The 72,089-nt window shown below is 39.7% G+C and overlaps 2 protein-coding genes across 2 annotated transcripts; one reads left to right on the top strand and one right to left on the bottom strand.

Annotated features, from left to right (window-relative positions):
* Positions 1 to 928: 928 nt before the first annotated feature.
* LOC306769266 (uncharacterized protein) lies at positions 929 to 9,850 on the top strand (the record flags this gene model as incomplete). The annotated part of the gene is made up of 18 exons (XM_079257832.1): positions 929 to 1,160; positions 2,201 to 2,292; positions 3,490 to 3,714; positions 3,866 to 3,937; positions 4,280 to 4,379; positions 4,533 to 4,659; positions 4,951 to 5,179; positions 5,780 to 5,936; positions 6,024 to 6,108; positions 6,231 to 6,293; positions 6,876 to 7,075; positions 7,163 to 7,288; positions 7,380 to 7,564; positions 7,664 to 7,815; positions 7,918 to 8,163; positions 8,272 to 8,434; positions 8,677 to 8,769; positions 9,219 to 9,850. The coding sequence occupies 17 exons, from the start codon at positions 929 to 931 to the stop codon at positions 8,767 to 8,769; spliced, it is 2,547 nt and encodes an 848-aa protein (XP_079113958.1). The 3' UTR covers positions 9,219 to 9,850.
* A 26,108-nt stretch (positions 9,851 to 35,958) lies between these two features.
* On the bottom strand, positions 35,959 to 59,489 carry LOC306768919 (GRB2-associated-binding protein 1-like). The gene is made up of 13 exons (XM_079257395.1): positions 59,038 to 59,489; positions 51,893 to 52,021; positions 51,651 to 51,816; positions 47,619 to 47,799; positions 46,285 to 46,928; positions 42,338 to 42,420; positions 42,103 to 42,212; positions 41,702 to 41,976; positions 41,189 to 41,257; positions 38,082 to 38,178; positions 37,588 to 37,717; positions 37,333 to 37,467; positions 35,959 to 37,064 (listed from the first exon to the last, which is right to left on the bottom strand). The coding sequence occupies exons 1-13, from the start codon at positions 59,110 to 59,112 to the stop codon at positions 36,879 to 36,881; spliced, it is 2,280 nt and encodes a 759-aa protein (XP_079113521.1). The 5' UTR covers positions 59,113 to 59,489; the 3' UTR covers positions 35,959 to 36,878.
* Between the last annotated feature and the right edge of the window lie 12,600 nt (positions 59,490 to 72,089).

The following is a 72,089-nucleotide window of genomic DNA, read 5'->3' as shown; positions in this document are numbered from 1 at the left end:
AACATTTCCAGTTGTGACATTTAAAAACTCCAGAAACAGATCCTCTTTCATAAATGGCCTCTCTTAACTGTCCATCACACATCTAGCTCAGAGTGAACCATGATTTCTGTGCAGCTGCTCAACAAATACCCAATTACACAACACTTCTTAGAGGAGATGAATGACGTGACACTGAAAACACGTCTGTGTGTGTTCAAGTCAAGAAGATAATGAGAGATAGAAAATCAGTTATACATGTGATACTGGGATGTTCTAGCCATGTCTGCCATTATTTCTTAGTATCAGCTGGATAACTGATACCAAATGAGAACAAAAAATGAAAACAGACAAGATACACAGCCCCAGATTGATGAAAGCACAAGTAAACAGTCACCATGACCTTTCTTGCTGTAGAAAACCTGATAAAAGCACAACTTCAAGGAAGAAATGGTGACATGCTGCTTATTATCGCCCTGTAACCATGGTACAGGGTGGCGAATATCCCACCAACACAGATGTAACAACAAGTAAACAGTTCAATGTGAATTTAAATAAATAAAAACAAACTTCTGTCCTTGATTTTTTGTTCTTTATAATATGCATCTGTGTGTATGATGAAAGCATTTTAAAAGAATGAAAGTAATATCACAAATTTTAAAGACATAAACAGTTTATATCTCTGGCTTTGGGTATTTCACATCACCACTGAGCAAACGAAGCATTAAAATACAAGCCTCACTTCCTTTCAAACCATAAAATCCTGTCTGCTGTTGACTTGCGCTAGTATGACAGTTCTTCTAAAATCAGTTTTTAAGCAGAGTTAACACTACAATTAGCAGTAAATTGATATTTTCATCTTATTCAACTATATAAACACACATTAAATGCAGAAACTGCTTTTCCCCCCACGTAATCTGGTCAGTGTGCACTTCTGTATCATCATGACGGCATGCAAGATGCTGCAAACAAAATTTTCCCATCAGTTAGCTCTACAGCTGACTCCACCTCCACCCTTCTCTACTTCTGGGAGTGGACAGGAGCAAAGAGGGACATAAAAAGAGCCAGAAAGAGAGGAAGAGTCAGAGCAGTGTCTTCTGCAGAGACATCTGTTCCACAGCTGGAAGATCTTCAGCAAGACACCTCGACAGAAACCTTCATCTGCTTCACCGCAGCTGAAGAAGGTAAGACCAAATCTACGGTCCTCCTGTTTAAGAATAGACTATATAAAGATTTCCTATATTTACAGTATTTATACGAAGCCATTTCTTGCTTTCTTTAGGAGGGATCTCATTGAACAAATTTCAACTTTCAGAAATATCTGCTAGTTTATGAATGAAATAACCAGTTCTTACTGTTCAGCACTTTGGTCACTGTTTTTAAAGGGCTTTTTAAATGAAGCTAGCTTGGCTTTGCAACTTGTTCCATTTGTAATGAAATCCATTTGATGTGTTTTTTTGCTTTGGTCCATTCTGCTGCTTCAGCTCTCCATCAGCTTATTGGTCCCGTTACATCATGTTTGGTCCACTGCTGTACCTGGCTGCTTTCATCGCCTTGACAAGTAAGTCTGGAAAAAGAAAAAGACAAATAACTATGTTTTTACAGTTTTTACAAATTTTACATAAGGAAGGATGATGGTCATTGTATGTCCTTACTCATTAAATTTAAAACTGTTGGGTACAAAAAAAACAGGGATTTCTTTGTTTCAAAATGAACAAGATAAAATACATATTTTCTTTTTGATCTTTAAAATTAAATGAACAAAAATCTGAAGAAAAAATGCGTTGATTTTGGTTTTTAGTTTTGAGAAAAACAAAACAAAACAAGCAAAAATATTGTTGCATAAAATTAATACAAAACAAACAAAAAAACAAAACAAAACAACAAAAAAAATCTGTTTCATCACATTTTTGAATTGTAATATACATTATGATTTTACATTTTTCTTCCACTTTCCAATGACATTGGTTCTGAATTTTCTGCTGGAAAAAATTGTGACATGGCAGGACATGATGGAGACTTTCCAAAGATGAAGCATTTATCTTGCCAACATATATATCCCAGTCAACAAGTCCATGTGGATCCCTTAAAGGTTACATTTGGGTTAGTACTGAGTGGGTTGGCTCTAGGAACTCCAAGATGTATGCAATTTTGTGAGTCGTGGCACAACAATGTTGAGAATCAACAAGCTAACACGCTAAAGTTATTGTGTGTTTCACTACAGGTGCTGTTCCGGAGACACTGACTAACGACCAAGAACTCGACATCAGCACATGTCCCATCCAATACTATCAGAAAACCTACTCCCAACTGTTTGTAAGTATCATCAAGTCTTGTTTAAGGTTAAGTATTGTGTTCTCTTACTGTCCCCATGGTCTAATCTATAGATTATATAGATTTCATGTGTTTATTTAAAAATTTAGTTCCAGATTCGTGGCAAATATTTCTCTGAATACTTCTCCAATTTCAATCAAAACTAATGTTTTCAATCAAAACAACAGTTTTCTTCAATCAAAACTAATGTTCGTAAGTCAAAAATTACAACCATTGTGCATGAAAATAAGTCCTCTTCTCTTTACAGTTAAAAACATTTGGTTACAAGTTTTAAAGTTTTGTTTACAAATCAGTCCTCTTTGCTTGCAAGTTCTAAAGTTTTGGTTGCGAATCTCACTGCATTTGATGGGCAGGGCTGCGCTGGTGAATGAGAGCAGTCCTACTAAAATGACACAGAATGATATATTTTACCTCTGAGATGTACAATGTATTGGCTATGGAAGAGAAACACAAATTTCAGCAAGCAAGGTGTTGTAAGTCATTACTTGTGTTATTATTGTAAATGTATGACTGGTTGTGGCCAATGATATGTAGTGCAATTGATAACTTTTGGGATAGATTTCAAGACCAACAGGCTATGAACTTTACCTGCAAGCAGGACAGCAAGAGAGAAATGGGTGAAACACAGAAGGAATAGCTGGCGCCAGAGCCAGATGAAACCAACCAATAGAAACTCTGCTCTCATCAAATCTTAGCTGAGCAGCTGGTTGACGTAGGTACATGCTTTTGTAATTGTAAAAACAGCATCACGGGAGGTTTAAAAGTGCTGACTGAAAAAGAAGTGGGTATACTCCATATACCCACGTATACCCTAAACTACACCACTGGTAAGCTTCATCCCAGGCTGCTTCCTTCCCAGCCATATTCTCTTCCTTTTCTGCTCCTTCTCTCTTTGTCACACCTGCAGCTCCATTTATCTCCTGCAGGGACCATCGCACCTGTTCATGATTGGCATTTAACCAGGGTCGATTGGCCCCCAAAGTGTTAGTGACACAGCAAACCATCCACACAATGGCATTTAACAAAAACGCTTCACTAAAGCCCATGCATTATGGCCCCCATCACGAGTGTCCTACCTGACATATGAAACACAGATCCACAGAAACTCATACACCCCACATCATTTAGTTGTGCTGGAAGATTGGATGCAAAACTGTTGACTTTGTCTCTTTTTAACAGGTGAACTTCACAAATGACAACTTTGTGATCTGTTTTGAGAAGTTTTTAAAAAATGGACCAAGTGAAGACTGTATGTTTTTGCCTACACCAAGCGATGGGAAAGCTAATTATGACGTGCTTTCACAAGATTCCACGTACAAATCAACAATCCAGGAGAATGTGGCCACCATTACTGACAACATGATATGCGCTATTATATTTTCCCTGGTGGTAAACGGGGAAAACGTAAGTATTGGATTACTGCCACAAAGTAATCATGTGTTTACTGTTTTTATCAAACAGTTTTTAACAGGAAAACTTTTATTTGACTTTTTTTTTTTGTGAAGCCTTTCAATCAAACTTTGTGACAGAAGTGGCATCTTTTCATTTGTTGCAGGTTAATTTAACTGTTTCCAGTTTTGGGTCACAGACAGCTGTGGCATTATACTCAGATACTTCAGGACAGGCGGTGAGTGTCTCAGATTTTTTTCATTCTGATTTTAAATATTTAAATGAAAAACAAGCTTGAGTTTTAAAATTTTCACAACATGTGAAAGAAAACTGGAAGAATATTTTAGTTTGGTTTGGGAATAAAATACATGTCCAACATTTTTCAGCATAAGTCAGATGTTTGAATAGATGCTCTTGGTTTGTGATCTGATATATAGTTTCTGATATGTTTAGTATGAAAGCATTTATCTTTATACTAAAAGAGAAGATAAAATTGATCTTATTTTCATCTTAATAGTTTCTGAAATCAGTTTTTTTCAGCACCGAGAATGTAACTAGACTTTGTTTTGTTGCTGTCTAGAGCTGTGAAGTTTGGGTCAATGGCGGAAAAGTTGAAACTATTTCTGCCAACCCAAAGCAACCCACTGTGTTCACAGATGTTAGTGGTTGCAGAATCTCAGGTTGGTTATTCACTGGCTTCATTTAAACTTCTGTAAAACTGTAATATTTTAACATGGTTGTTTACTTTATGTTGCCACCTGTTGAAGCAGAAAGGGATCTCTGAGTTTTTTTTTCATACTTTTAATGAGTTAAAACCTTTGCTTACTTCCCAGGGGGTGGCATTAAACCGAACACAGAAATTAATTCTCCAACGACCTGCACCAATAATTCATGCAGCATAAACAGAAACCTCATCACCACAAGCTGTGGGAACCATGAACGTTGCAATGGAAACAATGTGTAAATATGTTGATTCTATATAAAGTATTTACCCTTCAGGAAGACTGAAACAGTGTTGTATATTTTTCTTGTGAGGCAGCAGTTTAAAATTGGGTTTGCTTCAGTAGCAAATCATAAATTACAGATCTGATGGTGTCATAGATACAAAAAAAAAATGCTTCCTGTTGATGCACAAACATGCTAACTTTCAGAGCACTGATATTTTCTTTAATGCCACAGTGAGGTTGATGATTGTCAGAGACGTACTGAAAAGCAATCATTTTTATGGTTTGTGTTTCTGTATTCCATCAGCTGCGTGCCGATAAACATCTGCACTGTAACTGGCCCCACTATCATCGACATCCATGGCAATTCTCATTCTGTTGGGGATCGGTGTGTGTACTCGCTGTGTTCGCTTCCAGACTTTACAATGTTGGCTGAATTCAAGGAGCGGAATCGTTTGGATATGAGCTATTTGGACAGTTTGACACTGAAAGTCTTGGAAACAGAAATTCACCTGGGACAAGGCAGGAAAGTCCTGGTAAGCTGTCTACTGTCATGAGCCAGATGGAATTTGTTCAAAAATCCTTCCTGCCTTTATTGTGCCAACACTTTCCTGTCATTAAGCCTGTTTACACACCATCAAAATCCAATCCAATAGCATTATCAGATCATTTTTATATTTATATGATTAGGGTTTTTTTTTTTGTTGTTTTTTAGGACAGTAGGTAATATTCCTGTAATTATAATCAGATGAGGTGGCCAATGGGCACGCTGCTTCTGGAGTGCCTCTTTTCTTTACTTCACTGCAGTTTTGGTGTTCCCTCCGAGCAAGATTGTTCTGCTTGAGTATGCAGTGCATCATAGGTAACATAGTGTGGAGTGGGTGAAACGCCGGGGAATGAAGACCATGATTGTTTCGGAATCCCACATGATCAGATATGTTTAGTTCAGCTCAGTTTTTAACAAAAAAAAAAAAAGTAACATGTTCATTGAATGCATTCTTATGAATTTGTTAATGCCCATCGCTGCCAAAACCAAAACGAGAGGGCGCCTCAGTCTGTCATAATAGGTTTTCAGTCTATTTTAATGATGAACTGACTCAGTGTTTCCTCCATTTTATTTTTCCGTTGTGACGCAGGTGAACAACGTCTCACAGACCCTCGACAGCACAGTCCAGACGTTTGCGGCAGTTGAGCTGTTCGCGGACCAAACTGGAATCCATGCCAACTTGACACTCGCCGGATTCCGAGTTTTGATTCACTTTGATGGCATCATGGCACAGATTACTATTGAAGGTATAGAAAACAAATATAGCCATTTTTGATGTGAGATCACTAGACTGAGCAGCTGTTTTAACTTGCTGATGATCCATTTTATTTCAGGATCTGTTGGATCGTCTCTGGGCGGTCTTTGTGAAGACTCCAGCAGCTTTTCAACTGCAAAGGACTCCACCAAAAGTCTGCCGGGGTAATACCTTCTCACAAGCTTGGTGTCCTTCTGACTGTAGCGTTATTTCTGAATAATTACTGAAACATATATGAAAAGTCTTGAGTGGATCAGTGATCTGATTTTGTGTTTGCTTCCTGCAGCTGTGAGACCCAGTACACGGAGTCTGGTACCAATACAATCAACTGTACCAGGATGACTGAACTGTAAGTTGATTAATCCAAACAGCAGGACACATTTACTGCAGTTAAACTCTGATCTAAGTACTATCCCACATTAGGGGTGGGCAACTCCGGTCCTCAAGGGCCGTAGTCCCGCAAGTGTTGGAACTTTCCCTTTTGCAACACAAACTTTCTGTTTTTTATGGTTAACAGAGAGTTAGCCACTAAACCATTAAAACCAACCACTGTCATCCAACGTAAGCCTTTTGTCTCTATTAAACACATGTATCTGCAGCAAATGTTGTCACCATAATAATAATAATTATATTCAACTACATCTTAATTCGGACTTTATCTAATGACGACCATGAAAGGACCCAACAATTAAAACTATTAAACTCTAAAAGAAGCACGTTGCACTGATAGAAAATGATTAAACAGATTGTGATAAAAGCTAAAGAAGTTTACTTTGGTTACTTTCGGTTTCCATGACAAGAAACCTGATGAGCCACCAGTCATTAGTGGGTCCATACGAGGGTTGGCCAATGAAATTCAGGGTTCGAGCAGCGAAAATAAAATGAAAAAGTTCATTTGATCTCATATCCTCTTTTTCTATGTATGGAACAGCTGTAACATCCTGAAGGAGGAGCCCTTCTCCTCCTGCAACACCGTGGTGGATCCAGCTCCCTACATTAAAGTCTGCAGTGACACTTTGTGCAGACATTCAGTTGTGGACGAGCTCAAGTGTCAGTTCCTGCAGGCCTACGCAAGAGCCTGCAGCCTGAAAGACAACACACTGGAAGACTGGCAGTCAAATGCTCAATGCTGTAAGACCTGACCAACTTTACCAAATTCACTTGATTTTTGTTCGTTCACAGGTGTTCAGAATAATATATGAATGCTTCTTCCTGCAGCTTCCCCTTACATCCTTTGCCAGGACAAAGACTGCAAAGGCCACGAGTACTGCCGCATAAAACAAAGCGGTCAATCTGCCTGTCTCTGCAGAGCTATTTTCACCTCCAGTTACAAAAACAAGCTGGGTATGACATCTGTGACAGCAAGACAACATGCCTGGATCGTACAACTGAAGGGAAACATTGAAATTTGCTTTCATTGTTGTTTTTATTTCAGCTCACGAAACGATCTGCACACAAAACTATGTCTCTGTCAGTCTGCCGAAGTGTCTCCTGGTAGAAAAAAACATTAACTACTCTCAACTGCACCTTAATGATGTGAACTGTAAGGGTGTGTCTGACCATAATGGCATGCTGACTTTCAGCTTCAACTCCAGCCACAGCTGTGGCGCAGTGATCACGGTGGGTGACAAATGAAAGAAATGAGTTCCACTAAACATCTGACAAATGAAACATCTTAAAGGAGCTTATTCCGTGACATCCGAATGTTTGACCCTGCAGGTAAATGAAACCCAAATAATCCGCAAGAACACCATCAAGAGCCCGGACACCTCTTCTGGCCTCATCTATCGCGAAGATCCATTCAGCATGAACGTCACTTGCATATCTGCTGCGAATGAATGGGATTCTTTGATCTTAAAGGTCAAAAGCAGGTGTGTTCTGACATTTCGCTTTGTTTTTACCTATGATGTCAAACTCGTCAGTAGGGGTTTGAGTCAGAGAAGCTGAAGTGTGTGTATGTGTGTTGTCTGCAGCTCTGTAATTCAGGAGATAAAATCTGAAAAATGCAATTATACTATAAATATGAAGACCTGCTTGGATGCTACTTGCACAAAACCGTTGGAGCCAGACACCAAAATAGACCTGAACACGGCAGTTTTTATTGTGGTGGAGGCTATAGGACTGGATCCCAAACATCACGCCATCGTGATAGATTCCTGTTACGCATCTAATGAAACATCATCCAGCACCGATATGAAACACAACCTGATCTTGAACAGGTGAGACTCACCCAGAAGTGGCAACCACACATTGGGATTCATGCATAGATGTGATTTCAGGTCACTGTCATTGTAAGCTGAGAAAAGTGTGTTTGTGTTTGTGAGCAGCTGTCCGAACCCTGAAGACCAAACGGTGATCATGCTGCATAACGGAAACAATGTCTCCTGCTCATTCTGCTTCAGCAGTTTTCAGTTCAGAGACTCCAAAACCGACATCTATCTGACCTGCAAAATTGGGGTGTGCCTCAATGATCTGAGCAACTGCACTCCGGTATGCCTCTCTGGAAATTCATTATAATTGTTTTATACTGGTTATATGAGAAATGGAATCAGACTGACTGCGTCTTAAGATAATTTAGAACTCTTACATTTTCTTATTCTTATAGCCTTTTTTTTGTTTGTTTGTTTTGTTTTTTGTTTACATTTTAATAGTAAAATGACAAAAAATGTCTTCAATTAAACTTAAATAACATTTTCAAATATGTTAATCTTTCATTGTTTGTAACTTTTCAGATCTGTTTAGGTGCAGCTAGGAGACGCAGATCTGTCAATTCCAAATATGAACCTGAGGCTTTAGCCATTGTCTCCATGGCCTTGATTCATTAGGTAAAACTTTTATGTTTACATTCGATCTGGAATCACCAGTTCCCCACCTTGAGGACCACTGTCCTGCAGATTTGAGATGTTTCCCTGCTGCAACACATTTGATTAGAATGACATAGTTCTCCAACAGCTTACTCAGTTCTGTACAAGACTGTGAATCACTTCAGTGACCAAATCATGCAAGACAGTGGCTCTCGAGATCCAGGGTTGGCTCAATAATGGCTGCATATGTACGAAAATTTATCGTGTGTTCAAGATTATGTCATGTTTTGTGATGTTTTGTGCATCTATTGTGTGTCAGAGATCAGTTAGTAATCTGTGTTTTGGTTTCTGGCAAACCAGATAAGATGAGTAAAACATGGGATGAAGAACAGTGAGATGATTGACTGACTAAAAAGGAGTAAATAATGTTACAGGGAGGATAAACGGTTCACTTTTTTCTGTGCTCTCAGGTTGTTTCCATGATGATGATCCCAGACTTGTCTGGTCCTGATCCGTTTGGATGCGCCAACAGATTTCTGGATGGAAACACTGGGAAGAAGCAAGCTTTCGTCTCTGACAGTCAACAGCTGTTCTTTTCTCTCGTTTTTCCTTTTCAAAAACTATTGAATGAGAAGTATGTGGGGTACAATAGGTTTTTAGTTGAACCAAGCATTTATGATACGTATGATATACTGCATAAACTACAAGCTGTAATCACATATACTGCATCCTCACATCTTCTGGTTCACAAGCTCAGTTATCCAAGTCATGGTAAGAAACTGCTCTTTGAGCAGAAGGCAACTCATAAAACATTTTCTAATCACCAATTACACTACCAGTCATAAGTTTGGACACACTTTTCCACTGGGTTTAATGGGAAAGTGTGTCCAGAATTTTGACCGGTAATGTATATGAGCTACATTTATCAAAAGCTAAAACAGTGACTATATTTCACCAGAAATACTTCTTAGAATCAGATATGAGAACTATATTTTGCTCTGGTACACTCCCAGCATGCCTTAAAGCACTTCATCTTCTTCCACAAAATGTTTATACAAACCAGTTTGCCTTTTTGTCTGCTTTTTTACAAGAAAACCTCTGATCCTCCAAAGAGAGATTTTCTATTTCTTAGCTTTTTTGAGCAAAACATGTTTTAGATGTGAATATTACACCAATTAAATGTTTTTACGAGAAAGAGAGAAAGAAAAGAAAGAAAAAGAGTTGGAACTATTCAAATCACTGTGTATCCATCCACAGATACAATCTGGCAATTTGTTGTGCTTTATGAAGTAAATCTCAAATTCATACCTTTTTTTCAGTAAATTAATCTTAATAATTTCAGTAAATCTGTTTTTTTTTAAATTTCTTAACATTTATGTAAGTAACAAGCTTCTCTGCCTTAATGTATGCCATCTTTTGAAATTGTTTCACGATTTATTTAACATAAAAAAAAAAAATCACAAATAAATCAAATTTATGATTGCAAAACGAAAGCAGAGTTTGTCTTCATTCAGAGTTTGTTCACACATGGATTTCCTTTGTTAAAGGGGATTGGTTAGCAGTGTAACTATGACGTGTCCCCCAACCTTTGCTGCATTAACATGAACATTCATAATTCTACACCTTTAAAAAATAAAGAATAATACTTACACTTTCAAGAGGTAAAGCAAACTTGTTCAGCACAACACAGGAACCAGATCACAATTCTGCTTGCTATGATGCTAGCCAGGTCATTTTTATTAAGTTGCAATGAACAAATAACTCATCGACTTTGCTCCATAGTGACACGTTGACATCAGTTACTGCAGATTTTTATCTCATCACATCCATGATGGGACTCTCCCATTCCATTCAGTCCCTCCTATCCCAACACAAAGCTGCTCTATTACAGAGGTTTAGATACTCGGGCGTCATAAGATACCAGTAAAAAAATATACAGCCTAGATTTACAGAACTGTGAAAATGAAATGATTAATGAAGAGATGAATCAATGAAATTAGCACCTTCAGTTTTCAACACATTAATGCATAAATAACTTGAAAAGTTCTCTTCTTACAGAAGAGCAAATGTGAATTTTTTTCTTTAGGCTGAATGATTAATATGTAATTGCATGATCATTTGGAGAAGCAGCACAAGTATGCAACTTAATTCATTATGGTAATGCAATGAGATTTGAACCCACAAACATCCAAACAAGAGCCCATTATTTAACCACTATACCAGTGCAGTTCTACTATGTACTATGGTAGAATCATCAAAATTTTTTATAATTGGAATGGGAAGGGTTTTTTTTTTTGTTTGTTTGTTTTTTTTCTTTTTTTATTTAAACACTTCCTGCAGTGTGGAATTGGCAAAATAGCTTTAGATTTAAATCTGTAGAGTAGCACACAAGATTTATTAGATATAAATCAGCATAAGGACAAAAAGTACAACCATCTGATATGATTTATGACAATCCAGCACCTTGATTTGAACTCATAACCTTCTGAATGAAAGTCAATTCATTTTGCTACAATGCCACTACAGTTGTTCTTCACACCCTGGCAGGAGCGCTAATAATTTTTGCCATTGGTATGTGATTGCCTTTGCCACTAGTGTGTAATCAGCGGAATTGCAAAAAGTTTACATGCTACAAGGACCAAAAGTCACAGCACATATCTCTCGAATGGGCTGAAGAGTTTGATACTTGAATGGTTGAAATGAGACAAAAGGTGAAGGAAAAGTAGTGTTTCAAATATTTTGCAGGAAAAACCACTTTGTTTCATTTGAAGCATTTTGAAACTGTCATTTCTGCAGTTTAATTTTCAAAATATATTAACACTTTGTATTAAGTGTTAACTTTTTAAGACCAGCATTGCACAGACGGACCGCCCATACTTTAACTGCACAGTTTGTATCTAAAGCCAAAGCTGAAGCTTTTTGATGGACCAGTGCATGACTCTGGGTAAAAAAAAAAAAACTGACATACCACCATGCAGCACAATGTCGAATATGGAATTTGAACACTTGTATAATATTACGCACCTGGGCAGAAAATGAACCAATCGCTGAGCTGAATTCCGTTTCACAGGAACGGATTTCAATACATTGGCAAAAACTTGAATAACTTAAAAAGTTTAAATGCTACGAAGACCAAAAGTCATAGCATATATCAACTGAATGGCCTGAAGAGTTTGATTCTTGAATGGTTGAAGTGAGGCAAAAGGTGTAGGAGGAGTAGCGTTTCAAACAATTTGCAAGAAAGACAATGGAAACCAGGACTGTGATGAACCAGACACTGCAAACTGGTGCAGAGCTCCAAACACCTGTTGAAGCTGTTTTCAGCTCATTATGCGAAAAAACAACCAATCGACAAGCTGAATTTTTTCAATGACCAATCTGGATTTGGTTTGAAGGACTTTCATCCAATCACAAGGCTGAATTTATTTTTATCAAATGCTAAATATCTCCAAAGCTACAAAGATTTAAAATAAAAAAAAGAAAAAGAAAAAATAATAATAATAAAAAAAAAACATAGCACACATGTCCTGAAGGAGCTGCACAGTTTAAGATCTGCATGATGGAAGTGACTTGAACAGTGCAGGGGTAGTAGTAACATGGCAAAATTTGGCGGAATAATAAATAATAATAACTAGAAAAGTGCTCTTCTTGCAGAAGAGCAAATGTGAATGCCTGTTTATGCTGAATGATTGATGCAATTGAAATACCATTTGGAGAAGCAGCACAACTTTGCAACTTAATTTATTATGGTAATGCATCGGGATTTGAACCCACGAACATCTGAACTGCTACCATTTAACCACTACACAAGTACAGCTCTCCTATGCGCTATGGCAGAATCATTTAAACTTTTTATCATTGGAATGGAAATGTTTCTTTGTTTGTTATTTTACACTTCCTGCAGAGGGGAATTGGCAAAAGAGCACACAAGATCTATTAGACATAGATCAGGATAAGGAGAAGAAGTACAACCATCTAATAATATTTATGAAAATCCAACACCTGGATTTGAACTCACTTTGCCACCAGTGTGTAATCAGCAGAATTGCACAAAGATGTGAAAGGTTGAACTGCTGTCAACAAGCCAAAGATTATTTTAAATAGTTTGTAAATACAACTAAAATTCTGAAGTCAGTAGTTAAACTACATTAATCATTGCAGAAAATAATTGCAGAAAACCATTTAGAACTGCTTGTGTAATCAGTCAAAGACTTTATTGTTCAACGTGAGCAATGTTGTTTCATTTGAAGCATTTTAACCCTTTGTATTAATTGCACAACTTTTGAGGACAGACATTGCACAGGATATATCTTATTTGTGCAGACAGCCCACACTTTAATTGCACAGTTTGCAGCCAAACCAAAGCCAAAGTCAAAGTCAAAGTCAAAATCAAAACTCTTTGATCAGATCAGTCCACAGCACTCTGTGTGCATAACTGACATACCATTACAGTTTACAATGTTCAAGACTGGATTTGAACCATTTCCTTGTATACCAATGCGTACCTGTGTACCGGTGCAGAAAATGGACCAATTGCTGAGCTGCATTTTCTGTTTTGTCCAATCACAGGAACGGATTTTAAAAATTTACAAAAACTTGAATAACTTGGAAAGTTTAAATGTTACAAGGACCAACAGTCACAGCACATATCTCCTGAATGGGCTGAAGAGTTTGATACTTGAATGCCCCATGGGCATTCACGTTAATAAAGTAAGTACATACGCCATTAAAAAATTGAATGCATTCAATCCCAGCTTACATCACAAACAATGCAGAACGTTTATCAGTGCATCAATTCCTGATACACCACTGGTGCACACAGGAGAGCTTGGCTAGTGAGTTAGCTGCTTTGGTAATAATTAGTGGGTTTTCTGTGCCCTTTAGCCACTTGATTAAAATTATAATTTCACAGCTATTTTAAAATAAATCTAGCAACTTTTTCTGGGATTACTTGAGATTTTTGGTGACGGACATTAAAGCGTGTACTTTGTAGTCTTTTCAACAAGCTGGAGGTGATGCCACAGTTCTGCCGTAATGTCAGTGTCACACATTAATGCATATAAGCATTTAATATGTGACACAATGGAAATAAGGAAGAGTTTCAATGAAAAAAATTAAAAAAGTTAAAGTTACGTACCTATGCTGATCAGTTGTTGGGGGTCCCTATTTCTAACATGCTAATTAACAAGCAATGCAAATCAATAAGTACACAATTAAAAGATGTGTAAAACACTAATCAAAAACAGTGTGAAATGTTAAAGAGAGTGTGACAATTTGAACTGATGTGTTTAGAGTTTGGATTTGGTGGAGTCAAAGCTGATGGAGGTGGAGAATCTGGGAGAACAGCTTGGCATGAAGATGTGGAGGAGGTGTGAAAGGTAGGGAGGGGTTACGGATGGCCTTGAACAGCAGGAGTTTGGAGTGAATGTGGTAAGTGACTGGGGGGCCAGTGGAGCTGCTGCAGGACGGGGGAGATGTGATGGGTGGATGAGGTTCTTCTGATGACCAGGGCTGCTGCATTCTGAGCTAGTTTAGTTTATGGAGTGTTTTTTGGGGAAGACCAAACAGAAGGATTTGCGGTGGTCGAGACAGGAAGTGACAAGACTGTGGTGTATGGGGATGGTGTGAGGGGGGAGACGGGCGGAGGCGGTTGATGTTGTGGAGGCGAAAATTTGCTTACAGGGTTATGATGTTGGGATATTATGTAAAAGACAGAGTGCTGTTGAAGATGACACCAAGACTCTTTACCTGAGGGGAGATGGAGATAGAAGACTCATCAATTCAGATTTGAAGCGGAAGAATTTGGTGCCTATCAATAATTTTTGTGTATTGCTGCTGTTTAATTAACATTAAAATGCATTTTTTAGACTTAACCAGAGCTTGAGTTTACAATATTAATGTATGTTAATTGTTTGATCCAACATTTAGCGTAGAGGTGCCCAGCGCCAGTCCTTGAGGGCTGCTCTCCTGCAGGTTTTCCATGTATCATGAACTGACTTTGGACAGAGGATAGCTGAATGATAAGCCATCCATTATATTTCACATTAAAAATTCATTAACACCAACACCAATTTAAGTTATCTCGGGGGCCATGGATCAAAATATTAAGGAACTCCTGCTTTAGTTTGTGACAAGATGGCATTAAACTGCTAGAAGTAGAATTTAAAATATAACTACTTAAAACACCAAAACAATTTAAATCACTTACCTTTGGGCAAATTTCATTACCGTAAATCAAAGAGGTCATCAAAATATGACCACTACTTCATTTCAATACCACTTATTGCATTTCAGGGTCAGCGGGAACTGGAACCTATCCCAGCAACGAGCAGGTGAGAGACACGGTACACACAGGACAGGTTGGAAGAATCAAATAACCACTCACACCCACTCCTAGAGGGATTATAAATGAACCTAACATAGATGCATGTCTCTGGAAAGTGGGGTAAAGCCAGAGAGAACTTGCTGTGAGACTACAATTCCAACCACCAGACCACCACCAGCTCCGCCAGAATGAAAATCCTTTCTGCTCTTAATTTACACTCACATGCCAGTTTTTTTTCTTCTTTCAAACGGCAAAAGCATATTTTCGCTGCAAGGTTTGCTGCTGTTTACTGCTTGCAGACCAAATCATAAGCCACACCTCTCTACCTCTTCCCCTCGAAATGTGCAAAGTGTGAACGAAAGTGTGAGCAAAACAATATTGCTGTTTTGTAGAACATGTTAAAGTAACTAATAACCTTTATGTTGCTATTTACACCTGAAGAAGATGAGCTATCTCTGAGTCATACTGTTGGCCCTTCAGCTCTTGCTGTGCTCAACATTTTGGTACACAAGGCCAGTGTTAATCTTTCTTCCTTTGTCCGACAGCAATCACTGTTTCTTTAGAGGTAATATTGGATTCTGTTTGTCATCAGGTGAACGTTTCACTCTGCTCCTTGCCTTTTTGCTGGTTACTGGCTGGTGAACACAGGGATGGAGATCAACACAGAGAAATGGTGTGTGACGTCATGCTATGCTCCAGTTGAATTTACAATTATATTTTTCCCCTTTAAACATGTTTTTAAGCAAAGTTAACACAAGCATAAGAGCTCATTTCAAGTTATAAGATTGTTCAGCCTTATAAACACCCTTAACTTTTTTTCCCTCATAATATATTCATTGTACTCCTCCATATCATCACGGCTGTGTAATAAATGCTACATGAATGTTCCTATCCATGGCTGACTCCACCCTTCCTCCCTCCTGGGAGTTGACAGGGAAAAAAAACTAGTGACATTAAAAGATCTAGACAATTAGGAAGAGTCAGAGCAGTGTCCCCCACAGAGACACCACCAGGCACATCTGTCCAACAACTGCATAATCGTTTGACATTGGAAACCTCCATCATCTGTGTCCTTCACCGAAGCTGCAGAGGGTAAGAGGAGCTTTTTACACCTGTGCTGCGAGGGCGACTGGCATTTTGGTTTTCTTGAACGTTCCTCTTCATACTTAGAGTAATTCACTGTAAGCCATGAAGAAAAGAATCTGCATTCTGTTCTTTAGACATAAAGCAATCTGGGACTTGACTGGTTTGAGAGTTAAAAAACTTATGAGAAGATATTCTGTATTTTCCATCAGTCGTATCTGTACTAATAGTTGCTTCCAGTTCAAACACGAGATAAACTACTTCCCCAACACTACACATTGATTTGATGCAGGAACAAAACAAAGCTTATGTTTTTAATACACAGTGCACAAAGATTATGTCTGACATAGGGATAGTGATGGCATATCTTTTTGCTGTGAAAAGTACAAAGCTTTTAAATGTTGATTCTTGCTAAATGACAAACATGTAATAAATGATTTACCTTTAATTTAAAAAAAAAAAAAAAACATCAAATAGAGTGGTGAATAATATTTTACAGCCAAATAAATGTGTATTGAGATTACGCAGATACAGTACGGGGCAATTTGACCCAGCAGTCAGAGTGAAGGCTAGAGGGATAGGAAGAGAGAAGTGTCAAATAGAATTTGTTCCTTACAGGAAGATAAATTTTACCCCCTTTCTCTCTCTCTCTCTCTTTCTCTCTCACTCTCTCACACACACCTTTTCTCTTGACCTCAGCTGTAAAGTTTTAAAGTGCAGGTGACCTTTTTCCGTTCACATGTATAATGTCCACCCACGCTGGGTGAGTATACAAAGGTCCCGACATGTAAAAATGATGTACAAGGGACATTTTCTTGCAGATGAAGTCCAACTTGGGGGCATAGTAGCTCTGATGGTGGAGCAGGCAGTCCGATAAGTAGCCTAGTGGTAATTTGAATCCCACTTTATTCCAATCAACTTGCCGTTGTGGCTTGGCAGGCACTTTTCTTTCATTTTACTGCAGTGTAGTTGTTAATCCAGCAGCTGTTTTGCATGTTTCACTATGTTGTGATGCTGCCATTACTGAGGTAGCAAGTCCTAATCATCTTGTGGGCAGCAGCAGGAGTATCTGGACAGACAATGTTTGATTGTAGTCTATGATTAGCGATGAGGATAATTCATCTGAAGGGGTGAATTATTCTTTTTTGTATTAGTTAGACATTAGTGCGCTAATGTAACCTATGGTTTATGTAACAGGAAGTGCTGATAATGAACACTATAATATAAAATGCAAATCTCATTAGAGTAAGGGAACATTCGCATCAACCTTTTTGATTCGAATCTCAGTCCATTTACTTGGAAAGTCTGCTTTGTTTAGAGAACTGTGAATGCGCCAAACAAATTCTGATTTGGACCAAAGAAGCGGACTTGGTCTGCCTACAAACCCAGTCTCAGCCCGGTTCAAGCGGACCAAATACAGGAAGCAGACTGCAAAAAAAAAAAAGTCACTTCCAGCATTTGACATAGCGTTGCACTGTGTGTAAAGACATAGCGATTGCGTTTAGAGTCCTCTGCCTCGTCTGTTGTTCATACTGCGTCTACAGTGTATTTCTGCTGTATACTTCAATAAGACAAAATGAAAAACCAAAAACAGCAATAGTTTTGTGCATTATGTTTAACTCGCAACAGAGTTTTCTTCTTCACGCTGGTCTTGTTCTCTCATTTGCTAAATACTCGTGCACCACCACCTTTGGTGGGAATGAGGATATGTTATTGTCAAGGTTTGGCTTATTTGACGAAAGTGCAGTGTGAATGCAATCTCGGTCTGCATGGATACACCCCCCTACAACTGAGCCGAGTCCCCAATCAAACTGAGTCTCGCGGACCCAGATGTAAATGCACCATAAGTTCTTTTGAACCCTATAATGAACCAAACAGCTATTCATTTTCTTCCAAGCAAGACAACCAAAACATGTCAGGATGGCAGCAACTTGTGCAATAAGCTTTTGAACTGACCATGCCCAACTCAATCTAAAAATGAAAGTCAAGATGTCAAGATGGAATTGTCTATTGTCAAACAATGAAGAAGCTGGAATTGATTCCTTTCATGTGGATCTCTTACCTGCATGAGACATCAGATCAGAGCAGTCTGATGGGATCAGATGTGATGTCACAGACCAAATAGCCAGAAAATGAGGGTGATCTTCTATCATAAAGAAGAAAAAAACGAAAATATTGCTTAGACTTTTCGTCCAATTGTGTCTTTCAGCTCTCAGTCAGGTGATTGGTCCCTTTACAATATGCTCGGCCCACTGTTGTACCTGAGTGCTCTCATCACATTGACAGGTAAGCCAGGTGCACACGAGACAGCAGAGCACAAAAAATGGTGTGAAAAGAAAATACTTAAGTAAAAGAACTTAAATTTAGTTGAAGGCTTCAGTAAATGTAATTTATCACAGTGAAAAAGAACAATGAGTCGAATGACTAAGTAATGAAGGCAGATGAAAATTTGCCAAAGATACCTTCCCAACTTTCTGAAACAGAGTTGCAAACTGAAAATGTCTTTGTCATGCTTCCCCAGAGACGTATACTGGGAACCAAGTGTTCAACCTCAACACATGTACCATCACATACTATCAAAAATCCTACTCCAAAATTTATGTAAGTATCGCCAATCCTCATATTAGATGATCTGTTGTGTTCACTTGCTGTCCAAAATGTTAGGACAACATAAATTCCTCCCACTGATTCAATTTCACATACTGGGCATGAATGAGTTGGGTGGGGGCTTCGCGGAAAGGAAAAACTCTCTTTTAACACAAAGGAAGGCCTTGTAAAGCATCACCATCTGCCATTAGTGTCCTACCTGCATGTAAAACAGAACCATGGAAATGTATATCTAAATTATCACGGCACACTTTAAAATATGTAGAAAATGCAGAAAGTGAATCAAGAAATTGTGAAAAACCTTGGCATCTTTAAAAAGTTTTGTTTGGGACATCTTACATTTTGTTTTGTTATGTTTTCACTCTGAAGATCTTAATGTTCAAATCCAATTTTTCTACCAAATTCTGATTGTTTTGCGTGGTCGTTCACATTTAAGTGTGAATGATTGCAGAGGGACACATTAGTGTTTATGAAAATAAATATGAATGCTTCACAAAAGCTGTTTCCTGGATAGAACAAAACAACATATTAGTTCAGGTTGTTTTGTTTTATTTTGTAGTTTTCCCCTTTGTTTTCTGTCTAGCTTTGTTTCCTGTTTGTTAGTTCACCTGGTTTCATCAACTTGTCCATTTCCTTTGTGTCTTGGTGGGTTTCCTCTATACATATAGTACTTTGTTTCAGCTCCACTTTCCTGGTTCATTCCAGTTTCTTTCCTGTGTTAGTCCCCTTGTGTTAGTATCTGAGGTAGTTGTCACAGAGTTCCTTGTTATTTTGATCGTTTCTAGTAAATCCTCCACCACCTCGTGACAGATTCACTATCGTCTCGATATAGCCACGTTTTCTTTCCACCGGCATGGCATTGTGATGTTTGTTTCACTTCTGTGACGTCAAAATCAGATGAAATGCAACATTACTGTTCAGACTGAGGCAGCTTTGACACAAATTTAATCTGGATCTGAAAAAAATGGATTTGTGCCATTAAAAAAAACCTGATGTGTGTCACACATGGGCAAAAAATCTGAGTTGTGCTGCAGTGTAAACTAAATGTAGACAAGCTATCACATAACCTCCACTGCTGTTGCAAACATCTGTTTATCTTAATGTTAGCTGTCCTGGGAGATTTGATGAAAAGCTGATTTGAATTCTCTTTTTTTTTTAACAGACAAACTTCACAGAAGAAGGCTTTGTCATCTGTTTTGACGGCTTTTACAACCCTCAGGAAAGTCAAGACTTCATCATGGGGCCTAAGCCCCGCACTAACCTAGCTATTTATTCCAAGGAATTAGGACAATCAACATATGAATCAAGCATCTGGCAGAATGTGCCCACCATTTCAAACATCATGACCTGCTTTGTGAAGTTTAGCATAGTGGTCGATGGGTACAATGTGAGTGTTGTTCATTGCCAAATTAAGCTTAAATGTTTTTTGGGAAATATTGTGAAATAAGTTAACAGTCTAAACAAAATAACTTCAACTTGACAGAGCTTTCAGTTGAACTTTGCAACATATTTTCATTGGCTACAGGTTGCAATAACTATATCCAGCTTTGGTTCAGAAACAGCTCTGGAATTTGACTCAAAAACTGTGAATCTGGTGGTGAGTATCTTAAATTGTTGACATTTTGGCGAGATACATTTTGAACCTTTTTCCGATAAAGGATCTTGCAGTAACTAACAGCCAGACGTCATCATAGTTTGGATATCAACAATTTCTTTATCAAATTAAAATAAGACATTTTGTTTAGCAAAGTACATGTAAAAACTCTCATTTTCTTTCTTAAGTCTCTGACAAATCCTCACTCTATAGCATCTTCATTTTGAATGGAAAATGGTGTCCTATTGATCTTTGAATTGATATGTAAAAAGGTTTTTTTTTTTTATTATCTATTTTCATTTTATTACATCTGAAATCAGTTTCTTCACCTCTGTGGATGTAACCTGACTTTGCTTCTTGCTGTGTAGAAATGTGTAGTTAAGGTCAGTGGCAAAGAAGTCGAAAGCCTTTTTGCTAACTCACAGCAACCCAGTGCATACACAGACATCAGCGGTTGCAGAATCCCAGGTTAGTAAACTACCGGCTCCAATAAAGTGTCTGTAAAACTGCATGGTTTGAATGCATTTCGTTAATGGAAACGTTGGTTTAATTTTCAGACGGTGCCATTAAAACTGATGACACCACATTTTTTCCATCAACCTGCACTAGTGCCTCATGCAGCCGCACCAGATCCCTCACCACCACCGGCTGTCGGGGACGCTGCAACGGAAACGGCGTGTAAACATGTCCTATATTTAGCAACTAAACAACAAGATGAAACAGAGACTTTGTGTCTTTTTGCTGATAATCCCAAACTAAAAAACTTTGTGATCAGTGTTTTCTTCAACACCACCAGGAGAATGACAGCTTTTAATTGATAAAGACAACTAAAAATGTTCATTTTTTTAAATTTTTCTTTCCTTCCATCAGCTGCCTGATGACAAACATCTGCACTGTGAATGGCCCCACTATCATCGACATCCATGGTAGATTTAACTCAGTTGGAGATCGGTGTGTGTACTCTCTGGTATCACATCCATTGGTGTCAGGCTTTGTCATGATGGCCGAGTTCAAGGAACGGCGTCGTAAAGATGTGAACTGTTTGAATAATTTGACGATGCGATTCATCAACTCTAGCACCAACATTCTCCTGGGTCAAAACGGGAAAGTCCTGGTAAGCTGCCTACTTCCCAGTTTGCTGTTCAGAGTTGAGTTTGGTCTAAAACCCTTTTTGCCTTCTTTGTTAAGCCAGCTTTTCCCTGTTAGTGACAAGGTGCCTCAAGCTGTCATAGAGCATCCTTTTTCATGAATTTTATCATGAGCCTACTCAGTGTTTATTCCAGCTTGCTTTTCTGCTGTGATCCAGGTAAACAACTCCCTGCAAACCCTAAACAGCACGGCCCAGAAGGTTCATGGAGTCGAGCTCTCCAAGGACCAAACTGGAGTCCATGCCAAAGTGATGTTGTCAGGGTGCTCTGTTTTTGTTTTTTTTGATGGCAACATGGCACAGCTCCACATTGAAGGTATTTAGCATTGTGTCATTTGGGGTGTGAGACAAATAACACATTTTTGCTGCTCAGTGAGCTGCTGTTTTAACCTGCCACTGATCTACATTCTATTTCAGTACCTACTGTGTCGTCTCTGAATGGTCTGTGTGGAGACTCCAGCAGTTTTTCAAGTTCAAAGCTCTCCGATGAAAGCTCGTCTGGGTAGCACCTTTATGCCGTTCTTCTGACCATTCCTCTGCTGCTACTTCATAAATGACAAGTTGATACACAACTTGTGAAAAGTCTCAAGCAGAGCAGCACTCTCACTATGTGTTATTTAATTCCTGCAGCTGTGAGACCCTGTACACCGAACCACCCGACAGTACCATCAACTGCAACATGATGACTGAAAGGTGAGCAGAGTAGTCTTCACATATCTATTGACATATCAATAGATTAGTACTTTATTAATCCGAAGGAAAACTAAATGTGGTCTGCATCACATCACACGGACTCCCTTGCAAAGAAAAACAAAATAAACACCAAAAAAAAAACCCCAAAAAACTGGATGAATAGGAACAGAAACACTTTAAGGTGCAAAGCAGCAGTATGCTAATTGTATCAGGAGTCTGTTAAATCCCAAATTCAACCATCTCACTTGACCTGCAACACTGTCCATTACCTTTTACCTCATTGAAACACTCAGGAGGTTTCATAACTCAAAATTTCAGGCCTGCAAAGCCCATTTCTTTCCCCTTCAAAACCACATAAACAAGGAAACCTCTAAAAGTAAGTGAAAAAAATGTTAGCAGCCATGAACCCACAGCCGAAAGAACAATTAAGAGAATATCCACTCCTACTTCAATCCCACAAAGGCTCATTTATGAGTGTGAAGGGAAATTTGATCTGTTAACTTGGCCTTGAAGATGCATTAGGATGTCTTGCACACTGTTTTAATGGAAATATAAGATTTTTTTGTAGCTCCAAGCTAATTGCCTATGCACCTGCTGACATAGCTGATCGTGTTACCCAAACTTCCTCCTGATGGGATACTGAGACATTTCCTTATCTCAGGTAGTTTATGCAGACACCAGCCTGATGAGACGATGGAGGTGGAGGCACATTCACATTGTAGCCAAACAGTTTTGGTCCTCTTTAATCAGAAACTACCTACCTAACTTGAAGTTATGAAACAAATGGCAAAGGGACAATCTAACTCTTACAGAGGGTACCCTTGTACTGTTGTTGAATGCAAAGCTACCTAAATGTCTGGCCTGGTTGTCTTTTTCAGTGATGTATTCAACTTTCCCATTTGATTTATTTAATTGCAATCTCACCTGGCATTACCACTCCCACTGTTATCTGTTAACTCAGTGTCATGGCCAAGAAGTTGTATAAGCCAACCCTTTAGGCCATTTTGCATCCAAAACCACCTAAAGAAAGGAAACCTCTCCAATGAACAGATGGAATATAAATATAGAGGAGCTTTTCATTGAATTGGATGTCCTGTTTTATGTTTCCATGTGTGGAACAGCTGTAACATCCTGCAGGAGGAGCCCTTCTCCTTCTGTAACACGGAGGTGGATCCAGCTCCCTACATCTCCGCCTGCAGCGACACTTTGTGCAAATATCCTGCAGTGGACGGTCTCAGGTGTCAGTTCCTGTGGGCCTACTCCAGAGCCTGCAGCCTGGGGAATGCCACCCTAAAGGACTGGCGGTCAGAGGCTGAGTGCTGTAAGACCTGACCAACTTCATTTGAATATACCTGTTTTTATGCAGCTAGCTTGTTTGCACAATAATAAGTCAGTGCCTCTTTCTGCAGCTTCTTCTGAGGCCTTTTGTCAGAGCAAGTCCTGCAGTGATCATGAGTTTTGCGGCATAATGAATGGGAAACCCAGCTGCCTCTGTAGAGCTATTTTCACCTCCAGTTACATAAACACTCTTGGTACGAAAGCCGTGACAACAACATAATAACACTTATTGATTGTAGGAAACAGTTATCAATATTTATTTATTTATTTTTTATCATTATTGTTATTTTTAGGTAATCCAATAGTCTGCACACAGAACACTGCCTCAGTCAGTCTGGTGGGGTGTCTCCTGGAGGAAAAAGGCATTGACTACTCTCTTCTACACCTCAATGATGCAACCTGTAAGGGTAAAATGGACCACGAGACTCACATGGTGACTTTCAGCTTTAACATGAGCAACAGTTGTGGTGCAGTGATCATGGTGGGTCCTTTTTTTTGTCCTTCTTCCCTTTAGTATCTCTTGGGGCCTCATGTTTGATGCAACATCTAACACATGCAACAAGTTAAAGAAGTTTATTCAGTCACACCATCTGATTGTTTGACCCTGCAGGCGAATGACACCCAAATAACCTTCAAGAACACCATCACGACCCTTGATAACTCTTCTCCCATCATTATTCGCCAATATCCATTCAACATCGACTTCTCCTGCATCATTCTTCAGCCAGGAATCAAAACTGTGGCCTTCAGGATCAAAGAGAAGTGTGTTCTGGCTAATTACGTCATCTTAACCCCTATGTGAAATCTGTTGGGTGATTTGTCAGTCAGAGAAGCTGATGTGTGTTATGTGTCTTGTCTGCAGCTCCGTGGTTGAACATCTCGCATCTGGAAAGTTTAATTACACTGTAACCATGACGGCCTTCACCGACGACAAACTAACAAAAGCTGTGGATTCCAGCACTTATCTGATACTAAACCAGAAAATCTGGTTGAGGGTGGCGATTGAAGGGTTCAGTTCAAACTCGATCGCCTTAGTGATTGACTTGTGCAGGACAACTCACCAGAAATCATTAAATAGCACTCTGAAATACGACCTAATCCGAAATGGGTGAGTTACACTTGAAGCGGCAGTCTCTCTCTGGAATTTATTCAAAAAATGTGATTTCTTATCATTCTTATTGGAGGCTGAAAAAAGTGTGTTCTTGTTTATGAGCAGCTGTGCAAACGCTGCTGACAAGACGGTGAAGATAGTGACAAACGGGGAGGACACCTACAGCCTCTTCGCCTTCAACATCTTCAAGTTCGCTGGGGGCTACGACGAAGTCTACCTGCATTGCAAAATAAATCTGTGTATCAAAGAGGGGAACACCTGCATCCCGGTACGCTTCTCTGGCAGCTTTACTCACTATGACCGCAGCTTATATGAGAAACTGAACCGGACTGACTGTGTTAATATTTTTTATCATCCACTGATCAAACAGATGATCTGGTATCTGAATGGATATTTGCAATTAATTTTGTAGCTACATCTTTAAAAAACATAAATAAGGGGTCTCCAGCACTGGTCTTCGAGGGCCGCAATCCTGCAGATTTCAATGTATCCCTGCTCCAACACACCTGAATCAAGTTAATCCGTCATTATAAAGAACTCCATTGGCTGTTCCATTTAATGTGAGCCAGGTGAGTTGGAGCAGACACATTGAGAACTTGCAGAACAGCAGCCCTCGAGGACCAACTTTGGACACCCCTCACCTGAATGTTAAAATCAAGAGTCTTGAATTTGAACACTTAAATTTAAATCATTGATTTTCTGATGATGCTCTTTTTGTGTTTTTTTTCATTGTTTTCAACTTCTAGAAGTGCTCCAGTGGAGCTAGAAAACGCAGATCTGTCCATCCCAAATATGGACCTGAAGCTTCAACATTTGTGACTTTTGCCTGGAATAACTAGGTAGGACTCTGATATTATACTAATATTATCATAACATTAACTGATGATCGCAGGGATTGCAGAGAAGTGGACTTAGACGTATTTACTGTTGTTATAGATGGTTGAATGAAGGTGTGAAATACAGGCATTTGTGCTCTTAAATTTATGTTATGCATTTTACTTCTTGCATACTGCAACAAGACTGTCACAAGTTTATATAACAGAGTAGGAGTGTGTACATGCACTCACTGCCTACTTTTCCATCTTCGCCTTGCTAATACCAAGTTGAACCCAAATTTCTCTCCCCAACTACCTTAACTTTTGGTTTCGTAGAAAAAAGTTGGAAACATTGGAAGTTTATTTTCATGTTGACAAAATAGTGTCACACAGGTGCTGCAGGTTAGTCGTGCCCTCACAAAATGGAGGTTACTGGTGCAAGCCTCATCTAGGGTATAAAAGTTGTAATAAATACTAGGGTTTGAATATATATATATATATATATATATATATATATATATATATATATATATATATATATATATATATATATATATATATATATATATATATATACTGTTTACAGTTTGTTGTTCCAGTTTACTCCTTTCTCAAAGCCTTTGTCTTACCACTCATAGTTTACTCATAGTTTAGTCCATGATGGATCCCAAGTGATGGATAAGAAATCTGTCTGTATCTGACTTCGATTTTCCATTCAGAGACATGATGAGGAGGGGATGAAAATAGACCAAATATGTGAAACTGAAGGGTTTGTAGAATGTCTGCCATATCAGTCACATTTTATCTGCCTTCTCAGGTTGTTTCTGTGGTGAAACGGACTAACAAGCTGCGGACCTCCCAGATGATCTGTGATATGCCTGTTCCCAATCCAGACTTCCGATGCATGAACGGATTTCAGTTCCAGCTGCTGGTTTTCATTTCAATCGAACTTTTATAATCCACATTTAATCTAAACTGTTGAAACACAAAGTAGAATCAGATACCATGATGACTGCATCCTGGATCTTCTGGCTCAGAATCTCAGCTGTCCAAACCATAGTAATCCTAAATGTTGGAATGGAAGATGACATATTACACCTTGTATTTTAACCAAATTACCGCGACTACATTTAATCAAAAGTCCCCAAACTCCTATTATGATCAGATATGAGTGCCGTGATTCACTACATCTCCCAGCATCCCTGGAGGCACTTCAGATCCTACAAAATGTTTTTGTTGACCATCTTAATCACTGAACAGAGAGCATGATTGGTTTTGGAGCTAAACATCTTTTAGGCATGATGATTTCAACAATCATATGATTTTAATAGAAATGAGAAAAGAAATATGATAACAATAGTTCAAATGCTGTGGAATCAGCCAATGATTTTTCTATTTGCCATGGCCTGAATAAGTAAATCTTGAATTTATATTCACTATCATTTTCAGAATAACAAAATCTAATTTTTCTCCTTGTTTCATTTACTTTGTATCATTTTATTTGATTAATTATGATTCATGTGACAAGTTTTCTCCTTTAATAACACTATGAGCCATTCTTTTATATCTCTATTTATGTAATTTATATATTTTTTTATTTATTAAAATATCCAAAAGCCAACAAATAAAATAAAGAAAGTTGAGCTTTACTTTATTCAGAGTTGTTTTGCACGTTCACTTGTTCTGTAACAACAACAACAACAAAATGTAACAAATCTCACTTCCAATGCACATCGGCTGCTTCATTAGTCCTGCCTCGCTCGTGACTGCGGAGAAGACGGGAATACTCTTGTCAGGTATTTCTCTGTGGATGGCTGAGTGGAGCTCCCATGCAGACATTTCTGTGATTAAAGGTGTTTTCAAATAAACAATACTGAAACAAGAAGGTCACATAAGCAATACTGTGTATACACACTCTCTGCCCTCAAGCTGAACCTACTTTGACCTCCAGGACTGCCATATTCTTGGTGTCATAGATTCAACAAAGTGTTGGAAACACCTTTTGTTCTATATTAACATGAAGGCATCACAAAGTTACTTTTTGTCAGCTGGACATTCATGATAACAATCCCCTGTTGCACCACATCCCAAAGCTGCTCCTTCAGATTGAGATTGTGTGATTGTGGAGGCCGTTGGACTACATTGAACTCATTGTCACGTTGTAGAAAGCAGCTTGGAAAGAAGTGCTCTTTGTGGCTCGATGCATCATCCTGCTTGAAGCTTCCATCAGAAGATGCTGCGCTGTGGTCGTTACGGGATGGACCTGGTCAGAAATCGTTGTCAGGAACAAGACACAAGAAGCAACAAGCTTAAACTGAAGTTTTGTTTCAGAATTATCTGCAGGGCTGCATTGAAAAAACTTTCCATTAAAAGAAAAAAAAAAACATACCAAACCATAGTTATTTATGAAAATATACTTTTATTGCATCAAATCATGACATCTTTAAGAGTTTCAAAGTGAAAAAAGCAACAAAAAGCAGCAAAATGTTCAGCCAGCAAGCTCCTTTAAACTCAGGCTTCATAAACAAAGATCAATGACAGACAGCAAGGCCATATCAGGAGGGCATTTCCTGACATTTAATATGCGCATATGATTAAATTTGATTTAGTTTAAAAGTGGAGTATTAAATATTTTCAATATTTTCAAAATAAATTAAGTAAAAAAATAACTACAATCATAATTAAATAGTTTTGTAGGTTCCAGTCTGTCCATATTTGATGCGTTATTAAATTACAAGTTTAATTAATGACAAAAACCCTTCTTGAATGTTTGCCTACCAGTAAAAAAAAAAGTGTTTTTTGTCATTTGTCATTAATTTGTCATCAAATATGGACAGACTGGAACCTACATGTTCAAAAAACTATCTAATTATGATTGTAGTTATTTTGTTAATTTATTTTGAAAATATTGAAAATCTCACATACTCCACCTTTAAGGTGGACAGAACTTCTGTAAAGACTTCATGTGACTCATTTATAAACTACTGGTTTGTGAATAAAATAAATTGTTTAAAAAAAAAAAAAACAAATAGCAAAGAAAAGATATGCATTGAGGTGTAACAGTGCTCTTTAAGTGACACACAATAAAAGCCATCCAATACTACCAAAAGAAAAATGAGCTTCATATCTCCTTTAGTTTTCTGTGCATGACTTTATCCTAATGTCTTTCGCCTTTTTATTCGTCTGTGTCTGCATTAAGCTCCACACTGAAATGATAATAAAAAACGAAACTGCATAGATAATCTCAGAGTACACAGCTTTGCTTTTATCACAGCTGTGCCACAAGGACAACCAAAGTCCTTGAAAACAGTTTCCTGTCTTCAAATTTACACAGCAAAAGCATTTCAGTGCAAGGTCTGACTGTACATCTACTCCCAAAACGGCACCATGATACGCGTCCAATCAAGCTTGACAATCTCTGGGTTTGCCTCCATTGATCCTGTTCTACCAGCAGGGGGCAGCAAATGTACAGGTCACTGAAGGTCACTTTGGGAACCATGAAGCCCATCCTCTGATACACAAAGCAGCAGGGACAGCCAGCGCAACTGTCGCTGCAGCCACTACTCCCAGTACAACAATCAGGCTGTTTCTGCTTCTACCTGCTGGTTCTGCAGGTTCTGTCACCAGTTTAGGCTTCTCTGTGGATGCTGTAAAGAGAGAAGAGAAATACGTGGGTTCAGCAGGGTCTGAATGTGCAAGTATGAAAAATAATTTTGTCTGAGATGCCAGAATGTGCCAAAACCTTTCTGCTAACAAAGCACTTAGTGCTGCTTGTATGCATGAAAAGGGCTTTATAAATAGTCTGATTTGACTTATATAAGGTCTAAAGTGAACAGCTACTTAAACAGTCTGAATATTTCCATCTTTTATGAGAACATGACAGTTTAAGATTAACATGCAAAAATATTACAACATGTTTTGACAGCAGTTTTTTTAAATTGTTATGTTTTTTTTTTTTCACAAATGGATGAAAATGTTTGAAATCACACATCAAAACTTACTGATAATGTTAAATGCAAACTCCTTGACCTTCCTGCCAAACGGAGTGGCCATTCTGCAGAGGTATTGTCCTGAGTCAGCAGTCCTGGCTCTGTGCAGTCGCAGTCTGACTCGCCCTGTTGTCAGAGCCTCTTCATCACACCAAACTCTTCCCTTAAACTGCTCATCCTGCTCCTCCTCAACACTGCTGTCCAGCTCAAAGAAAACCTTCAGATCGGGACGGTGAACGCAGTGGATCTTCAGAGAGGAAACTGAAATGCCGGATTTGCCAGATGCAAAGTGCCACTCCACCGTAACGTTGCCGTTTTCCTCGGCTTGGTGGAAGAGAGGCTTCCCTGAGAGAAGAGGAGGTTTTTTTTTAGCTTTAAATGTTGTAGAAACATCAGGTGCAACGTAAACTGTGATGATTAATGTTCTAGTCTGCAAATGCTTTGTAAGAAAGTGAGGAATGCTTGCAGAGAGATACACAAACCACACCTTTCTTTCGATTTCAGGATGTTATCACATCTGATAAATGACTCACGATGACTAAACAAAGAGGTACAAATTCTGAGCCACTGAGTCTCTTTATGACTCATGTTACTGTTTTATAGTAAAGAAAAAAACATGGGCATAAGCAGTTTGTCACAGTTTAAACTCTGTGATCGTGAAATTAAAAAAAAAAAAAAGGTTCGGCCATTTTTAAGATATAAGCCGATATAAGACATCGGCTTATATTTCCCTTTATGTTGGTATCGTTGCTCTCAGCTGCATTTCAAAATGTCACATTCTCAAGCTGTCTAGATTCATGGCTGCAGGTAATTCTATAAAATTGGTCATTATGTTTAGTGTTTAAAGATTTACACTTACCATGGACAGTAGAGGCCAGAGTGAAGAGCAGGAGGGTCCCACACATCATCCTCTCCCTGTGGGAGAAAATATAAAAGCAATTGTAAAAGACTAAAACTAGAGGTGCATTTACAGTAATTTAATGCTTTTGTCCCGATTGGTGGTGGTAAGGACCCAAATGCGGAGACGGGACCCAGAGATGCAGAGTCCAGACTGAAGGCAGGAAAACGCAGGAGTCATGAAAAAACAAAAAATAACAAAAAACACCTGAACTTAACATGACTAAGAAAGGACTAAACACAATGAACCAGGAAATTCAAAACAAAAACTGAGGGTTTAAACACACAGAACACAAAACACAGGTGTGGCGAATGGACTAAATGGGACCAGGTAAACTTAATGAACAGGAAAACAATACAGGAAACAAGACCCAAAAATAAACAGGGAAGACCAGAAACTAAAGAGACAAAACAAGAAACTAAAACTAAAAACACAAAACACACATCATGACAGCTTTAAAGTGTCAGAAAATGCAAAGATTAGTGGAAATGCATGAAGAAAACGTTACTTCTTTCCTTTGTAGTTGTCATACAGCACAGACTGGTTTCCACAGACATGCGCACGTCTAAAGTCGCAGCAGCGTTGTCTCCCATAACCGCCCTTTTATTCTCACAGGTTCATGTCCCGTTCGGACGGGAAAACTGCTCCCCAGGATTTTCCACTCTGCTTTAAAGCTGCAAGGTAAAACACTAACCCTACTGTTGCATGGAGGTAAGTCTGCAACATGCACACTCTTCTGACTGCAAAGACTTCATCTGTCTGTATTCAGAGTTGCTTCAGATGAGGAAACACAGGTAGACACTCCCCCTCACACTTCTGGAGACACTCGATGCTGATGTGACGCTGTCAGTGCAAACACAGCAGGTTTCTAAGTAACATATAAGCCAACGCCTCCACACACTCCTTTTTAACTTTTGTGTTTTTCTCTTTGATCACAATATTTCTATATTTGTTTTATATTTGTTATAATGTAAAGTAAACTTTCTAAATCAAATCAAATCTAAATCTAAACCGGGAAAAAGCTGCAAGTATGAGTCCAAAAGTCTTGCCTGACACCAAAGTACAACAAAAAAATGAGACTTTTTGAAAAGTGGGAAATGGTTAAATGCATAAAAAAGGGGGAATTGTGCTTTTTCTAAGGAAACAAAGAAATAAAGAGGGAACGTTGTTGCCTTTGTGACAAGCTGTGTCGGCACATTACTGGTTCAGGTGCCTTTTACCAGTATATGATTAATAATGATGATAATGTTGATATTAATATGCCAGTTTTAATTGGCTAAACAGATGCGTCTAAAATTTATTATGAACAGCATGTCTGCTGTAAATGAGTGAAAAAGGAGGCAATGTGCAAAGAAAAACCATGAATGGCTGCAGAACAACTGCTCAAGGTGCTGCTGTGAGTTCCTAAGATTACAAACAATCCCTCTGCTTCATTCATTTCCAAACCGCTTAGTCTGATCAGGGGAGCTGGAGACTATCCCAGCAATCATCAGGCGAGAGGCGGGGTACACCATGGACAGGTCAGCGGTCCGTCACGGGGTCAACACAGACCGACAAACAACCATTCTCTCACACAATTATTTAGTGTGATCGCATACATGGTGGGAGAACACGCAAACCGGACTGCTCAGACCAGGTGATATGATGCTAACCTCTATGCTACATGCAGCCTCCATCTATTCATCATAAGTTTGAAGACCACCATATAAGAATGTGAATCAGTATGGAATTATGATGCTTAATCGATAACTAAAATTCACTGTGTGATCCAAATGCGAACTGCCTCTTGTGTGTGTGTGTGTGTGTGTGTGTGTGTGTGTGTTCACCTTCCAGGTAGAAATCATTTAAACATGTCAGGAAGATGAGTCAAAACCAAGGAAAGTCACTGACGGCATCACTTCTGCAAGCTGGCGTTAATGTGAAGAGTAAGGTCAACTCCAAGGTCGTCTCCTTGACAACTGGCAGAGACGTGCTGTTTAACACCTACCTTTCTGTTTTGCCAAGTTAAAAGTAGCGCATGGCTCGCGGAGGCCGTGGCCACCAATGGAGAGTTCTTCCTCGTTACTTCTTACTACAACATGCATTGTCTGGGTAAGAGACTGCTGCTGCTCTGCAGCACGTCTGCAGGGTGTCAGTGGTGTTTGCAACAAGGCAGATGAAGGGAGTGTGTTGGGGATGCAGCGGGGGTGCAGAGGGATTAAAAACCAGATGGCAAGAAGCTGATTTGTTTTATTTTTTAAAGGTTAAAACTCCAAGGTTTGGAGCAGGGGGTAAAGACACACCCTGGGAAAAAACATGGTGGGGTAGTCCTCATTCTGTAAGCAATTTTACACCTGAGGGTGGGACTGAAACAGGATTTATCGTCTCGCATGGACTGTTTGTACTGGTTTTGGTTGATGTTTATCATTGACACAATAACTGACTGTTTTTTTTTTGCACATGTGAGCGTTTAATGGAGACGTCGCGAGATGCAAAGAAACGCACTTTTTACATCATCTTTGCCCTCCTTCACTGTTGCTTTTCATTGTATTTATTCATTGCATTATGTTTCTTTGTGATACAGTTTTACTGCTTTCCCTCTCATGTCTCTGTGCACGTTTATCTGCTTGTGAGACTGTCTTCATCACTTGGCAGCAAAGTTTCTTACATGCTTGATGTTTTAGTGAATTATCTATAGTTAATACCTTTGGTTACCTGCTGGTTGTTATAAAGGACTGTATTATTAGGATTATCAAGTATACTATGTTAGAACTATTGTGTTATCATAAAGGTTTGGAATCATACTGATATGTTTTGATCATGCCATGTCAGGGCAACAGAGTCACAGCGTTTAGTTGTGTTACCTTGCAGCAAGCGTGATTTACTTCATGTTGCCTGTCTGGCTGGAACAGTGGCTGCTGCACCTGCTCAACTTGAACATGATGTGGTGTTGCAACAAAGACTTCTGTGACCTTTTCATTTCAACTGCCTGGGAGCGATGCTGGTTGTCTCTGCATGAAGTCTTTCTTTACTGTAGTTGTTTTTAATCACAATCCAAATACAAGGATGCACAATGTCATCTTGGAGGCAATCATTTCAATGGAATAATATTCCAACATGTCACTGGCTGCACAATGAGACCTCTCTTCTAGTACGTATCAACTTTCTTTGCTTCAGGCTCTTCTTTTCATGAACATTATGACTCAACTTCCCTGTCACAGTTTATGCAGTGTGTATTTCCTTCTGGTGTACTTCAGAAGGAAATAGTCTGCAGAAGACACAGCCTTTGGTGCACACTGGGTGTGTAATGTTTGGAGCTGTGCAGGTTGGGATATGAGGAAGGTTACTGCGGCGCGCTCAGAATAGAAAGATGAATGACGAATTAATTATTTGGAAATATTTCATTCCAGTCTCACACTGCAGGCTCCAGAAACTCTACCAGTCAACTTCCTAATTTGTTACCTGTAGGGGAAAACCACCCAAAGACAAAAATTAAATGAAATGAAATTAAATTAAATTAAATTAAATTAAATTAAATTAAATTAAATTAATGAAATGAAATGAAATTAAAATAGAATAAAATAAAATAAAAAATTAATTAAATTAAATTAAATTAAATTAAATTAAATTAAATTAAATTAAATTAAAACAAAACAAAAGAAATTAAATTAAATTAAATTAAATTAAATTAAATTAAATTAAATAGGATTTACTTACAAACTTAATCTGCAAGATTCATGTGAAATGAAATGAAATGAAAAATACTTTATTAATCCCTAAAGGGAAATTGAATATGTATATAATATGTAGATATGTACATATATAGATTTGTTGATATAAGATATTCAATATGTAGATAATAATTAATAATGTTAGTAAGTGACTAACATCTTTGTCTAATTTAGCTTTTCTTCTTCTGTGCTTACGCGTTGTTTTTTTGTTTTTTTTTTAAGCTGCTATAACAGCATTTTTATCTTATGTTTTAAAAATACATAACTTGCATTCATTTAAAATTTAGTCCATTTAATCCTTACACATTTTCATTTAGGTCCACTTTAATATAATGTGTTCAGTATGACTAATCTGTCTGAGGAGCAACGTCTGAGTTTACTTTAACAGCGCAACATACAGTATGACTAAAGTGTGCACGGTGCTCAGACCTTCAGGGAACTTTCCAACACCTCATTAAACGGAGCTGATTTCATCATGTACGCCTCCTGTTTACTGGTGGTCATACCTTCACTCTGTCCTCTAATAGTTTTGGGTGGGAACAAGTGTTGTACAGTGTGCACTTTCATTGTCACAAGGGTGGCTTCCTGTTTTCACCTGCACAGATCACCATGGTAACTGCTGCTGCACGTCCGAACCGCTGTTGTTTGTGTCCGAGTTTAAATTTGACAGCATAAAGCACCAATGTATGATAAAATCCTGTCCAGACGGTGATTTTTAGAAGAAATGCACGTCCTCTGCTGCAACAGCATTTTATGCTTAATACACAGACGTTTAGGGGATTAACCCTTTCATGCATAGTGGCCAGATAGTGGACACCTATTTACAAGCTTTGTTCTTGCATATTCATGAATGAGGATGGTATTTTTCTAAACAAAGCACTTCAGCAGATGTTAGTGAGTCATCCAATATGTTTCCACTCACTGGAGAATAAACAAATATATGACATAACTGAACATAATGTAATCAAACAAGTTTGCCTTTTAGATAAATAGGAAAAGAAAATGATACAGATGTATTTTAGACAAGATTTACATAATTTAATATGATTATATAATAATTTATAAATATCTTACAGAATACATTAAATAATTATGATAAACTCTAAATATTACTAATAAAAAAGTAACATTGCATATGTCTGCTGAGAGAAAACACTGTATTTAAAACATGTTGCTTTATATGAATCCATGCATGAAAGGGTTAACCCTGCAGCCGTATCCAGCTGATGTGTAAAACTGAATGGGTGTTTTTATGCATATTTTACTACATTGCTTTCATCTTTACACTGCTGTGTGTTTCAGTTTCCTCTATCTTCTGTTTTCATCTCAACGTTGCAGGAAATCTTTGCTCCATCTTTGTTTTTGTTACTTTTGCTTTTCGGCTTCTCTTCGTCGCTTCTGCCTGGTGTTTGCAGAAGTCTCACCACTGCAGGTATTTTGTTCTCTTCTAGCTCGTTTTTATTTTTGTCCTGCTGTCGTCTTGTCCTCAAACTGTTTAGCTTCTTTCCACCAATGTTGTCTTGTCTGCCGTCGTTCCTCCTTAATTCTCCCATCAGCAGCTTGTTTAGAAGTGGTCACGCACCAGCATCATTTAAAGCCAAATTTAACAATTTTCTTACAACTATTCCTAACTTGCTCAGCCACTGGAAAGGTGAGTGAGGAGCAGAGCTAAAGGCAACTGTTTCCTGCTCTTTACAAAACTGTCTGCAGCATGAAGCAGTCAAAGCATGCGCATACGTTTCTGATGGCTTAAAATCTTATTTCATCAGTAAAAACACACGACTAGACCAAAGGAGTGGCTTTGTACTCTTTATTCTGACTGTGACTGCATTTTTCACCACACACAAATTACGACATTTTAATTTGAAATCAGTCAATAAAGGATTCGGTTTATTAGAAAATGATTAATCTGATGTTTTAAATCAACAAAGCATCTATTGTTTTTTCTGACAGGAAACGTGATGCTTAGAGAGTAACAGTTTCAACTCATGCATGGTTTTACTTGATTTGTCAACATTCACGGGTTTCTGCAGGTGATCTTATGACAGATTCTATATTTAAGTCCTAAACAAAACAAACTACTAATAGGAAAAAAAAACTGGAGAAATTCCTCCTGAGACCTTAGTTTAGCTTTTTATGAGCCAACGACACACTAGAATGAGAACTATCAAGTCAGCTGACTTGCACCTCAGTAGTTCAGGTCATTTGCCTGAAATAGCTTTAAATCAATGTTGATTTACAGAATATTTGTGCAGCAAGTTCCATCAAAGAAAACTGGTCTTTCATCTGTTATCAAAATGCAGGCTCAAGTGTGTGAAGGAGAAATTCCTCTAATGCATTAATGAGTGTTGACACACGTCTCATTCATTCGTAAGAAAGCAGCAACGTGTCTTTCATCAGGTTGGGCCACATAGAGGCGATTCATTCATGCACTGCTACTTCTGACCAGACTGGATCATCCTCATACCAAACCAGGAAGGTTTTTTACGTTGTCACAAAGTGATTATATAAGCATTAGCAATAAATAATTGACCCATTTAACCGAAGTGAACCTTACTTTTCTGGGGATTTGGGGACATTTCTAGTGCTCATGCTCGGCTCTTACGGACTGACGCGGCCTGTAACGCAGTAGTTGGGGTTGTGGAGCAGAAATGAAGAAGACCATGTAGAAGATGTGAGAAATAAAATGTTCTGGTGAAGGAAAACTGTTTTAAGGTTGCCAGATTTGGCATGACAGTGGGAATTACACCAGTGAAAACAGTCTTTCTCCGACATGGGTGATGTTGTTGTTGTTTCTGAACAGCGTGTACGCTCCTGTGTCTAGTTTTTCTCCTTCTCCGTGGACATTCTCCCATCATGCCATGCTTCGCGGGTGTTTTTCAGGGCCTTGGTCCTTTTAGGGTCCACCACCACATAGTCCACGCGTGTGCGCTCGCCACGTGCACGCTCCTCGCCCCCTCCACCCAGCTCATTGCAGCTGGCTCCACCTTCAGCTGTACAGCGTTTCTGGTTCAGCAGGAACACGCATGGGGAAAAAAAAAGGTAAAAATCTCAGCTTGTATTTATTGTTTTTTTTATTTGCTGGAAGAAAAATGGAAATATTCTTTGTATGTAACATTAAGATGTGAGAGGAAAGCAAAAGTTATGGGATTAAAGAGTGAACTTTTGCCATCTGGTGGTCAAAATCTTATCATTTTTATTCCTTGGATCATCAAACATACGTCAACCTATAAACATAAATAATACTTTAGGGTATGTTTGTTTGCAGTGTTACCTGTCTCGTAGGTGTTGACCGTCCAGTGTGGAGGTCCAAGTCCAAATACTCCACCTGCTTTTCACGTTTGGCCCTCTGTAGCATCGGGCTGCTGACTCCACCCTCTGAAGCCTGGTGCAGCATAAGTCTGAGGGACTGCAAACACAAACAGTCCATAAAGTGATGGTCCAAATATCTGAATGGTAGTAAAACAAATAAATAAAGGTGAGTGGAAGTGTTGAAAACAAAAGAAAAAAAGAATATTATGATGTTTACCGGCTCTCCAGCACTAAAACTGAGACTGGAGGTTGTCATGGCAACATAGCTGTCATCCGTGTCATCAGAATCTGATGAGGGGGAGGAGCTTTGGGCAGAGGTCGGCTGGACTGACCGTCGACTGGATGGACTGAAACGCACAATAATATATCTCATTATTTCCTTCATTATTCATTTATAAGAAATTATTTTGCACAACACTTATTTGATAAATATAAGATTTTTTTTTTTAGGGTTCATAAGAGAGCTCATCTCTCTATTTTCTATATTTCATGAGGCTTGTACAACCTATTTATTCCATTTGTCCAGTTTGCTACCAGCAGCTGGAACATGCTGCAGTACCCCTTTATTTCCACAAGGTGGCAGCAGAGCACAGTGCAGACATCATCACGTCCTGATTTTTTTTTTTAGTGTTTTCCAAGTGTAAATCCTTTTTCACACACACTGCTGTAAAACTTTTATCTTTACACACATGCAAACATTCACAAGCTCACCCTCGTGTGAAGGTTCGAGTGACAGGAGAACGTACGGGAGGCGGGACTTCCTGCCAGTCCTGTGGGGCCGTGGAGATGTCCAGAGGAGCTGGCTTCACTGGGAGACAGACATGAAGAGATACATTTAAAAAAAAAAAAAAAAAAAAAAAAGCATTTTAAAACAAGTTAGAACACTGAAAAATAGTGAATGATTTTTGAAAAAATTGTTATTTTATTTCAATAAAAAGATTTTAGTGATCCTACAATGAGGAAATTTTACTTTTGTATATTTTGACATTCCTATCAGAGGTAGCACATTGATTTTTGTACGATTTACTGACTTCAGTGCTTTGCTTTGTCAACTATTTAAGAAAAAGATTAGTTATTGAGAGCATATTTTCAGAATGAATAATAATTAACTTACTGCACTACTCGTGTCATAGTAACATGAGGGACTGGCTTGCTTGGCAGGTTGCTGAATATTAATAAAAGCTGCTTTATGTGTGAGATAAAATGTGCATTAAGATGTTTACTGGGTACCGGTTTTGTTCTGTTTATGACGTGTTGCTTTAAGCTAAGCTAAACAGGCCCAGCTCTGACATCTTGGATCTCTGTAACCTAAATTATATTAATCACATGATAATCTGAGCGCTTAAATCACCAAGAAAATGCATCTGAAAAACATTCACGGTGCAAAAAGGGAAATGCACATTGTTTCACAGACTGATTACTCTCACACTTGTTATAAATATAACATGGTGTTAAAAGGTAAAATAAAGAGCATTATTTCCTGTAATTCAAGGAAAGGTGACTCAGTGTTTACTGTGCAAAAGGAGGACATGTGTTGTGGAGGAACTGCGTGTGTGTCGCTGTCAGGATCTTGCACTGCCGCCTTGTCAAGCAAAGTGCGAGCAGGTAAATAATTAAAACTCAAAGAGGCAGAAGAGGAACGAGGGAGATGTGACATGAAACAGAAAGGGCCAGTGGAAGAAGAGAGACGTATCGGCCGCTTCCGGAAGAGAAATGGTTTCATTTAATAGGTTTGAAAAAGTTTCAGTCTGTTGATGTTGAGAGACTGCTGAGATGTTATTTTAAGTGATATTTCTTTCCCCACATGGACAATCTGAGGTTCAGAAAACATAGTGATGCAATGAAAGATTTCATATTTCATATTTCATATTTCATTTCATCAAACTGCAAAAACAGGTTAAAAAGTTTGAGTTATGAATTTTTTTTTATGTGCTTACACATAAAAAAATTCTTCAGTTCCTAAATTTGGTTTTCAGTTCAGAAAGAGCTCTGTAAGGGCTGTTGCTAAGCAATGTGTTGTTCACAAACAAGTTATGATGGTAAACCTGACCTATTAAACCTAAAATACTTTTCTGAACCAGGCTGGAAACATGTTTATTCATGCTGTAAAGTTTGCCTTTTTGACTTGGGATTCTGTGGGAATTTGCTCTATTTTTGGAGCCTATAGTGCTTCAAAGTTTGGCCATTGAGATCTACAATCCTGCAACTTTTAGGTGCAACCCTTGTCCAGCACACCTGAGTTAAATGAAAGGCTCATTAGCAGAACCGGATGGCATGCAGCTATTTGATTCAGGTGTGTTGGAGAAGAGATGCATCTAAAAGTTGGAGGATGGTAGATCTTGAGGACTGGACTCGGCCATCCCTGGCCAAGCAGACAAGGGGTGAACTGCGATTTTTGGCACCGCAAACGCTTTACTTTTACCTGCTGGAGGTTCCTGCTTGGACATGGCGCTGCTGCTGTGTAGAACATTGCAAGCACATCCAAGCCTGAAGGTGTAACCACAGAGAGGCGGACCAGTTCCATAAACTTTAAGGATTGACTCATATGGTTCCCTTCAGTGGAGGGGTAACCAGCGCTGGTCCTTGAGTGCCACAATCCTGCAAGTTTTCCATGCGTCTCTGCTTCAACACAGCTGACTCCAATTAAGTCATTATGCAGACCTTTATGGGCTGTTAGATCCGTTTCATTTGAGTCTGGTCCATTGAAGCAGGAATACACTAAAAATTTACAAGACAGTAGCCCCCGAAGAACTTCACACACTTTAGCATATGATCTGTTAAACACTCAAATGAACATACATAAGATAATCTTTCTTCTCAGCCAGTTGGTTGGCTGATGGGGAAAGAGAGCTTTTCTCTTTCCCAGATATGGTCCCCTCTGCTGGCCACAACTGGCCTCCATTTACATCTGAAGGACGTAGGACACCTAGTGGTTGTGAAGAAAACCCCTAACACGATAGATTTTAAACCTCAACCAAGTACTTTTAATTTCTGCCTGAACTCTGCAAGTTAGAAGTGATTCAGGGAAGTCCTGAGCTACAAACTGAACTTGAACACATCTGTGATTGAAAGGCGGCTTTGCTTCGTATCGTCTGAGGAGGATTCTGTCGCTTCGTACAGGAAACATTTCAGGATGAAGTCCTGTCTGATGTGTCATGTGAGTCACACTTCTGTCCTGTTTGAGTATCAAGTTACCCAGCAGGAATGTTTCAACGGGAGAGCACGTTGAAGAAAAGTGCAGCAACTAAAGCGATTTTATGAGTTTATATATGACTTAATCGGATAATTTTAGCTTTTGAGTATAAAGCCTATTTTTTCCTTCCATATGGACCATTAAGCAGGATGTAGTGGACATAAGTGTCACATTCTTCCCGAATGTGAGGAATGTTGGTTTTTCATTTAAAAAAACAAGTCTTTCCAGTGCTATAGCTGCTGTATGTTAAAGCCTTCTGTTAGAAGCCGGTATTTTTTACAACTACTTCTTTTTCTGCTACTACTTGGGATGTTTAGCTAGAAGAGCAGATCCAAATATACTTTATTGTCATTAGACAACAATATGCAACAAAATGAAAGTGCTCAACCAGAACAGAGCTACAGAAATGAGAACAACTGAGCATGAAGTAGACAATATAAGACACTGAAGACATTTCCTGTAAACTGAAAGGTTAGTTAGCGGAAAGCTTGGTTTGTTTTATGCCTAACATTGACTCTGTGCTGAAATATTTTAGTAGTAGTTGAATAAAAGATGATGCCTTATCTACTAACTCTTTTCTGAATGTTTAAGAAGGGATTCTCATTTCAGTCGCTGGGATTTGTACCTTTGGTTTTAAGAGCTGGATCTCCAGCAGCATGGTTGTTTTTCTCCACAGGCTGACTGGCACAAGCCCCTACGAAGGAGAACAAGCATTTACTGTCTGCAGAATTAGCCTTTGCACCAATCATGCTCTGGATGACATGGATAGATTTAGCAACAACAGACAGATTTATTTTTTCATCACAGCAGCCATCATTTGAACCCTGTCCCCTGTCTTTTTAAACATCCAACTCAATTGCATAAATTAACCTTGTTGCCATGCGTATTCGCTAAAAACTGAAGTTTAAGTTACCTCCCAATCTAAATGTAAATGTTTAAGCACATTTATGTGAAATGGTCTAATAAAATGAAGATATTAAATGTCTGCATGTTGGTCCAGACAACCTATATTCCATCCAGACAGACAGGGTCAGTGTTCGCCATGTTAAAGCCTGTGTTGGTTTGTAAAGCACCAGTCATAATGAAGTGGGATGTCCCATTACAGGCAAACTGAATGCTCCCAAGCAGTTCCGACTACCTTTCCGTTGTGGTTTCAGATTGCGGTGGATCGGAGGGGGCATGGCTTCAACTTCACCTCCATTGGTACTCATCCGGATTGGAGGGGTGAGGGGGAGCCCTGGAGTCAGCGGGGAGTTGCGAAAACCCATGTGGGCAGGTGGAGGCACTTGCCGTCCCAACAACGCCAAGTCAGCAGTGGCGGGGCTCGGGTAAGTGGGAATGGAAGGGGTCAGAGGGGTCATGGGGACGTAGTTATTGTCTTGAAGCTGGTCAGAAGGGGCGTCAGGGGGCGCTCTGGAAGAAGAATTGCAGATTGAAGTAAGAAAATACTGACATGCTACAAATAGGTTGATGAATAATAGATTTCCAAGCAGCATGGAGTCCCAGTCTCACTGGAACCAGTTGTTCATCTCATCTCACCTTGGAGCAACTGGGGGCTCAGTGGTGGCAGCACTCATAGGGACATAGTTTTCATCCACGTCATCATCCTCAGAACAAACACTGCCCAGAGGAACCATGCCTTTATTCAACTGGGAGACGAATACAGAAGCAGATATTGACAAAAGATAAACTGAGAAGCAGAGCTGAAAGCAGAAGATGGGGAATGAAATATAATATATGCGTTTTATTTTTGCTGTTTTGAGTTTGAACTCACAAAGTAACTGTTGAAGCTTTCGCTGAACTCAAACATGCTTGCTCTGTCCGACAGAGACCGAGGAATGAAAAAGGGCTCGGAGCCTGAAACACAGTAAGGACACGTTAAAAAAAAAAAAGAAAACAGTTGTATTTTCAAACAAAATTATTATTAAGTGGCTAATCGGAAAGCTTTTCTGTGAATACCTACTCACCGATTTGTAGATATTGTCTGATACTGATGTTATTATTGTCATTATGGCTCATAATCAAGATTTGATTTATTTTGTTTCTAAGGTTTAAAATGATCAAAGTCTGTCGAAGATCAAAGTTAATGTTAGTATTAGCTTCACACCATTGTTTTGGAACTTCTGCAAGGTGGTTTTTCAGATCATCTATGAAATTGGTTGTACTGAAAGGTTTGACGAACTTGCATCACTTTGACTTTGCATTTTTTTAAACTGCGTTTTGAGTATTTTTCTACATTGTGAAAAATAACCACACCTATAATTATCTACAATGCTGTGCTGCATCACTGTCACATGCCTAAATAAATACCACATACCAAACATCCATAACAAACCAGAAATAAATACCCACAGTTTCACTTTTTAAACCGATATTGATATATTTAAGCTGATATATCGTGCATCCATAATAAATATGCAAGACAAATTCCAAATCAATGACGTTTTTTCCGATATTGTTTGTAGAACAAAATGAATCCGAATAAACAAAAACAACTTTTTTTTTCTTATCTAATGCAGCGAAGCTGCTGCTAAGAACGTGCACCCCCTTTATAGAAATCCCACGGTGAAAGGAAAAAAAAAAGAAACATATGTGTGTAGTTTGAACATCCATTTAGGCTTGTAAAGGCTTGTGAAGAGGAAGTAGAGCTTGACCAGATCTGAGTGTAGATGTGCAGAGATGCTGGTAAAAGCAAATGTTTGTGTACAAAACATGTCTGATCACGTACAGATGAAGAGCATGCATCTACACACACACACACACACACACACACACACACACACACACACACACACACACACACACACACACACACACACACACACACACACACACAAAACTTAACAATTGATTTTTACAGAAGAGTTTTTGCTGGAATTTCTTTGTGGAATTAATGGTCAAGGTTCTCATCTTAGGAACACGTTTAATACGAATGAAATTATGGTGCGAGCACACAGTGTTTCAGCTGTGAGGAAATAATCCGTCAATGCTGTTACTTCAGCACAGTTAAGCCTCTTAACGGCAGTGTTCTGATCTTTTCTGAGGTCCCGAGGTTACAACTCTAGCACCTGTTGGTAATGCAACCTCAGCGTTCAGCCGATCAATGCTCTTCATCGGTTTAAATTTAAAGATATTGGCTTTTGTTTATATGGTGGCATGTTCCTAACCTCCATGACAAATAGTTCTGCAGAAATATAAGAAGCAGATTTACAATAAAAGTCTGCATTGAAATGCTTTTGAAATTGAAGGTTTGATCCTGGTTGCTGTTCTGGGAGGTTTTTTTCTGGCTGCTGTAGACTGTTTCTTTGTTTAGGGAGCCTTCACAACACTTTGTCGTTATGTCTGCACAATTTCAAAGACTCGTCTGACCTTCCTTTGTGTTCTCTAAACATACAGTCCTTTGCACATGCCAAAGACACCACAGATGCCACGAGGTTTGCTCCGTATGTAGACATATGTAGGGAGCATAGAGTTGTACACACTGCGACGTGTTAAAAGGACAACAAATGCCTCATAAAGACGAATGTTTAGATGGGAAACAGTGTTTTCTATAACTGGCATAAAACTTTTGCTAATGTTTTATTTCAGGAAATGTGAAACTTTTACAGGCATAAAAAAGCACGCTGACTACAGCGTTTCATAGTCAATTTTTCCAGTTTATATCAGAAATACTATTAAATAATTTGAGACTCAGTTGATATATGATAAATTTAAAAAGGACTTATGCAAGCTACTGTTTTTACAAATCCAATTTTATTGTTTTAGTCTTTACATTTTAAATACAGAAGCATCTAATATTCAGCAGCCATTCTGTGGAAATATCAGCTTCTCAATAAAAGTATAATAAAAAACCAAATATATTCATCACTCCATTGGCAGCTCATTTGTCTGTTTTGTCTTTGTGAAAGATATCTAAATAACCTGATGTATATTTGAAAATTTGTTAGAAATGTTGAGACAAAGGAGCATTTATAAAACTGGTTACCACCTTGCAGGTATGTTGTGTGCATCAGCTGAAGTCGCTTTTCAGCCATTAAACTTTAATGTAGCATGCGAAGTCAAGCATTTAGCAGCTATTTTTATCTCTAGAGATGGTTTGGAGCAAGAAAAGCTAAATAATGGGAAATCACTTCGTTATTACAAACGTTTCAAGCAAATTATGTGCAAACACTTAAAAGTTACGGCAATAAAAAATGTTTTCCTGCCATTAAACTTGTTCTATCTTTTCTATCTTTCTTACTTAACAGCTCTAACATCAGGTTTTATTATGAGAAGTCAGTTCAGGTGATCAGGGTTACTACACATGTAGAAATATACAGGTATTTTGAAATGACTTTTAGGTCTGGAAAGGTTTATCCTGATCATAGTGTGAAATACTGGATTCCTCATTTGTTGGCACTTAACTTGATACCGAAGCAAAACTCTTTGGACATTTGAAGTCATGTGTCTCAAACTCGACAGCAGTGGATCCTAAACTTGAGACAAAAATAACATATTGTATGCTGGTGTTTGCTCACCTCACCGCCACACGACAGCTACATGGCCAAAACCCTCTTTTCTCACAGACATGAAGCCTAATTCAGATGTTTAACATTGCATGTATAATGTGTGTATGAAGTTAAGGTGCTAATTTATTAAATTCCTCCGTATTTTATGACTGGTTTAAAGCTGGGGTAGGTCATGTTGGGGAGCTGGCAGGATGTAGAAGTGGCCCTGTCTTGGCTCCTCCCCCTCTGGTTTTGCTCCTTGTATGATCCAAGGCTTTTTTTTTTACCTCCACCAAGGAGGTCAAGTATTTACCAGTTTATCTGTTTGTGTTCAAGATAACTCAAAAAGTTGTGGACAGATTTTAAATAAATTTTCAGGAAATGTGAAAAGGAAGAACTAGTTTAATTTGGGCATTGATCCGGTTCACTGTTTGGATCCAGGAACTTTTTAAAGGCCATGGCGGAGGTTTGCGCTCTCTGAGTGCTTTTCTAGTTCGCAGCTTTTTCTACCAACGATTTTCTCTTTCTCGGCTGTTTAGCGGGAGGAGGCAAATAAACCAAGCTGGGTCGGGAAATCCTTCCTGCTTTTTCTCAGCCATGTTTGTCTTCCGAGTTTCTTCTTCACTACTTTGTATTTTCATTCTAAAACGCTGTTTATATGCAGGGTGTGGCTATCAGGTATGCGATGCAGGAAGGGGAGGAGGGGAGCCGAGAGAAGAAGTTTACGAAATATAAGAAATGAACAATTTCAGTTCGGTCCGAAAGTTTTGATTGGTCAGAGTTTTTACAGATTTACAGTAAACTGAGGGGTATAACTAAATTACTTATTGTTCATGATTACGAAATGTATAGACTAGGAACCACTTCACCCAGAGTATAAAGAAAATGTCTAAAGAAAATGTGCAAAATTACCTACCCCGCTATAATTTTGACAGCCCTTATAAACGCCCCCTTTTTTTAAATTTTTTTTAAATTTTTTTTTTTACAAATTATGTGGTGATTCCCCAGAAATCATCTTGTGACCCCTATCAGGGTCCTGACCCTCAGTTTGTGAACCACAGCTCTAAAGCAGGGTATGCATTATGCACATTATGTGGCCTCTAATAAAAGTAGTTCAACAATCATTCATGACGTCTGGTTTCACACGATTTACAAAACACTTGGAAACACTGAACCTGAGACGTCAAGCTGGTGACAAAAAACAATGAAAATCAGGATGCCGCTCTTGTCTTACTTGTGTGCGTCCGTCCTGGGGTGTTGATGGTGTTGCTCCTTGGTAAATATCCTCCATCCACACATCCATCCCTCTGCTCTGGCTCGGAGTTGGTTCTGGGTAGCGTGACAGGTCCTACATACACAGAGTTCTCTCCGTGGGCTGTGATGGCAAATGGCTTGGGTGGCCGGGGAGGCGGAGCAGGGATGCAGCTGTGGAGCTCTGCCTGGGTTAGGGAGTCCACACTGGGTGTAGAAGACGGGCGACGAGGAGGAGGAGGCTGTGGTGTGGAGGCTGGACGAGGAATTTGGTAGCTGCTGGACAGTAACTGTGCATGTGGATACACATTGGTGTGTGTGTCATCAACCAGAGGTATCGTCACAGGACGAAGGTGGAAATCTAAAGAGTGCTTCCTGGGATGAGGGGAAGGCTGGCAGCGAGGTCTCCCGGTTCGTTTCTGGATGTCGGGGGTCACGTTGGCATCCAGGGACTGGCTGAGAGGACTCATCGCTGCCACCGTCCAAGGGGCCGTTCGAAAGTTAGAGGAGGACGAAGCGAGGAGGGAAGGAGAGGAGGAAGAGGAAGAGGAGGAGGAGGTGGCAGAAGGTGGCGCGTAGTGGTTGTCGTAGTCAGTTTCAAGAGAGGTGGAGGAACCTAAAGGAGGCCTGGAGGAAGAAATAAACAAGTTTTTCTTTTGTTAATGTTTTTCTGACAAATTTTTGCTCTTGTTGTTCAAATGACATCAACACAAGAAAAGCCTGGTGTGCCAGAAGTCTGCAGAAATGCAAAACGTGTCTGATGAAGCATCTTGCAGACTTCTGGCACACCAGGCCTTAAAAAGCCCGCAGGCGTGACAAAAACTAACGATCTAATCCGTGTTCAGATGAAATACGTCTAAACCTGTAGGGTTGACATCTTGATTACGTTTGTATATTTGTTTATACCTTTATTCTGGTATTAACTGGTAATCTTTAAAGGTCACATGAGTCACAAACTATGTTAAAGCTGTTATTAGCTGCTTCTAATTCCTTTCGTACCGTGAAATCCCACGAGACTGTAAACAGGTCCCAGCAGATGCGGTTTGTGTCATTTGTAAAGCAATTTATTTGCTTTAATGCTTGAAACAGTCAGTATGTCACCACTTAGTCAAACAAGGTTAGATTTAGATCTCTGCACACCTTCAAAAACCATGAAATGATATTAAAGAATGTTATTAGAAGAAATTATTATTATTATTAAGATATTTAAGCGAAATCATTGCCTTTAAATCCGTGTCTATGTGAAGAGAAAAATGAGGAAATAGGTAGTTTATCTATTTCTCCGTCTCTTCTGTGTGGAACTGCGGATTTGTTTACCTGATGTGACTTTGGCAGTTCGATAGCCACAGGTAGTCGTCCTCTGTGCTGTCTTGCTCCAGGTGTGGAACACTCACTGGATCATACGGGGGTGGTACCGATCCTGTTACCATGGAGATGCCACTGGTCGTGGTCATGGATGTCCCTGAAGAAGAGCTGGAGCTAGAAGGTCTTTCTGGAACTGTAGTAAAATAAAAAAAATGATCCCAAAGGTGAAATAAGTTTGAAGTGGAACTATTATGTGCATTTCAGGCTAATTTATTTTTATTTCTGAGACCAGAAGGGCTGGGATTGATCGAGTTATTGTCACAAATCGCTTTATTTACTTCAGACCGACCCTCTCTGTAGGCTGTCAGATTTGCCTGTGGGCAAAACATGTGGATTCAGACTCTTCCGCATTAAGCCCCGCCTCCCGCCACTGGACTACATCGGGAGCGCACACCGCACCTGCTTTCACCGTCATAGTAACATCTCATAAACAGAAGGATTAGGCTAATATGAACTCAATAAAAAAAAAAAAACATACAATGTCAACACATAGCATACAGCCCTGCATGTTGGAACCTGAATCAGACCCTGAAAACGAAGTGGAAAACAGCAACCCACAGCAACGAATGCAGCAGGATGTCTCTCTTTGGTAAACTCACCAGCCATCGTTGGAAATAACTTTATCCCACGTTTTCCACCCGCCTGATGTATTTGTACATGCCCTTGTTAACCAGTAGAAGGTAACCAATCACCGAACCTTATCCCCCGGGACGTCACAAGGATTTCCAAGTAGAAAAAACTCTGTGATACGACGCGTTTTTCGTCGCCATGGAAACCGAATGGAGAAAGTGCTGGAACTCAAATTCAAACGTGTTTAGGTGATTAAAAAACAGTGCCGTTCACATGTCTGATGAGGATTCAACACTAACACTGTAGAAAGCACAAAAAATTTGAGAAACCATAATTGCACCCCTTTAAGCAGGTTTATTTCTAAGATGTCTGAATGCGACAAGAGAACGTGTCATCACATCACCAGACCAAACTGGATCACATCTGTCCAGTTTATGTAGGTAATTAAAAAGAATATATCTGTGATCATACAAAGAAGTTATGTTACCAGCTGTTAACTAAATCTCTACCACTGGTTTTGACTGGTTAGTGTGAGTTATGTCCTGCAGATGCCAGTTTTTTTCTTTAAGAAACACAACAATTTAAGTTTCATTTTTAAATAAAATGATAATCAAATCAAACTTTATTTGTATATCACTTTTCATACAAAAGCATATCAAAGTGCTTAACATTAAAAATTAAAAACAGTTTCAAATTTAAAACACACACACTTTACCCACACAGGCACACACACACAACCCTTCCCCTGACCATTGATGCCAAAATAAAAACTAATAACTTTACGATTCTGTCATCTGTATCCAGCTTGACACTGCTGTGAAGAAATTACATCTGGGGAATCCGTCCATGTCAGAAGCTGCCCCAGGAAGGACCAACAGAGGTGCAGCCACAGGTAACGCCTGGCCGGGGTCCACATCACAGCCATATGGCTGCAGTGCAGAACCCCTACCAACATCCCCGGCAGGATGACCCCCACCACAACGGCCCTGTCAGTCAAACAGGTGCAGCCCCCAACACGGAGGGTCCTCATGAGGAAGAAAAAAAACACTGGAGCTAAAAGGTTAAAAAGATAAAATAAAGACACACAAGATAAAATAACAAAATCAATAATTCTGTAAAACAATAATTAGAACAATAAGATTAAACCTAAGTAATATAGTAAAATAAAAAGTACATAAAAATAATGAAATCTTCTGTTTGGCCAGATTATTAGGACATGAAATTAGGCCTCTGCTGTTGTGATATAACTTAATCTTCCTTTGTGACCAGTTTGTCACTGAACCTATGATTCATCATGGTGAAGTGGAAAGTTTAACACTTAGCATCAACCGAGCCAGACTATGTAATCTTTGTAGAGCCAGAAGAACCTCTGCGTATGATTGTAATCATATATAATCTCATTAAAGGGACATTGTCACATTTTCTGTTGTTTCCTGGCCAAAATGTCTGCATGTATGTGTTATCCATGGCTTATCATGACCTCCCCGGATAACCTGACAGAGATCTGTTCATTCATACGTTGTGTGAACTGGTAGAGAAGCTCCATGACACACTGCCATGTAGAGACTACAGCTGCCAGTAGGGGACAAATAGCACCAACACAGAATGGGAACATAAAATAAAAATGGCCTTCTTGTTACACCTTTTTGTTTCTGTCTCAATCCACTGCTGGGATTTTGACTTAAAAAAAAAAAAAAAACACAATTAAATCAGTTATTTCTGAGGATTAAATCTGTTATTTCTGGAGCAAATGGAGAATAAATTGCATTCTCTATATATGTATAAGCTTTGCTTTCGTCAGCATGTTTTATGTATTTGAGATAAACTCCATCAGACATCTGATTTCTTTTTCCTGTTAAAGGGGAGTTTTTCCCTTCCCACTGTCGCCGTGAGCATGATCAGGATGGGGGATTGGATCGAAGTCATGACTCGATGCAATCAGTTGGTTTCTTCATCTTCATCTTCAGCCGCTTATCCGGGGTCGGGTCGCGGGGGTAGCAGCCTAAGCAGGGAAGCCCAGACTTCCTTCTCCCCAGCCACATTTGCCAACTCTGCGGGGGGGATCCCGAGGCGTTCCCAGGCCAGCCGAGAGATATAATCCCTCCCGCGTGTCCTGGGTCTTCCCCGGGGTCTCCTCCCAGAGGGACATGCCTAGAACACCTCAACAGGGAGAGGTCCAGGAGGCATCCTGACCAGATGCCCTAGCCACCTCAACTGGTTCCTCTCGATGCGGAGGAGCAGCGGCTCTACTCTGAACCCCTCCCGGATGACTGAGCTCCTCACCCTATCTCTAAAGGAGAGCCCTGCCACCCTGCGGAGGAAACTCATTTCAGCCGCCTGTATACGAGATCTCGTTCTTTCGGTCACGACCCACAGCTCATGAGCATAGGTGAGGGTAGGAACGTAGATCGACTGGCAAAGAGCTTTGCCTTCTGGCTCAGCTTCTTCTTCACCACGACAGACCGGCGCAGAGTCCACATTACTGCAGACGCCGCACCAATCCGTCTGTCGATCTCGCGCTCCATCCTTCCCTCACTCGTGAACGAGACCCCGAGATATTTAAACTCCTCCACTTGAGGCAGGACCTCACTCCCGACCCGGAGAGGGCAAACCACCCTTTTCCGGCTGAGGACCATGGTCTCAGATTTGGAGGTGCTGATTCTCATCCCAGCCGCTTCACACTCGGCCACGAATCGCTCAAGCAAGAGCTTGAGATCACGACCAGATGAAGCCAACAGGACCACGTCATCCGTGTCGACATTTCTGCAGCAGTTTGTTCTTACAGGAGAAAATGATACACCCCCCAATCCTGAGGCCACCAAGTCGGATCCCCTCAACACCTCGGCTGCGCCTAGAAATTCTGTCCATATAAGTTATGAACAGAATCGGTGATAAAGGGCAGCCTTGGCGGAGTCCAACCCTCACCGGAAACGAATCCGACTTACTACCGGCAATGCGGACCAAGCTCTGACACCTGTCGTACAGGGACCGGACAGCTCCAGTTGGTTTCTATTATAGGATATGTATGAATTGGCTCGAAATTACGTGTATGTTGATTCGTGTATGTAAAGTGCCCTGTGACAACATTGTTGTGAAGTGGCGCTATACAAATAAAGTTGAATTGAATAAAATAATTCTCTGTATATCAGCTCAGAAAAGCATATTTTAAGTTTAAATGGTGTCAAATGTTGCATCTCAGTGACTCTTGAATCCAAAAATTGTACTTTCTACTTAGTTTCTTAAACTCACTATCCTAAAGCAGCTTTTTATCCATCCTTTTATTTTTTGCATGTTCTCTTCTCCACCTACTAGTTTTCACACTGACTCAAGCACAACACACACCCACACACAACTATTTCACATGCTAAACAACCAGGACACAGGGAATTTTCTGATCTGTATCAGCTTTCCTACCATTATCAGTGGGGTTGAAGCCGCAGAGCAGGCAGATGGACGTCACCCAGCGGTTCATGTCCTCCTCAGACTCTGCCACCAGGTACCAGATCCTCTCCTCCGTCCTCAAGTCAAAAACAAAGCTGCTCTCCAGCTCCTTCTTTGTGAATGACAGACCGGCATCCACCTGGAGGAGCGACAGTAAAGAGGATAAATCTGGTGAAACATCATTTGTGTCCCGTTGCGTCCTGTTGTTGGCGTACCTGCTCACAAAGGTTCAGGTTGATGGTCCTGATTGGTCGGCGGGACTGCTGGTTCTTGTAGTACTGCAGGACATCTGGTTCTCCACTCAGCCGGCCGCTGCGCAGCACGAACCATCGCCTTTTCCACGCCTAGACAGAATGAGAAAGTATGGGAATATGGAAAAGCTTCAGACTTTTCTGGTGGACTTGCACGCATTTCCTGAAGAAAAGACTTAAGTGGGTTGTAGATTTTAAGTTCAGATTGTCATGTTTTTCATTTTCCTCCCTCCCACACGACCAACTCGCCTCTTTCCCATGTCAAAGCTTCACATTTCAGCGGATGTGAACGCGATCCAGAATCTGAAATGCTAGAGTTTGACACCACATTCTGGCTGTTGCCATCATCCACTAAGCACCATGGGAAGGGTTGGTGAGTGAGCACCTCGTTTCAGACATGACTCATCACCTGAGTTACTGGCTTTGTGTAAGAGTACATTTGGAGTGTTAATGTGTGGGTAGAGTGAAAAAGGCACACTAATTATTTTAAAGGTGTGAATCCAAGCATGAAGAATCAGTTTTTTTTAGTTCAACAGATCAGAGAGAGAGATAACTCAGTGAAGAGTAAACTTTGTTCTTTTGTTTCAGCAGCTAACATGACCCGCTCGTATGGAAGTACATTTCCACCAGTCCAGCAAATCCATCTCTTCTGATCCCCACTGAGAAGCGTTTAACAAAAACAGGACTCCACAGGCCCAGATCTCTGTGGGTGTGCTTGTGCATGTGGGTACAGAAGTGTGCAGCAATTAAGCAGAGTACAACAAATCTACCCCCTCCTTTTCTCCAAACATAGACGGGAAGAGGAAGTAGCTGAAGAGGAAATGCTGGGAAAAGATGGCAGTGGAAGTGTGTGTTTATTCTGTCCCCCCCTCAGTGTGTTTGATGATCAGTTGTCTTCATGCTGCTGGCTAGATGAAAGCAGCAGCGTGAATGAAAATATTTTTCTACGCTTTCTAATTGAAGAAACGTCTGTGCGAGTTATTTGGAAATCCACCAGTTTATGCACTCCCAGTCCGTCTGAGCAGTTTGTTTGTTTTAACCTCGTAATGAAGATGTGGACATGGAGGGAACACAAAACACAACATGCTGGGTCCAAGAAATCTCAAGGCACTGACCATCTGAAAGTGTCATATTCTCACCTGAAATTGTAAAACTGTTTGCATTTTGGTGACATATTTCGGGGTCTGTGGGAGCAGCTGATTTATTTTGGAGAGACTGATGTATTTTGTGGTGATTTGTTTATGGACTAGGCTAAATGTTAACCATTTTCTTGTTTTAATACACTCCCAAAATAGTTGCCTATGCACTTAAATGAATTAACAGTTATCAAATTGTTCTTTCTTTGGTGTAACTAACTATTGGAGGCAGAGATTTTTGTGAATGATTCATTCATTATGCACATTTCTGCAAGGCAAGTTTATTTCTATAGCATCTTTCATGTAGGCGACAATTCAAAGTGCTTTACATGAAACATTAAAAGCAGAAAATACAAATAAAATCACAATAAAATCATAAATTATATTAAAATAATGACAAGCAGAATTAAGTAAAAGTTACTGTGCAGATGTCATGTTAACCTGTAGCATCCCAAGCCTGAGGAACAGCTTGACACTTTATTTTTCCTGTTTTGAACACGTGGTTGCTTAGTTTTGCGTTACAGCGCAGTATCGCATGCCAGCAACTGAATTTCAACACACTGGCTGTCTTAAACTCCCATCAGGGCTCATTCAGCAAAGAAACAAGAGATTATTGGAGGAAAAGATAGAAAGAAGGAAAGAATGTGATCGAGCAAGGACATTGAACAAGAAATGACTTGACTGGCTGGACAGAGAAGAAGCAGGTTGCCTTTCAGCTAGCAACTGGACATCAACCCACTGCCAGCTTTTAAATGAGCGCCGTGGATACTAAAACAAAGAAACCCTAGAAGACATTATTGGAGGAAATGAGGAAAATGAAGAGAGACTGTGACAGAGCAAGAGATGAGACATGTCAACATCAGACAGACTTTTACTCGCTGGAGGGAGCTCAGAGAAGAGACAGGATTCAGGACAGATGGCAAATTATTCCCAATGAAAAGGCAAATGAATTTATTGCCTTAAATGTCAACAAATCTTCTTGGGGAAGAAAGAATGATAAAATGGTATATAAAGTTATTTTTAGATTGTTTTTATCATGCAGATGGTGTAACTGTCTCATTCTCATGTATAAACTATTGTTGGATTTAATGTAAACATTCCTGTTTTAAGAATAAGAGGATCTGCTTCTGAACTAGGACATCAATGTTTCCTGAGTTTTTCGCATAGATGAAATAAATAATTCTAAAATAACTTGTTCTGTAAACCAGTGCTGCAACCAGATCCAGCCCAGCATTTAAGAATGACCTCCTTTGTCAAAGCTAGAGTTATATCGTTCATGCCACTTTGCAGGAACTGAACATCTGAATGATGGGAAAGTCTGCTATTATTTTATATAAAGTAATGATGCATCGTAAACCACCTTTATTTGATCTTTCTTCCTGTTGGACTTGAGGATGAATTATTAACCATTATTAACTTATTCAATACGACGTCTAGCAGACTGTAGCTGCCATGTTTCTTTGGTCACAGTCATTGTAAAATGAGTGTTTACAACTTTTTTAGTATTTTAGTATTTAGTTTTTGTTTTTTGTTTTTTTTTTTAGTTGCCCTGCGATGGAATGGCAAGCTGTCCAGGGTGTACCCTGCCTGTCGCCCAAAGCCAGCTGGGATAGGCTCCAGCTTCCCCGCGACCCTGAATTGGTAAGTGGTTTAGAAAATGAATGAATGAATGAATGAATGAGCTTTTTTCATAAACTAATTGGGCTAGTTATCTTGAGTAAAAGAAGTGAAAAGAGAACAAATACTGTGAGATGAGGACAAGTCAGTTCTGATAAAGTTAATAATTCAGCATTTAATCATTATGGATCAAGCAGGAGACTGTAAAAAGATGGAGATTATTCTGTACAAATTCCCACAGCTGAGTAGGAAAAATGGTTAAACGTTCCACTACATGTGTAGAAAAGCTAAGATAAGAAGTGGATTAAAGCATGTCTGAAGCTTCCATGGAGCTTAACAAGAGTGTTGCAATGAAGAGCGTAAATAATAACACTTGGAATATTTACAACAGGCGAAGGTCTTGCGCAATTTCCATATATTGTCATTGGTAACGTCTTATTCCCATCATTTAATGTTTTTATGCCGTCTTGTAAAAACAGTTTCCTCTGATGGGAAAATAACAATGTATTTCCTGTTTTTAGATGCACACAGAGACATTTAGAACTTGAATATACAAAGGAGATTTTTTACCTCCGTGTGCCGTGTGTAAATAAAGTTAGTATAAAATCAGATAAAAACAGAAGACAACTAAAAACATCAGGATTATTGATAATCTGTATGAAAATTTGAAGCATGATATATTTTCCTGTATTTATCATTACATTTGGAAAGAAAACTTCATTTGGAAGTTAAAAAAAAAAAAAAGCATGTTGTCTATATTTGTTACTGGTGACGTAACCATTAAACAGCAATAAAAACAGATTTGCTTTGTGCTGACTGTTTAACTAAAATATTACATTTTAGCTGCACATTCAAAACTAATAAGCCTTTTTTCCTGCTGCAGTCTTGAACTCCATACATTTTCATTATGTTTCCACCGTTGACCTTCGACCCCTGCAGGAAGTGGGTACAATAGATCTGAAATAACACTTCCCCCTTCCTGCCTCTGGACCAAAATTAACACCAGACCTGAATAACAATTTCTCCGTGGTTCATTTTCACATTTACTGCCTTTATTCTCAATGTTTTCATCACATTTAGTACTGTGTTCTCAGAACCACACTGACATTTGGCCTTATGATGCTTTCAGCTAGCAACTGTGAACTCTAACATGATCTGATACGAGTCACGGTTTAAGAAGAAACAAAAACCATGTTTGTAACAGAAACATGAAATGTTTGGTCTCTAATGTCTTAAAGATGTTTACAGACATGTGTTTAGGTAATGGTGTTTACGTTAGCTTCCTTATGCTAATTGTGACCAACACCATTGCTAACAAAAACCAAGACCAAAGCTGCAAGCTGTTGTGATCACACAAAAAAAACCCTAATGGAAACACCTCTATTTAGAAAATGTTGCAAAACTTTTTTACGCTCTCATGACGGGGTTTTCAGATGTTTTGACAAGGAAACATATTAAATGTAAAAGAAACACTTTTTGTTAAATTTCCGTGTCCCTGGACATGATGGGGGACATGGGGGGTCGTGACCAGTTCATTTCCAGTAAAGATGGCGCGATGTGGAGCAAAAAACAGCAAATTTTACAGTCTTAGAAAAGAAAATGAGGGAGAAAAGCTTCGAAAAGCCGGAGCAGATTCTCTGCAGCAAGTAGAAAACCCCAAAGTAACGCTACGTGGCTACGTTGAAAAAGACGCAGTTCTTGTAAAATCTGGAGAGGAACGAAATTTTACTTGACTAGAGGCTTATGCACTAAACACTGTTCGATGGAAACACCTGCAAATCGCAATTGTTGTTTGCCGAAAATTACAAATATCACTTTTATTTTGCAAACAAAGTGCAATGAATACGCAGCTGGGGTCATAAATTTCCATCATGAATATACTGAATATTAATCTCAGCAAATCAAACTTTATTTCTATAACTTTTCGTGCAAAAAAAAAACAAAAAAAAAAACAAAGTGCTTCACATAATAAAACAATTTACATCAAATAGATAAAACACACACACACACACATACATCCATAGTCCCCTTCCACCCACCCACAACCACCCTCTCCTGTGCCCTATTAGCCCCTATGACAGTTAAAAGGCTGCACGGTGGCACAGTGGTTAGCACTGTGGCCTCACAGCAAGAAGGTCACTGGTTCGATCCTTTCTGTGTGGAGTTTGCATGTTCTCCCCGTGTATGAGTGGGTTCTCTCCAGGTACTCCGGCTTCCTCCCACCATCCAAAGACATGCATGTTAGGTTAATTGGTTACTCTAAATTGCCCCTAGGAATGAGTGTGAGCGTGAGTGCTTGTTCGTCTCTCTGTGTGGCGATGGACTGGCGACCTGTCCAGGGTGTGGGCTGGGATAGGCTCCAGCTTCCCCGCAACCCTGAATTGGATTAAGCAGTTTAGAAAATGAATGAATGAACAGTTAAAAGAAGACGAATGGCCAGGTACATGTGCACCAGATAAGGAAATGCTATCCTCAGGGTGCATTTACACAAAGGGCCACGACCACCCAGGTATTAGTACGACATTGCCGTAAAATGAATACGGTTCAGAAGCAGCATCTAAACTGTTAAACTAGACTCTGAACGATCGCAGAGTTCCTGGCAGGCTGAAGAAGCTGCTGAATATTGTACACTCCAGTCTGAATGTTTTATAACTTTTCCTTAAATATGCTCACTTATGTTCATCAAGTTATCAGTGTCCTCAGAAACCTGTGAAGTTCAGTTGCATGAAAGTGGCCTGAGGACATGATCAGAGGAAAAGACAACTCCAGGACTTAGCCAGACCACGTGTGCTACAGAGAACCTTCGCCGATCCGGCCGGTCCTTAACTCCGTTTGACCCGATGGGTGTATCTGTGATACATCTGTTATTGTACTCAGGGTTACAGAATTTACATCATTCTCTATGGTTTTGTTCCATCAGTGTGTTTCCAAATCTAAATCTTCAGGGACGACCCCCTCTTCCAAGCAGACCCAGCTGAGAGCGATTAGTTTATTACATAACACACACACACACACGTACACAAAGTCTTCAACAGAGCAGGGAGTGTTCGATGAGGTAGACTTTACGAACTTTCTCCCAGTACACACCAATGAACATGTGGAGCCTGCTGCTGCCATTATAGGCCTCTTGGTGTGTGTGTGTGTGTGTTTTTGTGTTAAGAATAGAAACCCAGCTGGCCAGACAGTGTGTGCATGCACACATCATGGCTGATTGTATGAACAGTCTCAACAATGAGCTTTTCGTTTGAAGCCCTCTCTGCCTCACTTTACTTTCACCTGTAGAAGAGGATGATGGGTAATGAGGACCTCCCGGTAAAATCTGCACAACTTTGTGACACTTTCAGCAAAACTTTTGCTTTTTGTCGTTTTGGCAGACTGAGATCACGTTCTCTCCCATGTGGTTTTTACTGTCCCCTGGAAATGATTTCATCTTTATTTCTCCGTTCTGCTCCTCACACATGCAGACTTCTGAGGAAGGAAAACATGTGACAATAGAAAAGGAAGAGAAAGCAAAAGGAATGAAAGAGAAAGGGAAAGAGACGTTTGTTAGTGGAGCAGAAAGGACAGAGAAAGGCTTTCTGTGGAAATGGGAAGATTAAGAGAAAAATATGGAAAGGAGAGATGAGATTAGCACAACTCACTGGCAAGGCATGCCAGAAATGCAGTGTGTGTGTGTGTGTGTGTGTGTGTGTGTGTGTGTGTGTGTGTGTGGAAATAAGCCGCTGCGTTTCCCAAGAACAAGCTGAGTATCCGTTGGACAAACGGCCTTGTGCTGATGTTGTGATTTAGGTTGTTTTTAATTCAACCCTCCTCCTTCACCTACTTTGAGGGAAAATGGGGAGAAAAAATGAAAAACATCTCCGAGTCTGGCATCCAGGCTTGGCACAAAGCCAGGCGGTGAGGAGAAACGCATGCTCTTAACATTTTTGTAGTTTAGCCACAAAGAAAAGTACTTTTTCATACTTTCTGTCAACAAATAAAGACACACATTAAAAAGAAAACTTTAGATTTTTTGGGATACTTTACAAAATCGCGTATTTTGGGTCCAACTAAAGTCCAGGAGGACTTTCTGTCCTGCAGCTGACAGCTGCGCTCTGCAGGAGCTTTTATTGTTTTATAAATATGACAGTGCAACTTTAGGAAATGACTCCTTGTGTCAATAGTGATGACGCACGGAGATAACCTTCAAATTTAATTAAAAACCATTCATGAGAGCATCGGTGAACTGCCAGTGGTCCTGTGCAGCGCCACCCTGAAGTCCGAAATGCTTGGCATGCCAAAGTGCACGCTGAATGGGAAATGAGAAGTCTGATCTGTAGAAAAGAAAAGCTGTAGAAAGAGATGTGAAGTACTCACATAGCGCCGGAGCTTTTTCTCTGGTGGTGATTTCCGCAGCCACCCTTCACACACCACGTTCCCTGCTCCACTCATGCCTGTCCCAATCAGCAGAACTAATCAATAACAATTAAAGTGAGCCTCCAATCAGATGATCAGGGGTCAAATCAGATGAACTTCCAGTCAATTAGGATTCCCAGCAGTCAGGTCTGTCACTTTGCTCCCAAATCTACAAGATCTGTGAGATACTGAAGCTTCTTTCAGTTTAAATGGACCAGTGATCAATCAATCAGATCTGAGATCAGGTGTTCTGGTTTTAGACCAGTCAATAAGGATTCCAAGCTCTAATTTAATCCAGTCAGGAAAAACAGGTCTCCAACAGGATTCCCAGGACTTGGATCCAGCTGGCTTCCAGGTTGAATCTTTCTGTCGTTCTGAGGTGAAATCCTGCTGGAATCATTCAGCTCGGCTCAGCAGCTGAAGTCCAGGCATGGCAGAGCTGCTGCGTGTCGGCCGATGACTGAGCAAGCCAGTCACACCTCCCTCAGAGTGAGTTTCTGCTTCCCAGCAGAGTCCCTCCTCCCTCGCCTCTCTGGTCGTGCGATAACCAAACACAATGGCTCAGCTCGGACATTCCTTCTCTCCTCTCCTCCCTCTTTTGCCCTCCTCCTCTTCCTCCTCACTCCTCCCATTCTGCCCGTGCTCTGTAAAACAGGAAACTCCCCCCTGTGGATGTGCATGTCTGAAAGAGAGGCAGGGAGTTTTCTTCTCATAGTGAAATGTGCTCTTCTTAAGGAAGAAAGGAAGTTAAAAAAGAAAAAAAAAGTAAAATTGACTTATATAAAAAAAATATGATAATTTAAAGATGGGGATAGGCTCCAGCTTCCCCGCAACCCTGAATTGGAATAAGCGGTTTGGAAAATGAATGAATGAATGAATGAATTTAAAGATGTGGTATTTTAAGGTGAAATAGATTTATTTTGCATTTATTTCTCTGATTTTACAAATAAGAAGCAAACTGGAAATCCATCCATCCATCTTCTGCCAATTATCCGGGGTCGGATCGCGGGGGCAGCAGCCGAAGCAGGGAAGCCCAGACTTCCCTCTCCCCAGCCACATTTGCCAACTCTGCAGGGGGGATCCCGAGGGGTTCCCAGGCCAGCCGAGAGATATAATCCCTCCAGCGTGTCCTGGGTCTTCCCCGGGGTCTCCTTCCAGAGGGACGTGCCTGGAACACCTCAACAGGGAGCAGTGGCTCTATTCTGAGCCCCTCCCGGATGACCGAGCTCCTTCGGAGGAAACCCATTTCAGCCGTCTGTATACGAGATCTCGTTCTTTCGGTCACGACCCACAGCTCCTGATCATCGGTGAAGGTAGGAACATAGATCGACTGGTAAATCAAGAGCTTTGCATTCTGGCTCAGCTTCTTCTTCACCACGACAGACCGGCGCAGAGTCCGCATTACTGCAGATGCTGCACCGATCCATCTGTCGATGCTCCATTATTACGTATAATCTCACAATTTTATGCATTAACACAGTTGGTGATTTTCTGCCATCACTTTTTCCCTGAATGATGTGTTTAATTCTTCATATTTTGAAAAATAATTGTCTTCTCCATGTTGAAGTAGTTGCTCTGCAGGGTGTCTCCATGTCTGTGATTGGTCAGATGCTGCAAACTCAACCCCTTTTCTTATCCAGATCCTGAAAGTCTGGGTTAGTAAACTCATGATTTTATTGCATGTGACAGAGGGATCTGTTAATCATCCTTGGCTTCTGCATATCTCAAGCGTAAACCTTGAACAACAAGGTTATTAAGTTACAATCAACCATATTTTTGCACGACTCTCATGTCATTGTAATACATATGTTTAAGATCTATGATTCACATACATCTTTTTAACAATCAAATGTTTTACCTTTTATATCATGTTATTTTATGCATGTTTTTAAATAAATATTTTCCATTCTTCTTTCAATTGTCAAAAACCTGCAGTACCCCAAATGTGACAGCAGATGTCAGTAATTCTCTTAAACACAAGGAAACATTTCACTCATCCGGAGTCATGATTTGCACATGGATGAGTCATGAGTCCGCCACATATTTAGTTTGGTTCAGTTAGGGTCATGTTTCTAAAAAAAAAATGTATAGATACACTGAAAGAGCTCCCTTCTAACAACATGCAGTCTTGTTGGTGTTAACATTTTTTCCACTTCAAATAGGACAATTTCTGCTGCAGAGTCTTGAATTTTTTTCTTTCTCCCGATTTCTAATTGTTTAATTTTTGTTTTATTTGTTTTTATAAATATTTACTCCATGCAAAATTATACAGAAAATAATCAGGTTTTGGATTGGGTAAACACAGCAGTTCATGAACAGAGAAAAGGTTTTCATCCTGGTGCGGCGGGGTAATACAACACAATATAACCTACTCTGTAACTATGTCAGGCAGTTTTCATATTTAAATACTTGGAAGTGATGCAGAGAAAGACTACTCACTTGAGGACAAACTACTTAATTTGGTCGCTACGAGAGCTGCAGGTTTTATAAATCCCTGCTTCAACACAGCTGACTGAAATTAATCCAACAGCCTATGAAGTTCTGCAAATCATTCTAACTGAAAATGCTGCCAGTAAGGTGATTTAGACAGGTCTCTTTGTACAGAACAGTGTTTAGCAAATCTGGTCCTTGAGGTGTGCAGCCCTGCAAGTATTAGGAGTTTCTTAGCTACAATACATCTTATTTATTCTTATATTCTAAATATTTATTCTCAATATTTTCGTATAATTCTCATTCATGTAAGACTGATTCATGTGCAAATCATGACTCCGGATGAGTGAAATGTTTCCTTGTGTTTAAGAGAATTACTGACATCTGCTGTCACATTTGGGGTACTGCAGGTTTTTGACAATGGAAAAAAGAATGGAAAATATTTCTTAAAAAACATGCATAAAATAACATGATATAAAAGTTAAAACATTTGATTGTTAAAAAGATGTATGTGAATCATAGATCTTAAACATATGTATTACAATGACATGAGACTCGTGCAAAAATATGGTTGATTGTAACTTAATAACCTTGTTCAAGGTTTACGCTTGAAATGAAGCACAATGAGAGCTGCTTTGAACAGTCGAGTCATTGTTTACAGCAGAGATATGCAGAAGCCAAGGATGATTAACAGATCCCTCTGTCACATGCAATAAAATCATGAGTTTACTAACCCAGACTTTCAGGATCTGGATAAGAAAAAGAGTTGAGTTTGCAGCATCTGACCAATCACAGACATGGAGACACCCTGCAGAGCAACTACTTCAACATGGAGAAGACAATTATTTTTCAAAATATGAAGAATTAAACACATCATTCAGGGAAAAAGTGATGGCAGAAAATCACCAACTGTGTTAATGCATAAAATTGTGAGATTATACGTAATAATGGAGCATCGACAGATGGATCGGTGCAGCGTCTGCAGTAATGTGGACTCTGCGCAGGTCTGTCGTGGTGAAGAAGAAGCTGAGCCAGAATGCAAAGCTCTTGATTTACCAGTCGATCTATGTTCCTACCTTCACCGATGATCAGGAGCTGTGGGTCGTGACCGAAAGAACGAGATCTCGTATACAGACGGCTGAAATGGGTTTCCTCCGAAGGGTGGCCGGGCTCTCCCATAGGGTGAGGAGCTCGGTCATCCGGGAGGGGCTCAGAATAGAGCCACTGCTCCCTGTTGAGGTGTCCCTCTGGGAGGAGACCCCGGGGAAGACCCAGGACACGCTGGAGGGATTATGTCTCTCGGCTGGCCTGGGAACGCCTCGGGATCCCCCCTGCAGAGTTGGCCAATGTAGCTGGGAGGAGGGAAGTCTGGGGTTCCCTGCTTCGGCAGCTACCCCCGCGACCCGACCCCGGATAATTGGCAGAAGATGGATGGATACATCATAATTTATCAGACAATATAAACGGAAATCAATAATTCCTCACTATGACACCACGAGCAGCTGTGCGTTCCATGATCTCATGCTTATGAAGTTCTGCCATGTGTGAGCCTCATTATTAGTCTCATTAGTACAGATGCAACTCTGCTGGATGTAAACAAGTCCTTTCCTAAGCGCTTGATCTGCCCACCGACATTGACAGAATGGCAACCATTTTCCCAGAGAACTGATTCTTTGGTAGGTTGTGTTGTTACATTTGTTGAGCTCTTAACCAGAACATAACCTGTTCTGGAGCAGATTAGATGTTCAGGGTAAGTTACCATGGAGATTTTTCTTGGTTAGTCGTTAACCAGCCTATAGAGAAAACCTCTGAAGTTACATGAATAAGAGATATTCCAGCTTTGCTGTACAGGCCTCAGATGTGTAGACACAGTCTACATGGATGATTTAAATTCAATGTAATCTGTTGTCAAATTCTGCACAAGCTTGGTAATGATCCAATCATGTGAGTCAGGTGTGTTGAGGCAGGGACACATCAATAACATGCAGTGGCGCTTGAGGACTCGATCAGGCCATGCCTGGATTACTCTATGTAAATTTGTCATTTAAATTGTAAGAAAAGTTGATTTTAGATACGATAATGTACTTTGTACTGCTTATAACAAGCAAATATTTAAAGCTTGAAGAAGAAAAATCAGAACTGTGAAAATGCTGAAGCTGAAACAGAAAATCATGCCATGATTGGGACAAATGTCACCCACTGCCGTATTAATGAACAAGACGCGTTGGTGCTGTGCACTGGTCATCAATCTGGGCTCTGATCTTGCTGGAAACACGGCGATTAGAACATTTGCCTGCAGAAATGGACCGCATGAAAAGACTGATAGACTGCAGGCTTGTTTCACAGCATGCAAATCCTCTCCAGCCTTTATTCCACCTGTTACACAAACACAGATGTTTTTTGAGCATGGTAGATTTGATCAGAGCGATCAGTTTCCTGCAGTCTGACATAGTGTCATGCAGCTGGAGGTGAGTGTGCTTTACAGCTATTATGACATGCAGAATATTTATTATTGTTTAGAAAAGAAAATTAAAATGAATAACTATAACATTCCCTGCCATTACTTTTCCTAATCTGGAATAATGTTTTGTTCTGTAATGTTGTATTGACATTATAAGCCCTTTATTGACTTGGTATTGGACTGATACTATATCTTGCAGTATCAACCCCCCTTCCTGGAGATCTGTTGTGTATTACAGATGTAGAGCTGAAGCAAATTTATACGTCTGATCCATTTTTCTTTTCCACCTCTAGATATGTTGGCAACACGGTTAAATGACTCCTTTCCTCCCCCACACCTCTTTTTCAACCCCGACCTACTCTTTGACTTTCATTGCCTCACGTCCAGACCATACTGCTTCATCTTCACAGCCAGCACCATCGCCAGGACCCTCCTCCTCCTTCCTCTCTGCAGCTTCATTGTCTACCATGGTCTCCAGCTATGGAGGAAACATTCCCGCACCCACTCAGCCGGAGCAGTGAGTCACACTGACTGCTTCACCTACCATCTGGCCATCATGGAGCTGATCTCCATCTTGGGGTATATTGTCAGCTGTTTTGGTATCTACATGAGGGACTTAAACACCTTGGCAGTGGGGCTTCTTCTTGCCATTTTCACCTGGTATGGAGAGATGTTCTGTCACATCCTGACCTGTGTGGAGCGCTACCTGGCCGTGGTGCATCCCATCACCTATTTGAGCTTGAAAAGTGAGAGATGGGTCAGAATCAGGAACGTCAGCACTGGCTGCGTCTGGCTGCTTTGCTTTGTGTGGATGAGCTTGATAATAAAGTTAACCGTTTTTGGTTTGGAGTTTGGCCTATTTATGCTATCCTTAGCAATCGTGTCTTTTTGCAGCTGTTCTGCACTCTGTGCATTGATTCGTCAAAGCCCAGGGGAACCCGGCAGGGTCAGGAGAAAGATCAACAAATCAAAGAGGATAGCGTTGTGCACCATTGTGTCCATACTGGCTGTGCTGGTAATGAGACTTATTTGGGATCTAGTTTGGATGGTGAAAACCTTATCGGGTGAAAGTGATAACTGCTTGATCAACGCACTTGGCATATGGTTTAATCTGCCCTGCAGTTTAGTGCTGCCTTTTCTGTTTCTGCACAGAACAGGAAAAGTAGTGTGTAAAAGAGTAAGAAGAGCTGCCAGTTCTTCTGCTAAATCCTAACAAATGTCTCCTTACAGAGAAGAAATTTGAGTTGCAGAGTGTAAAAAACATCCGATCTGTAGTTTTCATACATCACCAGTGTGCTGCCACCATGAGGCAAGGATGCAGCTGAAGCTTTGGACAGTTAAAGTTAAACTTATGACTGCCTTTTCTCCCTTCTGTCCAAAATAACATCCCTAATATGAATTAAATCTGTTTCCACAACAACAAGATTTGTACATGAAATCGTGTTTTCAAAAGAAACCAGAGACATATTACATCAGATGTGTGTCGGAGAAAATTCTCCTGGAAAGGAGCAGAAAAACCTGTTATAACGCAGATGTTGAGCAGGTACAGTAAATATCTCAGCAACTAATCGGCTGATTTTGAATATCAATATTCAGTCAGGAGCTTCCAGGGATAGACGCCACATGAAGATTAGAAATGCCATCAGGAAGAAGTGAAGCCCAAATAGTATGATAGAAAAAATGAATACTTCATTAAAAGACCTCCTTAATCTCCATGGAAACCATCAGGACCTTCATGATTCATTTTACACAAAGGCAGAGTCTTAGTACACACAGCAGAGCTCGTTTTCATTTTCATTGTACAGCTGGAATTTAACTTTTCACCATCAAATAGCAGACATGACTTGTGATTCTGGCTGCTAGATCCCACCGTTGCTGTCCCACAGTGATGACACGGACATCTTTGTAGGCAGCAGCATCTCAGCTGTCACACATTGTTTGTGTGGTTTAGTCGGAGTGAAAAAATGAAAAGGAGCTCTGAAGAAGACAATGCTGCTTTAAGATATTTTCCTTTTACATTCTTATACAATTGCTTGGTGTTTGACTTGTGTTTGGACTGAACGCCAGTGCTTGGTAGAGTCTTTCAGCAGAGTTTCTCCTGGTGATTTTACTGTGCTACATGTTAGGATTGCAAATATATACTGTTCTGCTACGTGCACTCGAGGCTCTTGTCAATAAGAAATCAATAATAATCACATAGAAATAGTTTCATATAATCTTGTTTTTTTTTTTAAAGTAACCTATTGTTACTTAGGTTTATTTACTTAGGTTTATTTATTTATATTTAAGTAACCTATTGTTTCCTGTCATTATTACTGTGGCAATGTGAGGATTGGAAATCCATTATAGTCCAGATCAACTGTTGTTTCATTTGAAATGAATCATTTCTGTTGTTGGAAAAAAAAATGATGGACCAAATAAAATCATTTTGGTTTAAAGTGAAGCTGTAAATTCTTATTTGTGTGTTTTGCTTATGGTCATGGAAAAGGCTGCACCTGGTTATGTAGAGTGGGATTAGAACTTGACTTGGTCTGTGGATAACTGGAAAAATGTTGACTGCCAGATATGTCTGACATTTGATTTGTTTTGGACTTCCATGTAAATTTTCTGACACATGATAAAATCTGAACAGATAAAAAAAGAAGAAAAAAAATCATTTTTAAAATGTTGACATCTAACACTGAAACCGTCATTGATTTTTTTTTTTTCCTGCTTTTACTGGAAAAGCTTGATTTTTTTTTTTTTTTTTTAAATGATTCTGTGATGAGTAACTAATTTATTTTTTATCACAGGCTCTAGACACTTCGGTATGTATGTGGGGGAGCCAATTAATTTCTCAAGTAACACAAACTACAGAAATATACAAGGGGAAAAGAATGTGAGGGTCCCACGTTGGTTTGTCCTTCTCTTCACCTGTGTTTGCTTTGATGGGTTTGAAGTTGGTTCTGACAGAGTTTCAGTAGGCGTCCAACTTGGTGAGTTGCACAGGACCCATCTTGGCCTCATATCCCAGCCAGTGTGTCTACATGCGGCCCATACAGGTGAAATTTGGGACTGAGTGTGCATGGTCTTTGACTGGAGAAATATAAAAGGTTACATGTGGTTTTACTTACATGGGTGAAGCCCATGTGTAGAGCCGCTGCTTCTCCTCATCGAGAGGAACCAGTTGAGGTGGCTAGGGCATCTGGTCAGGATGCCTCCTGGACGCCTCCCTGGGGAGGACCCAGGACACGCTGGAGGGATTATATCTCTCGGCTGGCCTGGGACTGCCTCGGGATCCCCCCGCAGAGTTGGCAAATGTGGCTGGGGAGAAGGAAGTCTGAGGATGGATGGACGGACTTTTCCATGGACATCTGAGAAGAACACATGTTGGATGATTGCCATTCTCCTCCTTTGTTTCTGAGTCATGTGTTGGTTAAGGAAGGCGCTGCTATCACATGGCTGAGGTGTCTATCGCTACCCGGCTGACATGCAGGTGTGATTGCAGTGTGGGAATGCAAAGAGATTACAGTATACAGATCATATCCACACTCTTTCCATCCTTACACACACCCGTTGGTGGAAATTATGTTTAAGTGGGCATGGGATCTAAATGGGCCCCAAGTTGGGCCCCAGCTGCAACCCATCCAGAACCACGTTGAAACCCATGTTGGCTTCTCTGCAACTTGCAGACCGAAAACAAGCAGAGAGCTCTAAAACACAAAGCGCACAATAACATATAGTATGATCAGTCTGATATTTTATCCAATTTTTTTTTTTTTTTTTTAATATAAAAGAAAAGTTCTGAGATGGTTCCAGACCTGTCCAGGGCGCATCCTGCCTCACACCCAATGATTGCTACTATAGGCTCCAGCTTCCCGCAACCTTTAGTTGGATTAAGTAGTTCAGAAAATGAATAAAAAATTAGCAATGTTATTGTCTAATCCCCTTAGGGCAGCAGAATTACTACATTTTCCTCATTTGTTTTATAAGAATCAGCAGCAATATCACTGTTTTCACTGGATGCTTTGTGGTGCTGTTTGTAAATAAAACAAATATTTTTCTGTTGCCAAGCTTTGCATATGTAATGTCTGCTCGCTACAGGGTTGTTTTTTTTTTTTGTTTTTTTTTTAAGAAGAAGAATAATAAACACTAGGCCTGAGATGGTTTACTACAATCTGACCAACAGCACAAATCCAATCAAACTTTATTTCCAGAGCACTTTTCGTGCTTAAAGAAACAATACAAAGTGCTTTACATAATAAAACAATTTAAATCAAATAGTTAAAACACACATACACATACATCCACAGTCCACCCACCCACAACCACCCTCACCCATGCCCTGTTAGCTCCTATAACAGTTAAAAGAAGACGAATGGCCAGGTGCATTTGTACCAGATGTGCACCAGATAAGGAAACGATATCCTCAGGGTGCATCCACACAAAGGGCTACCCCCAACCAAGACGACCCAGGCCGTCACCATGGGGGCCACCCGGGTCCGGGCAGACAGGACCCACGACACAACTTTAAGGCTGCAGCGCTGGATCCCGACCACCCAGACAGGGACAGCCCCCACAGCAACACCCATGCAGTCGGAGCAGGAGCTGCCCTCGGTGGAGAGGACACCAATGAGAAGAGAACTGGGGTGAAAAGTAAAAGTAAAATCCATCCAAAAAAATAATAAAATTTACACAAATATGTGAATAAATATATAAAAAATATAAATAAATCAAATTAAAAGAAGAATAAATATGGGTTAATATAAGAATGTTAAAACTTAGTTAAAAGCTAAACTAAAAAGGTAGGTCTTGAGCGTTTTTTTAAAAACATCAGCAGTCTCTGCAGCCCATAGGCGTTCCATAGGCGAGGCCCGTAATACTGAAATGTGGCCTCGCCATATGTTTTGGTACGAACTTTAGGAAGAACTAAAAGGCCGGTACCTGAGGACCTCAGGGTCCACGAGGGCTCATACTTTAAAAGCAGGTCAGATAAATAAGAAGTCCCAAGACCATTAAGACACTTATAAACCACTAAAAGAACCTTAAAATCAATCCTGAAATGCACGGGGAGCCAATGCAGCGACTTTAAAACAAGTATAATGTGTTCCCGCCCCAAACAGATGTCAAACCTAGTTCTCTGTCATTTCTGGTCTTAAATTTGTGATGTTTGTCAAAGCGACCTCAGTCTGAGTGAGCATGTTACATTTCAACATCACCATCTGCCCCTAATGCAGCAGCATGTAAATTATAAACAAACAATATCATAGCATCATTTTTCTGGCTATGATTGTGCAACAACCTCAAAACTATTTCAACAGTAGCCTCTGCATCTACTAGTGTAAGCACAGAGTGCTCCATGTGATGCCATTCTTTAGACTGTACAGACCAGGGTCTGATGGAGGTCACAAAAGTCTGACCCCAGCAAAAAAATAAGAAAGGAACAGTGAACAGTTGACAATCACTGGTCTAGATTTGGCTTTTGAAGTATACAGTGGTCTTACATCCTGTGCAGATATTCCCTATTACTGATGTAGCGGCATTCCAGCTGAGCAGAAATCTCAGTCCTTCTCCATGAATACAGACTTTTCATTAATGCATTCCAATTTCCCCAACTTTGGCCTTGTTATTCCAGACCACAACCAGAAAAGCTTTAATTCTACGTTTCTTGCTCAGATTTTTCAGTTTCTTCCATAAAACCATCTTACCAGTTTACAAGTAAAATTTAACGCGAGTATTCCAAGGAAACGTATCGTTTGGCAGGTGAGTTTGCAAATCTGTTAGAGTTGAATATGAGATATTGTCCAATAAAAAAATGAAATAACAAACCTAAAACACCTTAATTAGAATAAACAAGCATATTTAATGTCTTCTAACAACTAAAAAGATTATGTTATGGGAGAAAAAATTATCTTGTTAATGAATTCTTAAGAAAGGCACTGCGGGTCTCCAACGGGCGTGTACTCTGATCTTCCTGGAAAAAAGGAGAGCAAAAGTGAAATTTGCTTACATAAATGAACCGTGTCAAAAGAAAGAAAAGTTACAATTTGTTTTGCAGTATGCAAAATCTCCCTGTCACACAAATATGAGTTTTACATATAGGATATCTGACCCAAGTCTTGCACATAAATTTGGATCAAGTATCTTTTAAAGACAGTTTCAGACTCTTCAATACAGCAGCAGGAAGGTGAGGAATTAACACTCCTGGCAAGGTGGGTAGCTTTTCAAACTGCTGCGTTCCTCATACAATATTAAAATGTGTTAGTTTGTGTTAGTTAGGGGCATTTAAAGATTTTATATTCCAGAAATCTGATGGCAGATAAATTTCCTGCATTTACTTCTTAAAGTTAACCTCAGCTGGCTGACAAAAAGAACATAATTCTCATGCTTTTATGTATTCATTTATAATTTTCTCTAAATTTGAATGAACTCGTTTTACTCAAAAGATGAAAAAAAGTAGAATTTTGGGTAATAATTACAAGGATTGAAACGTTCTGCAGCTGATCAGTCTTACAAACCGTTGTCGGTATCACATTATTACAAATAAGAACAAGTATATTTGATGGGTCAATACATTCCACTAACAACTATTTGTTCTGCCATGTTTTTTTTAAAATGGAAATGACACATCTAACAATAAATCTAATCATTTCCAAGTACTCCAGTAGTGTCTGTATCATGGCTAGTATCAATCTCATTTGATACCGCCATGATGAAGTCAATATTTGGGGGGTAAAAACCTAAAGAATGTGAATAAGATTTGTAAATGTTGCTTTCATTTATCTAATTTTCATTGCTGACTCTATTTTTCACAAACAATCGTGTGCAGTAATCAAATCTGATTTATTTGTATAGCATAATTTAAAAAACGACTGAAGTTGACCAAAGTGCTTCCCAGTTATCAGATTAAAGGGAATAACAGACTTGTTTTATTATTATTAGACATTTTTGATATTATTTTAGATTGTTAACTAACAAATAAAGCTTAAATTTACTTTTTTTCATTGGAATCATAACCATTAGCAATTAGGAGCAAACTCAAACTGTTTGTGAAATTTTAAGGAAAAAGTATCTCCAGCAATACCCTGGATATTCTGGGTATCGATCCGATACCAGAATTTGCAGTATCGTCGAGCTCTATGTCTGAATTGTCATCTGAATTGCATGTTTACATAGTAGGCCTGGCAAATACTGGTAGCAACAAAAGTGTCTGCCAACCTTCTGGAAAACACAGGCCTTTCAAGTCACACACATGTCACTTACAGCTGTTTTCTTTTCCAGATATGTCTGCAAACACCTCCTTCAATGATTCCCTACTTCCTTCACATCAGTCCTCCCTCTCTTTATACACATACTGCCTCTTATCCAGTCCAAATTCATTCATCTTCATCGCTATTGACATCGCCGTCATCTTGCTCAACCTTCCTCTTTGCATCTTCATCCTCTACCTTGGTCTGCAACAATGGCAGCGCAATGGCCCCGCCTCCTCAGCATCAACGATGAGTCACTCTGATAGCTTTACCTACCACATGGTCATCATGGAGCTGAATGGTGTCTTTGGATATGTTCTCAACTTAGTTGGTGTCTGCAAAGCTAATTTAAATATATTATTTGTTGCGGGCTTCTTTTTAGGCCTCAATTGGTACGGACAGATATTCTTCCACATCCTGACCTGTGTGGAGCGCTACCTGGCTGTGGTTCATCCCATCACATACCTGAACCTGAGAAACGAACGAGGGATTCGAATTAGAAACATCTTTATCAGCTGTGCCTGGCTGCTCAGCCTTGTAGGAATGATGTTCATGATGATGACGCTCTTTTTCTCCATTCTGGACATTTGTCTCTTGGTATTAACTGTGGCAGTGGTCTCTTTCTGCAGCCTCTCCGTCCTCCTTGTTCTGATTCGTCCAGACCCAGGAGAACAAGGCGCAGACAAGCAGAGGGTTGACCAATCAAAACTAAGGGCCTTCTACACCATCATGGCCATTCTGGGAGTGCTGGTTATGAGATTTGTTTGTAACGTGGCTTGGGAGGTCATGTTTATGAGGGGAACACGTAGTGATTGTGTGATAATGGCAGTTTGTGTGTGGTTTAACTTGCCCACTAGTCTGGTGTTACCTTTGTTATATCTGCACAGGGCAGG

The sequence above is a fragment of the Telmatherina bonti genome (genome assembly GCF_933228915.1).
Source record: "Telmatherina bonti genome assembly, chromosome: 18".
In the NCBI taxonomy this organism is placed as follows: domain Eukaryota; kingdom Metazoa; phylum Chordata; class Actinopteri; order Atheriniformes; family Telmatherinidae; genus Telmatherina; species Telmatherina bonti.
Note: the sequence above shows the minus strand (reverse complement) of the source record. Positions and strands in the feature narration are given on the sequence as shown.

Excerpts from the sequence above, each read along its gene's own strand:
- LOC306768919 (XM_079257395.1), bottom strand. The coding sequence starts at position 59,112 with ATGAGTGGAGCAGGGAACGTGGTGTGTGAAGGGTGGCTGCGGAAATCA. Across the intron at positions 51,817-51,892 it reads ACCTGAACCTTTGTGAGCAG|GTGGATGCCGGTCTGTCATT; the intron begins GTACGCCAACAA and ends TCGCTCCTCCAG. Across the intron at positions 37,468-37,587 it reads GTTTTAGTGCTGGAGAGCCG|TCCCTCAGACTTATGCTGCA; the intron begins GTAAACATCATA and ends TTGTGTTTGCAG.